Here is a 72,089-nt window from a genome sequence, read left to right on the forward strand (position 1 = left end):
ATTACTTCTACTCTCTAGAGAGATACTTCTACAAAAAACAACATAAACCAATCAAACAAGACTTTAGTCAAACAGCAAGTGTATATACATACAATTATTCATAGTTTATTTCGCGAATCTTCCTTGCCTTTTCACAGTATAATTAAACCACAAACCTTACGTTCATACCACCCCAATGCAGCACGCTACAAAGCAGATAATGAACTCTCGACTTTGACGTGCTGCTACCACCGCTACAAGCTGTTATCTATGTTTAATGATACGTAGCAAGAAACCTTCCTTATCACTTGAAACAACTGTGTAGATTAGACCTAGTTACCATAACTACTTTTTTCCCAGTCAGATTCTGCTTCTGGTCCACAGTGCATTGGAGAATTTCTGAAAAAGGAAAGGGAAATTTAAATCTTATAGAATCGACACAAGTTTTCCCTCTTAGAAGCGGAATTTTCGAGAACGGTGAAACATGTGATCCCTTAGATTTATACAAGAAGTTATAAATTGAGTTTATTATCAACAACTTAAGGAATTTCTCACATGATGCACTTTGGACATAAATAAAGGCAAATTTTAATATAATAAAAATTGTCCTCTCTCCCTCTTAGGGTCTGAATTTTCCACCTTCTGCATTGGTTCACAAATATTGTAATGAGGAATACCTAATTACAATATTTAGACCTTGACAAACTTCTCATCGAAATACGCATTTCATATTAAATTCTTAAAGATTTTGAAAGTTTATACTTTTAAAAAAAATCATCACGGAAATTGCACCAAATGTGCTGTGAATGTGGTTTTGAATCTTTCCTATTCAGAACCAAGGCTGTGTGTAACAGAGAGAGGGACGTACTGAGCAAATATCAATTAATTAACTGTAATTTAGTAAATAAAGTATAAAATAATAAATAAATTGTTTAATGTGAAACCGAATCTACTAGTCGGGGTCGTATCACGATAAATATTTCTACCAAAAATCTAACGTGAGCATACACGCACAGAAATTTCCCGCGTTAGCCAGTGACCAGTTAAGATGTTCACATGGACCTATTGTTTGATGTAGAAACTAAACAACATGTACTCGCACAGAAAATCAAATCCATAATTTTCATGTCACAGGCTATGAAACTGACCGTTCAACTAACTAATCTTTAAAGTTCCTTCCAAAATTGTGTCCTTATAAAAAAGCCTCTTTCAGTTCTGCCTGGAATTTTATTAGCAAGTAAATATTAACGAAAATGACTAATCACAGGTATTGTATATCAGAGTTATTGAGTCTTAATTAACTTGTACTCAATCTCTGAAGTCCGTAACTCTTTTCGTTTAACAAATAGTTCTCGATTTAGAGGTTGACAATAGTTGGTTTGTTGATGAAGTTTAGCGTTCCATGGAGAAGCGAGGTTATGTGAAACGTCCACCTACAGATTAACGTGGGATCCAAACCAAATGAACTCCTGCCGGAAATCGAACCCGTGGCTCCCACGAAAAAAGGGGAGTCACATACTTGCGTACACTTATCTTCTTTATCAGCAAATGCCAGATAAGAGGTTAATTGACAGTATCTTCGGCCAGGATTGCGCACAGGATCGGGAAGCGACGTTACTAGATGATAAAAACAGAATTGCGCATTATATCTAATGAAGAAAGGAAAATGAGATTTCTGGATGCTAAATCTCAAATACTAGTTATTAACGGTGGCGAAGCGTGCTGTAAAGAACTGGGTATACAGACAAACACACACACACACACACACACACACACACACACACACACACACACACACACACACACACACACACACACACACACACACACACACGTGTATATATATTCTTCTACTTTACTTCTATTTTTAGTTCTGATATTTCATACTGTATAAAGGATGCTGATATACACTAATTACTATTCCAAGTAAGGTGATCCATGTATTTTTCTCAGAAGTATAGATTTCTGAATGATACCAAATTTGTTATAAATAGGGGCATTACTTCCCCATACACTGTTCAGGGAAAGTAATTTCTAAATACGTTAGAAATGAGCTGTAAAGTAAAAAAAAAAAAAACCCTAAACTAAACTAAAGAAGTAAAACACAAACACCTTACAACACCTAATCTAATACCTTACAGTCTTGTAAATGAGCTCTATACCCTGTTCTTCATTTCAGCGAATATATTAATAGCTCTTTCTTTGGATTCAGGTATCCTTCAAGGCTTCCACACCTGGTTCTTTATTGCAAATGTCCGTAATTCAGAAAGAGTATCCATAATTTAGGAAGTGTCCGTAATTTGTCATGTTGTTCGTTCAGTTAGTTTTCACTCTTTTCAGGGCACTCATTGAATGTTTTCAAGAAACTGAAGTTGATGGAATGCTTATATCATATTTAGCACCTTTGTTATTTCCTCATATACTCTTTGAAGTCCATTGCTGAGAATATATTTCAAGTATTCGGGAAGAGAAATGTGTTCGTTACTATCGGAACATAAGTTGATAAGTTCATTCTTAAACTTATCTGAGCAAACAGTATTACGAAAGGTGAATATCAAGTTATTCAGTTTGCCGTATGGAAGAATTTGTTGGTACATACTAAATTTTCTATAATTTATTAGTTCTACAATGACCAGATTTTTGTATTTTTCAAATCTTTCATCTGCACAATTATTGAGCGAAGATTCTAATATAAATAAAATCGAATTTGTTTGTTTGTCTGGCTTTGTGTCTATGTATGGCATGGGGACCAGACAAGTGGACCTAGTTACCAAAATTTGGTCACGGTTACCTTGGACTAGGCCCCAGACCAAGATGAAGCGTTTTTTTTTTTAAATTCGAACAAGGGGGCGGGGGACGCTTACCGGGACATGTAAAAGTACTTGTCACTCTCGCGAAAAACATAAAAATGATAGAATTACCAATACATCTCAACTTTTCGTTAGGGGTCTTTTTTTTTATTATTCTGATGTTGGAGACACATAGGGACAAAATATATATACTAATGTTCTTCAAAAGTACGTTATAACAATTTAACATTTTATAGAGGGAGCTCGAAAGATGGTTTAAAATAAAAACAAATAAGAAGAAATAGCGGTCTGTTTCTGACGCTTAAAAATCCAGCTTAAAATAAACAAGATAGGCAGCCCTGTAAACGTACACAGAAAAAAACAAACGTCTTTTCGCAGGTACTATTACACAGCTCGAGTCTTTGGACTTTAACTTCTCACGTGGCTGTTTCTCCTACGCTTCTATAGGTTGATGCATGGTGAAAAGACTACAAGGTGGTTGCATGCGCATGTCGCCTGGAGCGCTGTCGTGTCTGTGACGTCATCTGAGTTGCAAGGGATAACGGGAAAAAGCGCGGCTGGAAGTGATAAGTGGAAATTCTTTGTTACTTTGTTCTGTTAAATATCGAGAATGCCTAACTGTGCAGTGTGCGGCTGTAGTAATTACTACAGAAAAAACTAAAGGAATTAATATAAAATACTTTAGATATCTTCAAGAAGAGGGTGAATGTCTCCAGAAATGGATTTTAGCTTGCAGGTGACATGACAAAATAAACCTAAAATATGGCAAGTTTTACATAAGAATAATAAATAAATGCAATGTTAAATGAAATTCTATAAACACGATTTCATTTTGTAGTTTCTTTTTAGTATTAATAGTATGTAATAGTAGTATATAGGGCTACAGTAGCTTGTGTTGATTCTGCATACCCAATAGTAATATTTAAAAAGAACTTCGAGGTAAGACCCGGATTCGAAATCATGAGGGAGGGAGAGCGACAGAGGTGATCATTTCTATCATCATTTCCTTCTACATAAGATATTGAGAGAAAATTTTCCCCACAGAAGCAGGCATGTAACTCGAGGAGTTAGCTACGCATATGGAGAGCATTGAACGCGTTAAAGTAGTTCAGATCTAATTTCATTCTGGAGGTCTGCATTCCCTGTAGCCTCGGTCCTGAAACGGAACGTTGCACTTCAAATTAACTAACGAATGGACGGTTCGTAATAACGATTAACGGTTACAAAGATATATAACAATATATTAGATCAAGAGAATAAAGTATCCATCTACCATGTCAGGGCGACATTGTCGAGACACTGTTGCACTTAGGTTTTGAATTTTTTGTTCATTTGAATCATAACTTTGGATAATTATATATACATATTTAGGGGCTCGCTCCAGAATTACAAAGTTAACAATGACTGCAGTAAATATAGAAATATTGTAGATTCTCTAACAATCAAGGAAGCGCGGTGGCTCAGTGGCAGAAGGCTCACCTCTAGTGCAAGGGATACTGGTTCACTTCCCGGTCAAATGAGATTGTGGTGGACAACATCGTGTCCGTGAGTTTTTCGGGGCACTCCCGCATTCTCATTCCATCAAATTCCACATAATCATTCACTTCCATTTAACGTTTGTCTTCTTTAGTCCACGGGACAGAAAAGAGAAACCTTATCTAGAAAATGAAGAAAATTATGTAATTTTATGGTTCACATGTTTTCTAGTCTAGCTGTAACACCCTTACATCGTCTTCACCTACGCCTAGTACTTTGTTTCTTGCTTGAAATAGTCATATTGATGCAATTTCTTTGTTTCAGGTGCTTTGTATATACATATTTATTTATATATATTTTTAGAACATGATAGTATATGTAACGTTCTATTTCGTACAAATGTTTAATAATACAATTTGTTGTGGAGTAAATTTTGACACTAATTTCAGAGAACTGTCAATTTCACCAAACCTTTTGTTCGAATACAAATCCTATAAATAAACCATCGGCAATTCAAATAAGATTATTTTTTTTATCATCTTATAAATCAAAAATAAAAACGATGTTTAAAATATTAAATACGTGCTTCCATGTTCAATAAAATTTTTAACCTCCCCTGAGGTTCTGATGAAACTTATGTGGAAGCAACCTTTTTTTTTTTTTTTTTTTTTTAACTTTCCAAGCATAACAAAAACATACGTACGTGCATCTTTATTTACGAAAACTATGAATTCGCCCCTGAGATATTCTCAAAATTTATATGGGGTCGTTAGTAAAGAATTCTCTTTCAAGCAAAATAATAGTAAACCGATCAATGTGTTACGAAAATATACTTGAGCATACATAAATATATAATAATGAAATGCATTAACGACACACTGTGTTATAGACTATTCAGGCCTATACATACTCGAGTGTATTACTTCAGATGTTAAAAATGAAAAGAAAGAAAAAAAGAAAAAGCAGAAAATGTATTCAGCAATATTAATTTATTCAAGCTTCAAAGTTGTGTAATATGAACTGGCAGTGCCGTTTCTTATGCTATTGTAAATATCTTCCTTTGAATCCACTTAGCTTAATTATTGATTACATTACGTTTATATAATTACTGTTTGTTCTAAAATTTTCACTTAGTTGAAAATAACTACAAATACAAGAGAAATTTGCGTGTGAGATACCAGCGAGCAAGCGCTTGTTAAAAGTTTATCTGCCTCTCGTTGGCCACGTCTGCTACCAAGATGACGTCATGCGCCAGAGCGACAAGAATGTAGCACTGCATTTAATCCACCTTGTAGTCCTTCCACCATGGGTTGATGCAAGTTAAATGGATACAATAGACAGGGGTGCCCACAAGGGGGGGCTATGACGCACACTGCGTCATTGAAATATTTGGGGGGGTTAAAAACTATATAAATATGTTTGAGGGTGTGTAAAATTAATCGAAAAGATTTTCTTTTCATGGAAGAACACCTACGGATAGACAATTGAGGGGGGGTGCGTCATGGACATGAGGGGGGGTGGGCACCACTGCAATAGAAGCATAATGTTGAAGGTTTCGCGAGACGCTTTGCTTTCTGTCTTTCATATGGAAGCATTAAAAATAAAAGCTCAGAATAAATTATAGGAAATTTTAAGTTCAGAATCTTTAAATCACAAAATTTTAAGTTAGTATTTTAGGCTTAATGGCTAAATACATATAATATTCTAAAGGGTAGGCGCTGTCTACCCTGCCTCCCCTCAAGCCTCGCCACTGGTTATTCGTACTTGGAAGGTAAACACCACCACCTACTTTTATTTGAAAAGACAGATTTCAGGATATCAGGAATCCAAATTATTCTAAATGATTCAATTGTAATATTTTTCGGTTTTCAACAGTTTTCAAAATCTAATAGCAGGTCAATAATTTTATAAAATGTTCGAAGCAATTAAAATGTTTAATTCCAAAAGTGAAAGGTGACACCAGCGTAGGCAATTAAACTGCTTACTTGTGGATATAAACAAACCGAGCATTGTGATTGGCTGTGTTTTGGGGCTGAAGGCCAATAAAATCTCAATGAGGCGTAGTGCCTCATATAAACTAAAAGTCGCCTGCTGTTATACTGTTTCCACAATGATACTGGCAGGCACGTAGCCAAGGGGGGGGGGTCCGGACCCCCCCCTTCGAGACCAGAAATTAAAAAAATTAAGGAAGGATAAAACAAAATGAAATGACAAAAAGAAGGATTAGCGTTAAAAATTGAAAAGAAAACTACAGGAAGCTGTTGCTTACTCTTTCTTATGAGGAGAATTGTATTACTTGCAATATGGTGGCGAGGTAAGCGAGGCATTCTGGAAGAGTCAGGGAATTTGAAAATTCAAGAAAAGTTATGGAATTCTCAGAATTCCTGCTATTAGTCAGGGAGATTTCCATCTTTCGAAAGCATAAGTGCCGTTGTGTAACAGCGTGCACATTTTTAATCATAACTTTTCGTCATCGCATCCTTGCAGTATCAAACATGTTATTTCAAGGACAACTTTCTGTTGCTCCTTTAACCTGTCATTTGGAACCGACAGTAGTTGACGGAATAATAAAAACAAAAAAATTATGTTGAAAGAAAGTTCTGTTAGCATTTGATTCAACAGAGAAAGGAACGCATATATTGTAAAACTAGTTGAATATACACATGCTTCGCACAGGGGCTGTATTTGGAAGTCAACGCCTGTGGGAGTATCACCATTGATCTCAGTGACCGCGAAAACTATGGATTTGATACTAATACCGGTCATTTTGGGCTATTTTTTACATGTCTCGGTATCCACTCCCCGCTGACTCCCGGCCCGCATACTTGCAAGTCATCGCTAATGGAAGTGTCACCATTGATTTCAGCTACTGCGAAAACTATGGATTTGACACTAATATCGGTCATTTTGGATTACTTTTATACGTCTTGGTATCTCACCCCCCCCCCTCCGGTGACCCCCGGCCCGAAGCCGAATAGAGTGAATTTGGAAGTTAATGCGATTGGAGTTTCACCATTGATTTCAAGTGATAGAGTGTTGGCTTCGCATTCGGGAAGTCGTGGCTTCGATTCCTGCTGCTTACCATCCTGACTGAGGTTTTCAAGGGTTTCCCTCAGTCCTACCAGGCAAATACCGGGATGGCACCTACTAAACAGGCCCTGGCCGATACCTTCCCAAATCCTTTTCATTGTTAATGTTGTTGGTGTTAAATAAATAAATATCGGTCATTTTCTACTACTTTTACATGTCCCGGTAAATGCTCCCCTGAGACTCCCCTGGTTCGAATTTCGACAAAAACGTTTAACTCTGGTCTGGAGCCTGGACCAAGGTATTCGTGACTAAAATTTGGTAACTCTCGGTCAATTTGTCTGGTTCCCAAGCCGGTTCCGGTAAACGTCCCCCTGAGAACCCACTGTTTCGATATTTGAAAAAAAACGCTTCGTCTCTATTTGGGGCCTGGGCCAAGGTACCCCTGACCAAAATTTGGTAACTCTCGGTTCACTCGTCTGGTCCCCAGGCCGCACACAGACAGACAGACAGACAAACATACAAACAAACTCTTTATTTTATTTATATTAGAAGATAGTTTATAAGACAGTATTCAGTATGTACTTTTTATAATAATTGAGGCCATAACGGAAGGAAAATTGTTATATTTGAATAAACAGGAGAAGAACGCAAATATTGCAAAAACTTTTTCAATACTTTTTTTTAAATATTTTGCTCGAAATTTCTTCATAGTTTATTAAAATACTTGCCAACATATCCTCATTTTATTGTCCTAACAAACCAATATATGTTGATAGTAAAGTAGTTTAGATTGATCGAGCTCCTGGGCCTTCAGAATTTCATGTCACCCCCCCCCCCCGTTACGAAATCCTGGCTAAACGAACCAATATATGTTCCAGTAAAATAGTTTAGAGTGATCGAGCCCCTTTTGTGATGACCACAGTATTTCATGTCACGGATCCCCCCCCCCTTCATGAAATCCTGGCTACGTGCCTGAAGTTACAAGATGTAGTTTACAGTTACAAGCAAAGAAGTGCCGTGCTTCTAACTCGGAGAATTTAAGTATCGACGTTTTTGTGGGAACACGACTCCAATTTGTTGGAGGTAAATAGGCCTATGTTTTATTAACAAACCGGGTAGAAATTTAATCGGGTTTATTTACTAGGTTTATTCTAGTGATATGGTAAATGTACGGAAATGTTACTTCTTTGTTACTAAGCAAGTAGTCTTTAGTCTTATCTAGTGTTCTGTGTTATTTTTAAGAACATTTTTGAAGCTGAGTTACTTAAAAGCATTGGCGCAAATCTGTCTTCAATACTGGGGGGGGGGGTTAAGACCGTTCCCATATTTTATATATATAAGCGATGTCCAAAATATTTATGAAGTTGACAAACAATGCTGTGGAGGATCAGGGGATCAGAATTGTCTTCAGTGGCGTATTTAGGGGGTTATCAGACTGAGATCAAGCTCCCTCCGAAATAAATATGTTTGCTTTTCTCATTCCACCCACAACAATAATCCTTCTTACCATTTCTAAGAATGTCATTGTCTTTCCATTTTCTTCTGCTCTTTGTTCAGAAATAACATTGTATTTATCAAATTTCATTCCATGTAAGACTGCGTCCTTTTGTTCTTTCTTTCGTCCTTTCTACTTTTCTGTTTCTTTTTCTTGACGTTACTTTCTTTCATTTCGCTTATCATACTTCATCGACCGTTGTCAGTTGTGATTCAAGTCGGCCGTCATCAGTAACACCAAAACTAAGAAGAGTTGATAAGCGAAACTGGTCTTCCACACCAACTTGCGCGGATATCAACATGACAAGATTTTGGGTATTATAACAAAGGAAAAATTATACCGGTTAGTTATTTTTAAAAGAAGGAAATGTTTGAATTAAAGAAAATCGAAACGGAGAATAATTAGCCCGGGAAATTAGGAAGGCCAAGAGGATGCTTCCTTTTTCTTGTGTAAATAGAATAAAGGGTTAGATTCACTCCTAAATTTTTGTATCATATCATATAGGATTTATCGGTCTGCAATTCTTGCCATTATAACTTCAATTTATGCATAAATTAAAATATATTTAATTCTTAAACTGAGGTGGGCAATTACCCACTTCCTTCCTTGTGTTGGACATAGCCCCTCGAAACAAAATCCTAAATACGCCATCGTTCTCTTCAACATTGGGTGGTGGGCAGATTTGAGGCTTATTCTAGAGAAGGGAGATGAAACTCATATTACGGTAGATGAATTTGATTTCTGAGGTGAGTCTGTAGTAGAGTATATTATATATTAGGCGATGTAGATGAAGTAGTAGTACATATCAGTATTACGTATCACTGCCGTGAACACATTCTGAAGCCTGAATACATGCATATTTATAATTGGTATGTTTCTAATTAGGCATCCACACGTTAAAATTGTTTTATAATAATATAAATAATGACTTCCCCAAAACTATGAAGAAAGAATATCAATTATGTATGACGCAACAATACTCGTATTCGAGCAAAATGATGATAATCTCAATAACATTACGGAATCGTTACAGAAAACTGACGCATGTCATATACTCTTTAGTTAACAGATGTAACCTGAAGATTATGGAGAAAACTATTGTAGAAATTGAATTCTTTTCTTTGCTTACGAAGCATCCTCTCTCAAAAGAAAGATTGGAACACGCGGAAATACGTAGGAACAAACCATGGTTAGAACTAGCAGAGAAGCGAAAACAGGCAAAATTTCGTTTGCTGCAAAATCCGAATGAAATAACTACACAAAATTTCATAGACATCAGGCGGGAAACTTCCAAAACTTTCAGAACAAAGAAACGCGATTATTGAAAGCTAAAATTAAGGAACTTAAAGATAATAGTAACAATAAAACCATTCGGGACATGTATAAAGGGATCATCGAATTTAAGAAAGGCTATCAACCTCGTGCTTACATTATAGAAAGCTGATTTAACAGTTCTCACTAATACATATAGAGCATTTAAAATAGATGGAAAGATTTCTTTTTACGATTTGATTAACACGCAGCCAAAAACTAATGTGCGTGGAGAAAGGGAGATACACACCGCAGAATCGTATATTGCAGAACCCAACCGAAAAGAAGTAGGAATCGCTATAAAGAAATTAAAGAAACACAAATCTCCGGGTGTAAACGAAATTCCGGCTGAGTTAATTTTACCCGGAAGCGAAAAATTGTCGAACAAGATACACAAACTCATCCTCCTTATCTACACAAAGGAAGAATTGCAACAAGAGTGGAAAGAATCAATCATGTTCCAATTCACAAGAAAGGCGACAAAACTGACTGTAATAATTATCGAGGCATCTCTGTTCTGTCAACATCCTATAAAATCCTTTCAAACATTTTATTAGCAAGATTGACCCCATACGCAGATGAAATTATTGGTGATTATCAGTGCGGATTTAGACGAAATCGATCAACTATCGACCAAATATTTACCATTCGCCAAATACTCGAAAAGAAGTGGGAATACAGTAGCCCGGTACATCAACTATTTATTGATTTTAGAAAGGCTTACGACTCGATTCGGAGAGAAATATTGTACAACGTTCTTACAGAATTTGGAATACTGAAAAAGCTAATTAGATTAATTAAGGCATGTTTAAATGAATCCCAAAGTAAAGTCCGGGTAGGAAAATTTTTGGCCACGAGTTTTCACGTCGAAAATGGCCTGAAACAAGGAGATGCGTTGTCGCCATTATTATTTAACTTTATTCTGGAATACGCTATAAGGAAAATCAAAGATAGCAACCAGGGCCTAGAGTTGAACGGAGTCCACCAGGTTATGCGTACGCTGATGATGTAAATTTAATAGAGGATGATATGAGGACAATAGAAAGAAATGCAGAGAAAACTAAATACATGGAACTTGTTGCGACCGTAACAAGGCAAATTATGAATGCGTTAAAATATTAAATAATACTTTTTGATAAAGTAGATACTTTCAAAAATCTAGGATCAATATTAACAGACGAAAATCTTATTCATGAAGAAATTAAATATCGACTAAAAACAGGGAATTTGTGTTATTATTCAGTTCAAAATCTCTTGTCGTCGCGAATTCTGTCGAGAAGTTTGAAGCTTAAAATATATAAAACGATAATCATACCTGTTGTTCTTTATGGTTTCGAAACTTGGTAGCTTACTCTGAGGGAAGAACATAGACTGAAAGTATTTGAGAACAAAATCCTCAGACGAATATTCGGACGCAAGAGGAACGAGAATGGGGAATGGCGAAAACTTCATAACGAGGAACTACATAAAATAAACGGTTTACCAAACATTGTGAGGGTCATCAAGTCTAGGAGGCTTAGGTGGGCAGGACATATAGCCAAGATGGAGGAAAGTATGAACGCTTTCAAAGTGTTAGCGCAAGACCAATCGGAAAACGACCATTAGGAAGACGTAGGTGCAGACGGGAAGACAATATTAAGTTGGATCTCGCAAAAATAGGAATGCAAAGTAGAAACTGGATCCAGTTGGCTAAGGATAGAAGTCAATGGAGAGCTTTTCTGAACGCGGCATTGAACCTCTGGGTTCCAAAGGCCATAGAGTTGGCTTACGAAGCATGAGAAGATGCCTAGGCTGATATTACAAATAGATGAAATGCGCATTTACTGAAAAGATGGGTTCTACTGACATTGGGTTGTCTATATTCTCTTCATGTTCTAAGGCCTAGGGGAGAGGAGGAGATAAAATTTCTCATCAGGTTACGTCACACACAGTCGCACACCTTCATTTTCATTAAAAAATGGAAAAACCAAGAGAAACCAATTTCATCTCACTTTCCTTTGTGGCAGTCGGACACAAATCATTACACTTATCTGCAAAAAGCACTTTTCAAATCGGATTATTGGGAGAGCCTCCAATTCCAATGTTGGTGGGACATGTCTCCCCATTTCCCCATAATCTGTGCCCGTACCTACAGCTGAGACTACTTTCCAGCATGAGGAGAGGGGCATATCCTCCTCTGGCATTTATTGCAATTTGTGCTCAAGTAGCGGAAGTGGATTTAATACATATTGATGAGACTACTAAACGCACTACAGCACGAAGTTCAGTTTGAAATACTACAGAATACGATTCTTCTCAAAGAAATATAAAAGCCAAGAAAAATCAATTTCATCTCACATTCGTTTGTGGCAGTCGGATACAAATCATCACACTTATCCCAAAAAGCACTTTTTAAGTCACATTATTGGGGGGACAGTCCCCCAGGTCCAAGATTGGGGGACATGTCCCCCTCTCCCCCCGGGATTTGCGCCAGTGCTTAAAAGTATGATAAACTGGGTATGCAAATCTATTAAATATTATAGTTGACATATACTGCAAATACCTAAATTAGACACTAGTTTCAGTTAGTCTGGAAATAGTGTAATATGTCAGCTTTGACTTGTTTTAATGTAGTCAGTGTAATCACGGTTTACTCTCACAGGTGCTCCATGAAGTCATGTTGTGAAACAGTTAGAAACAGATATCAATAGAAGTGAAGTCCTCGAAATTAAAGGAGATCATAATCACTCTCAAGATCCACAAAAACTTCAGAATCATATTCTAAACGAAGCATGTAAGAGAAAAGCAATGGAACATGTTAGTGAGAGACTTAATAAGATTATCGGGCAAGACCTTTCAAAGATGGACAATTTTGTGCTCAATTTACCCATAAAGATATTAGGAGTTGCAGAGAAGCAATGTATAATTGTCGAAGCAAGTTAGCCCCTACTGGACCCACATGCACTTTCCAAGCTATTAAGCAGATAGCAGAGATGCAAGATGTTATTACGACGGAAGGAGAAATGTTTCTTTTCATGGATGCTGAGTCTCAAATAGTGGTTCTTACTTGCCAGAGAAACATCTCGTAAGTTTTATTTTAATTACTAGTTTCACTACCATAAAAAATATTTTAATGCTATATTTGTTTCTACTCTTAGCATTTAGTTAGACATTTAATAAGCGTGAGATTTAATTGGCTTCTCTTTATTCACTGGTATCTTTTTTATAGGCTTCTATGTGAGACGGACGATGTGGGTGTGTTCGCTTATGGTACCTTCACTTACGCTTCCAGGCACTTTGTGCAACTGTACACGATTTATGCACGAAAGAATGGTTTCTACTTTCCAATATGTTTTGCGTTCTTGCCAAAGAAGGAACAGAAAAATTACAAGGCAATGTGGGAACTGATTAAATCAGTAAAGAGCAGACTGGATCTCAAATTTATTTGGGTTGACTTCGAAATTGCAGCTCACAAAGCTATCAAAGAGGTTTTTCCAGAATGTAATATTTTTGGTGCTGGTTTCATTTGGGACAAACCTGGTGGATGAAGATTCAAAGCAACAGTGTTTTGCATAAAGCGTACAGGGATCCTATTTCAAAGTTAGGTACTGTATGCTTTCCTTCAGTCTCGTCCTTGTTCCTACTAGTAAATAGTAGGTCTATTACAAAGTCGTATATACGGTTTAACTCTTGCTCTTTTACTTACCCAAAACTAATAATCTTTTTCCAGCATATTCGAAATTTGTTAATTTCAGCTACAATGTTCACTAGTTTCGTTCTTAAGAGTACAAGGCTGTTAAACATTCCGGGCAGACTAGACCAACTAGCATTTTTAAAGTGAAGTAACGTCTTTAAAAGGTTCCCATGTGTGAACTACGACGTGTTTCACAGTTCATTTTATTTTGTTACACTACTGTATTATGGTGTACTTTGTCAAGTTGGAAGATACCACAATGTGATAATCAAAATAGCAAAATTCTTGGAAAATTAACTTGAGTCTTAGTTAACCTTATGACGCCAACCTGGGGTCCGTGCGGACTCCAGGCTTCATTATATTCATATATTTTCTCTGTTTGTTTCATATTCTTATCCATGACTTAGGACATCTCTTTATAAGATGTTTTCAATTCATTCATAACAATTTACTTGTTGTACGCTTTTGTATTTAGAAATTATAAGAATATTTAAGAACCAAAACGTATTTAGCACACCTGGGGTCCGTACGGACCCCATGGTTTTCCATGCTTCCATATCCGCAGATAGATAAATAAAGCTTGCTAATTGGTAATTCCTAACAACAACAACATAAATAAAAGTAAATATTTATTTCTCTGACAAGTGAGTTGTGTTGTTTTAAAAGTTGTCAGAAGATGGCAGCACAATCTTTGTGTTATTATTCTATTACAATTTGGATATCTTACTGGATATTACTATACACATATTTTAGAAACAAAAACTTTTCTTTAACAAAAAGTGTACTTCCTGTATAATATTTATGAGGAAATTGTTCAATTTTATTTGTGTTTGAAAGTTGCCGGAGTATACTACTACTCTAATATACAGAAAACGATGCGTTTCAGGTTAAAATTACGTTGAAAAAGTTCTGTTATTTAGTTACAGTGTCTTGTGTAGGACTGCCTAAAGAAAGCGTTCTGCGCATGTTAGAAGTAAAACTAACTAATAGCGAAACAACTGAGGTTGAATCGGATGACAGCCATTACGATTATGAACGTGAATTATCTGGGGAAGGGAAATGAGACTAAACTACCGGTAGCTCCAATGAAGGTGACGTGAACCTGTTTTCCGATTATGACCCTCCGCAGCGTTCTAGCCGAATTTTAGACATGTCAACACAGCACGGAACAAAGACTACAGAATTTACAGCTCCACGTGGAAGAAAATCAAGTGCACAGGACCCGCCAGAACACCAGACGTTGGCAGAAAATGTCGTCAAGGAATTCAAACAAGCGGAATTAGGTATTCAGAATGAACTACGTGCCTTACAAGTTTTCAAACTCCAGAATCAGCAAATCTAATTGTGCAGGAAACAGAAGCTCGAATCTATTTTGAGAAAGTAAAGAAGTAAAACTCAAAAAACGGCGAAACTGAAATATATGCGTTCATAGACTTCATTATTTTGGCCCTATTGCCAAAATCGGCAGGGGAAGGCTTGAATGAATTGTGACCAAGTGAAAATGGACATCCAATATTCCAAGCAACGACGTCGCTGAGTCGTTTCAACTGTCTCCTTAGCTTTTGTTGATTTTGTAATATTCAAACTAGTCAAGAGGAAGTAGAGACAGACAAGATATCAGCATTCCGTGAACTTTGGGAAATATTCGTTCTGAATTTCCTTGACTTGTATAGACCTGGAAATTTGTAAGCTATGGATCAGTAACTGGTACCTACATGTAGAAGATTTTTTTGTATGTTTACATTCTAAGTATGTCCGGAAAATACGGTATAAAAATTTACTGAGTGTGCAATACTGAAACATCATAATCATTCAGAGACAAAATATGTTTGTCAGCACGTAGGGCATGAACGAGGCAATGTAAAAGACCTGGTGAAGTGACTTGTAAAGCCATGGTTAGGTAAGCGAGGAAATATAACCATGGAGATTTATTTCAGAAGCACCGGGCTTGCCGAGAGTTGTGTCTTCAGATAACAAGAGTTGTTGGTACAATGAGAAGGTGCAAAAGAGATATCCATACGGAAATGGTTGAAAGCCGTGAGTGATCAGAAAATACGTAGAAATATAGAAAATGTAGTATATATAAAATTTCAGTAGTATGTATTGTAGTACACAAATGTTGCACTATACACACACACACACACACACACACACATATATATATATATATATATATATATATATATATATATATATATATATATATGGGGGGGGGGTAGGAAAGTAAAGATCCCTAAGCAGGAGAATAAAAATGGTTTGGGTTTAGTATATTCTTCTAGTAAGTATATATATATATATATATATATATATATATATATATATACTGTGTTTATTTATACTATATTATAGTAAAAAACTAAGGAACTGTATTTAACAATATAATAAAAAGTGCCAACTAACAACGTTATTGGTTGGGGTCCGCACGGACCCCAGGTTGACATTAACATAATCTTTGAAATGTTGGCGTCATAAGGTTAAGATAGAAATGGTTATTTTTCTTCTTATAGTATCAAGAATTGTTTGTCTTTTATCTATACTCTTTACTACTTGTTCTACTATTTCTCTCCTAATTTTGAGTTTGTTTTGATGTGCTAGTCTTGTTATTACCAAGAAAAAGGACTTTTATTCAAATAAAATAACGGTATTTTCTTATATCATTTTCAGATTTCCACCTGCTATGTGGGCTTCTGAGCCTTCAATTAGGCCATGGACAACAGATAGTCCAGAGACCTTTCACAGACACTTCAACGAACAATTCTATGCAAGTTCCCCAGATATTCATCTAGTTGTGGAAGTTATACTAGGGATCCAGACGGAGACGGACTTGAAATTTAATTCTGTATCCAATTGTGAACTGTGTCCTATAAGGAAAAAAGAAGTTTCTAGGCAAGAATTTGTTATCAAAAAGTTCGAGGAACTTAAGAGATGTATATACAACGGACATACACTGTAAGCATGGAAAGAATCAAATTTCTTAAAAACATTGGACATAGATTCCAAGGAAAGAAATTGTGATTGTAAAAGCTATTGTAAATTCTTATTATAGAAGTAATTGTATAAGAAAGTAAATTTTGGCACATTGAGTATGCTCTGTTGATCTGGTTAATAACACAAAAATAGTTTTTCATTTTCATAATAATAAACATCTAACATGTAAGTTTGCGAACGTTGTAAAAAAAACTGTGTGCAAATCTGGATTTTTGGATCTTGATCTGTATAACTGAAACGTGTGGGCAATCTTGGATCTCAAGTGTGCGCAAACCTGCTGCACCCGAAAAAAGGAGTGCACACTTACCTCTTAGTCAGGAAACTCACATTACATTACATTTATTAATGGAAAATGGATATATTTATACTTGAAATAGTGGAAGGTGGTGTGACAAATATTATGAACAATTCTCTGATAAAGTAAGCAATGCTTTATACTAAAGTAAACTGCGATTGAGTGCAAGTACTGGAAATTAGTTTATATGCTGAAATACAAGTTTCTTGAATACGAACGTGGTATTTCACCTTCAAATATACATCTTGAATTAGATTCTCGACATAATCTGAAATATGTTAAGAACTTTAAGCTTCGAGGAACTCATTTAATGTCCCGTGGCTATAATATTGCCTTGATGAACTAATTGAGTTAGCGATAGATCCAGGGAGTGGCTCACAGAACCACCATCTCTTTTCCTGATTTACTTATAAATCAACATAACTAATTACATTATTACTACATGGCGGTGTGAGATCAAAATCTATTTTTCCTTTGCGTATGTTTCAGAAAGAACAAGTAACGTCAACGTTTCGCTAGCAAATATAGCAACTGTCGAATTTAATAATGCCTAAAATAGCTGACTGTTTCTTAAAAACATATGTTCAAAAGAACCTCCTATATCAAACTTTTCTAAAGGTTTGTGAATATTTTGGAAGCTTTTACAGAAGCTTTTATCTTATAAAAGGCTTTGGTTTTGTTTGATACGAATAAAATTTCATTATGAAGAAAGTGTTCTGTAGAGTACTTTCTAGAATATCCCTTTTTAATTGTTGTTGTAGTTGATTTGAGCTCAGCGTCTCGTTCATAGCGAGGCTATATGAGGCGTGGATCTACAGATTTACGTGAGTTCTGAACCACATGAACTCCCGTCGGTAACTAAAGCCCGTTTTTAGAAAAAGAAATCAGACAACACTCAGTTGTTACTCATTGGGGTTGGAACGAATGTTGTATTGTACTTGGTATCGAGAAACAGTGATGAAACTGGTTACACCTTTCGTGACCTGGAAGAAGTCAGATCCGTGATCCGGTATGACAGAAGCAAACCCGGGGACGACGAAACATCGTCATACACATGGAGAATTTGTGTGAGGGTGTTAATTTGATTTTAGTCCTTCTCGCTAGTCTGGTTGCTAGTACGCGCATCTTTGGTGCACGTAGTCCAGGATGCGATTTTCGATAGGAATTCACTAAACTTTTACTTGCGCTACCATTTACTTTTATAACCATCACTCTCTTTTAGCTTAAAGGGCAAAACTGTTGGACATTAAACTGTACTTTTCGATCTATGTTCATTTCATTTTCTTAAATCTAATTCTAACATGATTTTTATCTCTGCCCTCTCTCATGAAGCCTGTTATTTTCTTTCTCTTTTTGTATCTGCGTTTGTATGTGTCAAAACACTGCGCTGAAAGATAGCTACAAGGTCTATAAGAATATCAATGCGCGAGAAATTCATAAAATATAATCTATTTTTTTCTTATAAGAGATCCTCAAAATTTAATCAAGCGAACCGATAAAACTTGATGTGTAGAATATACGAGATACTGCTGAGCCCAAACAGTGGTTTGTTAAATCTTTTTTGCGTATTTCGTGTTCAAAACTACTGTATTATTTTACAATCTGAGAAGACGAATTAATATGAAATTATGTTTGAAATTGTCAATACGTGACGTGCCCATTGTCGACATTTGTCGACAACCTCTGACGTCGACATTTGCGAGGTTTCGGAACCTCTGGGGCTGAAATAAAAATCGGGGTAAACGGTACAACTTTTTCTAGTGTCGGTTGGTATCACTGCCTACGATTAGGTCAGCAACATCCCGCTCCGTGTCACGTGGTGTGTATTTTGTAAGAGATATGAAAAATAGAAACAAATATTTCGAAAAAATAACTTGGGCAGAAATGGGTTAAGAAAGGTCAGACTCGAAAAAAAAAAACATGTAAACATTCGAGCTCAATTAGTGGAAATGATTAAAATAATGTAGAGCTTATATTTGGGTTACTTCTGAACCATAGGTCTTTCCAGGTTGCTAAGCCTGTCTGGGTCATCAGTTATGTCCGAGTAGGAGCGGATCTGGAAAGCAAGACCTAGACCCATGTAACATTTTGACTTTTTTCTCTCAAAACCTCGGTGCAGTAAGTGGGTTTCATCAGGACATTGTCACATTTGAAAAGCGTTAGAATGGAAAATTGACTGAAAGTATACTTGTTGAGTATCGCTGGTCTATCATGAGAGAGACTCCGGAAGATGTCTACAAGCGTAAGCGACCAAAGAAAGTATGTTAAAGGGCAAGTTAATAGAACTTAACATTAGTATAATACGCCTTTCTAGCGTATATTAGATAGTAAATATAGGTAAAGATTTACGTTTCGTAAAATGTGTTGTGATGCCCCCCCCCCAAACAAAAACGCGACATGATGGAACATTTTGGTTTCCACTAATAAATTCAGCACCTGTCATTTAGTTAAAATCACATAATTTCAATTGAAGGACAGAAAAAGAGTTGAAATTTGTTGCACAATGTAATTTACTAAGAAATAACAGCAAAGAAATTTTGGGGATAAGTAATGTAAACATGGTATTGTGTGTATGTAGTTTAATTTTCTTTTTCTATCAGAATTACTTTTTAAGTACCAATGCTAAACTATTAGATGAACAATTTTCAGTACTGAGAATGTGTTAAGCAAAACATTCGACGAAATCTGTGACAGTTGTGAAAAAGATATGGAAAAAAGTTTTAAAGATTATGCATGTAAGAAGTCTGATGTCAGTGTTTTGTAAGTTATTGACAAAACAATGGCTAGAAAGGAAAGAAAATCTCTTGAGAAATGAAACTGAACAAAGTTTCATCATTCGAGATTAAATTGTTACTAGTGTGATAGATTATATTCAACGTAAGATAAATCTTACATACTAAATTGACAGCTTAACTATTGATAACATGGAAAATGTTACTATGTATTGTTCGTTATTAAACTATTGATTAAAATGTATACATCAAACTCAGGGGGGGGGGGCAATTGCCCGACTGTCCTCCAGAAATAACGAGCCTGCTTGCGCGAATTACTGAAGAATTAGTTTCTAGGATGAACATCTTTCCATATTACTTTCTATTCAAGACTTAAAATTAGACTGTGCTGTAATAAGGTTTAGTATCCCTTTCAACACCGAGGTTATATAAGATCTGGATATATTGTTTAACATGAAATCGAACCATGAGTTCACGCCGAATGTGGATCTCCCAAGCCAGAGTAAACCTTAGAGACAAGAGGACAAGGGGTTGTAGTTTTGTTTATATATTCTAATATACTATATTGTATAACTGTGATATGTATTTATAAATTTCTTGCACTCAAGCATGAATGCGCTTTGTCGGTAAAATGCAGATTTTTTATTTACAAAAGAAGTTAGCGTAGCGAGGATTCGAATTCATATTAAAATAGAAGTTAGCACGCTAATCCATTACATTACCCGTTAGACCAAGAGCGTATGAATGTTAACCTTTTTGTTTATCTCTGTTACTGTTCTACAGGATTTCATCTTGCAACATGTACTAGGTCAGTTTTTACTTTTATTTATTTTTTTGGCCTTGTCATATTTTATGATTGTTTTCTGCATCTTGGAGGGAATGTCCAGAAGATGGTCTGTTGGTATTAGAGAATACCCACATTGCTCAGAACAGAATTGAGGGCAAATATATTTCCCTTGTAAGGAGATCCGAGGAACGCAGAGATGTAGGTTCAACTTTCTGGACTTTATCTCTGGAAGGCATTCCCACTTTTTGTGACCTGGAGTATAAGAATTGCTACTGCTACGTTAGTGCTAACGTCAAGCCAAAATCGCCTCTTTTACAAATAAGCTTTGTGGGAAACGAAAAATATTGTCAATCGTTAGGCTACGTTAGTGCTGGTTAGTGCTTTAATCACAACGTCATTGCTCGTACTTACAGAAAGTTATTAACAAATTAATAAGGTGATACTGTCTTCATGTCAAACCAAAATTAACATTCGTTTTACAAGTAAGCTTTGCGAGAAACGAAAAGGGTGTCAATCGTTAGTGATGGTTAGTGCTTATCACAAGTAAAGGTAGTAACTCTGGTTAAGGAAAGGGATGTCAATCGTTAGCGCACGTTAGCTATAAGCACGATCACGATGTTAGTGCTCCTACGTGCAGAAAATTATTAATGAATTAACGTGACGATGCTGGCTTAACATGAAGCAAAAATTTTCACTTTTACAAATAAACTTTGAAGGAAACGAAAAAGGTGTCAATTGTTAGTGTTACGTTAGTGCTCATACGTACAGAAAGTTATTAAAAAAATAAAGTGGCGATCCTGCCTTGACGACAGGCCAAAATCACCAGTTTTACATATAAGCTTCGCGGAAAACGAAAAGAGTAACAATTATTAGTGCTTCATTAATTCTGGTTAGTGTTACAAATACAACATTAATGCTCCTACGAAAAATTGTTAGAAAATTAATATAGAGATTCTACCTTCACGTGAAACAAAAATTTGCCATTTTTACAAATAGGCTTTGTAGGAAACAATAAGTATATCAATAGTTAGTGCTACGTTAGTGTTAGTTAGTGTTACAAGTAAAATGTTAATGCTCCTATGTAGGGAAAGGAATTAATAAATTAAGAAAGTTGCGATTTTGGCTTGACGGCAGACAAAACTCACTACGTTTACAAATGACCTTTGGGGAAAACATAAAAGGTGTCAATATTTATTTTTGCGCTAGTGCTACAAGAACAATATTAGTACTCTTACGCACAGAAAAGTTATTAATATTTTAAAATTGCGGTTAAGCGATAATCGACACTGTTACAAATAAGCTAAGCTGGTACCATTTGGTAATGATATATTAGTGTTGGTTAGTGCTAGTTAATGCTATAACCACAACGTTAGTGTTTCTACATACAGGAAGTTACTAGAAATACGCTTTGCAGAAAACGAGACGGCTGTTAATCGTTAGTGCGATCTTAGTGATCGTCAGTGTTGCACGCAAAACGTAAGTGCTCCTACCTATGAAAAATAATTAACAAATTAAAGTAATGGTTAAGGCTAAATTGACACATTATAAATAAGTTTGCACGGAAAAAGAAAAAGGTGTCAATGTTTAGTACCTTGTGTTGGATATTACACAGTACAACATTGGAGATACTTACTTGTTATTACAGAAAGCTATTAACAACTTAAAATGATAATTTCTAGATGTGAAGCAAAGTTGCCACTTTTATAAATAAGCTTTGAGAAAAACGTAAATAGTTTCAGTCATTAGGGGTACGTTGGTGCTGGTTAGTGTTACAAGTAAGTGTTGTTGCTTTTATGTATGGAAAGTTATTAAACGAAAGTATCCATTCCAGCTTGAGGTCAAGTCAGAATCATCTCTTTCATTTGTTCACATTTTCATGTATATGGCATCACTAAGGTAGTGTTGTAGTACTAACAAGCACTGAAATAATACTAACGATTGACAGCCTTTTCGTTCTCACAGAATTATTTGTAAAAGTGACGATTTCTGATTTACATCAAGCTAGAATCACCACTTTAATTTATTAATACTTTCCGTACGTAGGAATACTAACATTGTGTTCGTTGCACTGACCAGTACGGAAGTTTCATTAACGATTCCTTTTCTTTTCCTGTAAAACTTGTTTGTAAAAGTGGCGATTCTTGTTTGATCACCATTTCAATTCGTTAATAACTTTCCCTACGTAGAAGAACTAAGCAGCACTAACGATTGACATCTCTACTGTTCTTCGCAAAGCTTATTTGTAAAAGTGGAGATGTTTAACTTGTCAATAACTTTCAGTACGTAGGATCATTAACATGTTTGCAGCATAATGTAACACTAACGAATGATCTTTTTTGTTCTTCCCAAAACTTATTATGAAAGTATCTATTTTGGCTTGAAGTCAAGCAAAAATTTCCACTTTGATTTGTAATCTTCGTAAGGAGGAGCACTAACTTATGCTTGCAGCACTAACCAGCAGTAACCAGTAACGCAAATGATTTATAATCTTTGATTATCCACAAACTTATTTGCAAAAGTTGCAATTTTGACATGATGTTAACTCAGAATCGCCACATTAAAGAGCTAAGAACTCGACATACGAATGATCACTAACATTGTTGTTGTAGCAGTATTTGGCATTAACTTAGAACTAACGGTTATCACTCTTTCTAAATTTATTTGTAAAAGTGAATTGATGTTCAGAATTTTAATTTGTTAATAACTTTATTTACATAGGAACATTATTATTGAGTTTATGGCATTAACCAGCACTAACGTAGCACTAACAATTGACACCCTTTACGTTTCCAACAAAGCTTGTTTGTACAAATAGCGATTTTGGCTTGACGTCAAACCGAAATAGTCACATTAATTTCTTACTAACTTTCCACACGTACAAGCATTAACTTCGTGTTTGTAGCACTAATGTAGCAATAATGATTGACGTCATTTTCATTTCCCGCAAAACTTATTACTAAATGTGGCGATTTTAGTTTGACGTCAAGCGAGAATTGATACATTAATTTGTTAATAACTTTCCGCACATGGGAGCACTAACTTAGTGTTTGCGGCAATAACAAGCACTAACAATTGACCACTTTCCAGTTTCCAGCAAAGATTGTTGTAAAAATGGTGAGTTTTAAACCTGAACTGCCACTTTTATTTGTTAATAACTTTCCGTAAGTAGGAACATTATCGTTGTGCTTGTAGCACTTACCAGTACTATCGTGCTACTAACAATTAACTGTTTTCGTTTTCCTTAAAGCTTATTTGTAAACGTAGGGACTTTGGCATGACGTCAAAGCAGATTCGGTATTTTAATTTGTTAATAACTTTCTGTACGTAGGAGCACTAACGTTGTTCTTGTAGCAGTAACCAGCACTAACGATTTCGTTTTTGGGAAAGTTTATTTGTAAAAGTGGCAATTTCGGCTTGAGATCAAATCAAAATGGCGACATTAATTTCTTAATAACTTATCGTATGTAGAAGCACTAACTTGTAACATTAACCAGCACTACTGTAGTACTATCAATTGGTATAAATTTTATTGTAATTATCAGATCTGACAATTTTAACTTGATATACGTCTTCACTTTTTGCAACTAGGTAGGATATATTTTAAAAGCCAATATGGCTATCTTTGCAATGATTCTTGTGATACATCGTCATGTGTTAATGCATCGAGTCCCAAGGGATGAGATGGAAATAGCTTCAAATCTGAGCATATCTCAGAATGTAAGAGAGAAAGTTGCAAAGCATGTTATTAAAAATAGTTACTTAGTGACACTTCTGTTATTGTCATGTTGTTGAAGGCCATTCGGTTGAAACCACACATTTTGATAAATTAGTAGTCTAATTCCTAGAAATAAACTGAAACTTTACCGAACAACTGTTAACTGAAAATGGAATTCAAACGCTTTAGAAATTAGTGAATTTTGCATTTCAATGATAAGTACTTAGACAAAATGCATTATATATGAGGATGTAACACAAGAATCGCTTGAAAGGCTTAGCTACTAATATGTAGGAACTTTCGCAGCTTTAGGTTCTTCTGAAATGCGTATTATAATTACTTTACATATTCTATCCTTAGATTGACAACACTTCAGTTTGTTAGGATTTGAGTATTAGAAAAGCCATTACCTTTTTCCTCAAACCTTTGATAAAATTCATACCGTATTGGTGGGTAAGTAGTTGAAAACCCAACACATTCTATCGTTATGTGATCAACAAAACTCTTTATAATTTCAGTATCGGCCTTAAGACTACAACTCCCAGATTTTAGTTCCTTCGCAGTTTGCTTTGTTATTGTTGCTAATTCACTATCACGGGAAAGTCCTGAAACAAGAAAAGATTGCTCATCTAATACATCTAGTATTGTTAAAGTTAAACTTACGTTATATACATATAAATATTTCTTATGCACAGTTTCGACAAAAGAGAATATCATGGGTTATGTTAAATATGAATATGAATATACATTCCCGAATTTCTTCCGACATAGGACAACATTTACCAAACATTTTTTTATACCAAGGTTCATGCATTAATTTTGAGAAATATGAAAACAGACAGTTGTTCTTATAGCTCGCAACAAGGTTCATGTTTCTAAAGTAGGTATCATCAATGGGTTTCTTGTGGCCCCATGTAGCATATTCGTACGATTTCGTCTCTAGTGTGAGCGCCCCAGATTTCATTAGTGGTGGGGACACTAGATCGAAAAGGTGTAACAGCTTTCTCAGACAAATCATCCTCAACTACAGCGAGCAAATCTGGGATAGTACCTAACATACAAGTTCCAGGTCGTTCCTTCCTTTTCCTTCCCCCGATAATATGCTCGCCGAAGGACGTCATCCCTCACACATGAGGGACTTAAGGCCATAGATGACAGCAAATGTTCACAAATATGTATAAATATACCATCAGTTTTTAATTTTGTGTCATTCTATTTTAGATCTAGTGTTTTGTATGAGAGAATAAAATTGAATCACTCATCAACTCTTAGAACATATTACAATACCTAGAAACGTGAATTTTTTACAGAAAACGTTTCTCACTGAAGCAATGGAATGAGTTTTTAAAACACTTATCCTAAGGGAAGATAAAAAGGGGTTCTTTTATTCTCAGAATAGACTATCTCAAGAATCCCTGATAGTAGCAAGATACAACTCGGCATATAAGCTGATTAAAAATAACTAAAAACGTCAGTGCTTCCAAACGCAATTCTTAAACGGGGTGAAAATATAAGTAATATTTAATCAGAAAATGCCTAATATGAGGATCGGTTTATTATAAAGATATGAAATTCGGTATGTAATCTTTCATTGGAAATACAGCGTGCGGCAGGTATTTGGGAACAAAGTCAGATCCGCAGTCAATAAGGAACATACATTAGAAAAAATGCATTTATTACCTTTCAATGTGCTGTACAGGTAAGCACATCACAATTACTACATAATTCAGTAAAACCGCCGTCAGCCATAATAACAGACTCTACATGCTGTCAAAACTGCATGAAGGCAGTAATGAGATGGATCTTGAGAAAGCTCGCAATTGCATCCACAACAACTGTCCTTAAAGTTGAAACATTGTTGTATAGGTATTTATTGGAATCCCTATCAACCACATCCCATACGTGATAGTCCATTGGGATAATATCTGGGTAGCTGAGGGTTGCACACAGGGACGTACGCAAGAATTTATTTCGGGAGGGGTCCAAAGCTTTTCGGGAGGGTCCAAACACACTTTCATGCTAAATTATATTAAAAATTGTAAAATTGCCCCTAAAATTAAACTAAATTTACAAAAAGTCCGGATTTCGGGGGGGGGGTCCGAACCCCCAGAACCCACCCCCTGCGTACGTCCCTGGTTGCACATGTTGGGAATGACATGGTCATGATAATTGTTGAGCAACCATTCTTAGGTAGTACGGGCTGTATGGGATAGAGGGAAGTGCTGTGGAAAAAAAAGGCCTCCCCACACTACAACAGTAATCCACGGCTTTACAACTGCTTCACCTTGAAAGAAATGTAGAGGCATCACGCTGCCTTCACTGCTCATGACCATCACTGAGGCTAAGAATTTGATGTATCATACATGATAGTCGGAACCTCCTCGTAACTTTACACAGCCGCAGATCATTTTTGCAATTCATTTTCTAGTCCTGGACGAAGTTTTCCTAATCGGAAAGAACGTAATAGTTGGTTCTCCCCTCAGGATATTTGTTTGTTCAGGAACTGGCTCTGTCAGTCAGTTCGCTCTGGTTTTGTCGGACAACAAGTGTCATCTACATATCACGTACGAGTTGTAACGAAGATTCTCGTGAAGAACATGTCAGATAGTAGCCTCGTTAATCTGATACACTGTGACGTGTGCGCACAAGCCTCATATGTTTCTCACTGTTGGCAGCGTGGACAAAATGGATGAATTCCAGCATCCTGATAGTGTACAAACGCTAAAAATTTCGTTTCTTGTGAGAAATGTTGGCCACATTACCCCTGGCAGTCTCTCTCCAGTTCTTTTTGGACCGTGAAGACGAATGAATTGTATTATTGTGTGGCTTTACTTGTTTCAAACCCTCATTGTACCATAAATTTACTACGTATGCCCATTAGGACTTACAACTTTGGAATTTGATACACCTTTGGAGTGGCTGTGTAAATCTGTTTCCAGATTATACAAAACTCATATGTTGAAATATGTTGATATAAGAATCGTATTGTTTTAGTTTGGAAACTATTCTGTTTGGAATATTCTTTAAAAATTTGAAATATAATGTTATATTCTGACAACAATGTTAGGTCACTGTATATATATTTTTGTACTTGAGGGTAGTATAACCCTTAGTAGAATTACTTTAGAAACCATTTTCTTTTCTCTTGTATTTTTGCTACTATACATCAAAACTGTAGCAATACATCTCTTCAAATAACTCTTAAATTTTACAGCACTGTTACGTGTTAGACATATTTTTGTTTACTATTATACAGTCTCTTGTATATGAAATAACACGAAGTAGTGTCATTTGATGATAAAAGGTGTATAACGTTTTGGCAACATTGCATTACTTACAGCATCTGATAATAATGTTTTTGGATGGTCCCTAAGGTGTTAATAATGTTACTGAAATTCCAATTTTTTTTGGATTGCTAAACTTCAGTTAAACTTGTTGGAATTTATCTTAAAATTGCACTATTGTGTGGGTTCACTTTTAACAAATCCCTATTGTACCATAAATTCACTATTTATGCCCATTCTCTCCTACAACTTTGGAATATGTTACACCTTTGGAGGGGCTATCTAAGCAAATTCTCAGATTACGCAAAACCAGTTGGGAAGCATTCCAGGTTAGATTGAACATTGAAATGTTTCATGGTTGTATGGCTAGCGTACGTGCCTTCAGCACGGAAGACTTTGGTTTAATTCTCCGACGGAAGTTCATGTGGTTAGGATTCCACATCGAAGTTGTAAGTCCACGTCTTATACAGCCCCGACGCTGAACGAGACACAAAACTTCAAATCAGCCAACCAAGATTGAACATTAATCTAAAAGAGACACACAGTAAATTTCAAATGAATTGTGTATCACTCAACGTAGTTGAGAATTTCAAGCTTTGGAAATGATATATTCAAAATCTTTCAATTACTCTTCCAACCTTCAATTGTATGTAGAAAAGATTTATGGTTTTGTTAATTTAATCCAACATAAAATAAATTTATTTAGCACTATTTTAATTGTTTGCACTAGCATTATTTCTACTCTTTCTACCCTATACACAGAAATATTCTCAGTCTCCGGTGAAAGAGAGAGAAAATTATCTACCGCAGCGTTCATCCAAATCTACTTGAATATCCAAAGTACTTGAATATTTCCTACATTAACTCAATTATGTTTTTGACTCAGAAGTGAATTTCAAACTTTGCTGCGGCGTTTTCACTCTCTCTCTCTACACACACACACACACACACACACACACACATATATATATATATATATATATATATATATATATATATATATATATATATATATATATATATATATATATATATATATATATGCGTGTGTGTGTATTATATATTCTATTTGAAACAAGAGGTGTTACGCCATTTGTTTAGTGCAGTAGGTAGTCAGTTGATAATCAAGTTGTCTGAGACGGTTCGCTACTGATCAGAATACGGTTTTAGTCGCTGGTTCGAGTCCCTCTAAATGCAATTTACTTAAACTTTTCTTGAAGTTTCTATCAATTTGACTTGGTAAAATTTGAAATAGAAATGATTATTTATACTTATTTCCATAGGCGAAATGATAGTGTAGGTGCAAATTGACACTCGTTTCATATCAATTGGCGTGATTTTAATTATAGAAGACAAGAGTATACGACATTGAATAGTACGCGTGTTACCGAATTATAACATATATAGGTCTACTTGATATTACAACATTTTCCGGCGTATTGCATCATATTGTAATTGCGTTAGATTCAATGATCAACTAATTAAATGAAGTTTAACGTCGCTTTCCCGCATATACAGAGGTTGTTCAGTCTACATTTGGCCAATTTCTTAAAATGGGTTCAATAAATCATGATATAGAACCAACATTTTCTTCTAAAATGTTGATTGGTAAATCGTTAAAAGCCAAATTTGGAAAAAGAAAATATATAAAACTAATTAGACACATAATAGGATTAATCTGGATTCTTAAGCTACGTTCTCACTGTCGACTCCGTTTTTATACTTTATCAACAAATTACAGAGGCGCCGGGTCCGTAAGTGCTCGATGTGTTTCTCTTGGTTCCTAACAATAGCCCGACAGCGTAATTTCCACTGTAATAGGCTTCTCTGAAGAACTGGGAGGGGAGTCCTGTCCCATTCCCTTTGCAAAGCTTTCCAAAGTCCTTCCATAGTTGTCACACGCCGTTTTCCCAAAACCCACTTCAGCAGTCTAAATCCACAATAGTCCATAGGACTAGCATCTGGAGATTTAACAGGTACCTGATTAAAAGGTATCACCTGAATACCACTTGCCTCCTTCATCTCCCTGTAGAATGCGAGGGACGATCGTGAGGTATGTGATGAGGCCTTGTCCATGTGAATGCGCACCGGACTGGCGTCATTTCCGTACATTGTAGGAATCTCATACTCGTGGATCGGCCGCATGATCTGCTCCTGAAAATACTGCGAATTTATTTTACAGTTCTTCGCCACCCTACGAATCTTCAGTTTACCTCGGTAACAGTAGCCAGTAACGACCATGAATCCTTTTGGGAAGGATTCTTTACAAACACGGACCCACCTTAAGTGGGACTAAAGTGGGCGTCATAAAGAGCCGCAACATAGCCTTCCCAAAATCGGCTTAGTTTGGGCGGGATTTTGGTCACAGAGCGGAAACCCAAACACTTGGAAACAAATTTAACACAACACTCACAACAATAGTCCTGTTTCGTGCGTTATTGTCGTCCGCGCGGAAAAACAACTCCGTCCCCAGGAAGCCATTGCATAACACTGCAAGACACCACGAGCCACGTCGGGTGAGTAAGTTCTGCCCGGGAAGGGGAAGGAACGAAATCGGCTAAACGTAGGCTCAACAACCTCTGTAGGAAAGGACTTACCGTAAGAAGAGTGTCAATAACCAGAGCATTGATAAACTATTCGCTCGAACCGTATGACTATCTCTTACGATAGCTGAAACTTACTTTAAACGTTTATATAAGGGGGCAAAAAGCTTCCAACTAGCGTTTGTTTAAAGTCAGATACAATTTAGTTTCTGACTAATAATTAGAAGTTCCAGCTTTTGAAATATATGAACACATTTTTTGCACAAGTTACATTTAATTGTACGTTATAATAACTTACGTAAAGCAGGTTAAATCCAAGGACCTTATAAAATAGAGGATCTGCCCTTACAACCAAATCTTGAAGCCATACGTCACAGTTTTGCCACCCCTACTCTGCCACTCCGCCCAATAGGATCGCAATGTTTTGAGCCAACAATCATGGCGGAAACGAAAGTATCCAATCAAAGAATGGCAGAAACGAGAGTAGCCAATCAGACGTGCCGATGCTCGGTTGTTTTTTGGCTTCATCGATTTAGTAGGATGAAGATACATATGGGCAGATCCTCTATTTATAACATCCTTGGTTAAATCCATGAAATGATTGGTGTTGGAATTAGTGTAAATGTTTTCATAGTTAGGTACTGGATACGAAAACCCGTTTAACGTGAGGATTTACTTGATTGAAACATGGTACATAATGTAATCACTTTAGCCCACGCACCTCAAGAAAACAAAATCTTTAGCTCTTCTTCCCATGGTTATGTATTAGAACATAATGTAGACTGATGATTAATGATAGTGAATTATTTTAAAACAACATGTGGAATGAAGATGTGAGAGAATCCAGACAAACAAAGGTATTGTTCTTCACAAATTAATATGACTTGGTATAGAAGCATGTTTTTACTCACATCAAGTGGCCGACCTCTTTGCACTCTGGATAAGAAAATAACCAGTGGTGACAATACACTTTACTTTCCTTTATCTTTATCCCGCAAAATAATTTGAATTGTTTGAAGTAAAACATATAAAACAGGACTATATCATTATATGTTCGTATATGTATAATGGTGTGCAAAACTGAAGGACGATATAAGATAAAGTAACATAAAACATTTCTTACTCGGTGGAAATGAATGGAAGCTTGACAGCATGTTGCGAAAGATCTACACGTAAACACGTTACAAGAGTTTGCATGGTGTGATGTCAGCGTGACGGTAACACTGAATCTGTTTACTCCACTAACACAAAGCAGTTCAATAAGTGAAACGAGGTAGTGTGTGTTAGTCAGAAAGTTGTAAAGTGTATTGTGATGGCCGAAGATAACAATTCGACATTATTCAAGGAAGAAAACTGGAAAACTGGAAGAATTACAAAGTGTGACGAGTGTGATCTAACAGTTTGACATTGCCCACAGCAATGTTTCAAGTGCACAAGGAGCTTTCCGAACGACAAGCAATGCTGTATGAAGGAAAGGTAGTGGTAGACCACAATTAAGTACAGCAGAGAACGACCATTTCATTGTGCAACAGGTAAGAAGGGAACAGAAGTTACAATTGCAAATACATTTAACAGGACTAAAAGGCACCCAATTTTACACGTTATAGTGACAAGTCTTCTACATAGAGTTGTCTCTTTTTCTGGTAGCCATTACAATATATTTAGTTGATATCCGCACATTGGTGGCACCGTTTGCGATGGTGCCGAGAACATCAGGACTGGACCAAGTAGAAGTGGAGTCGCATTCTCTGCTCAGATGAGAGCAGATTCAGTATGAATAATGATCCTGGATCTACATTTATCTGTAGAGAGGTGGGAACATGGAATCATCCTAGGAAAATTGTCGAACATGATCGTTTTGGTAATTTAGCTGTTTTTGTGTTGGAGAAATAATGTTGCACAGACATACCGACCTCCAAATTTTTGAACGCGCTACACTCAAAAGTAACCGTTATTGTGACTATGTGCTCCTTTCGCACGTGGGTCTTTTCAGAGTCCAGTGGGTTCTAACTTCACCTTGATGGATAATAATGAGCGACTGCATCGAACATGCAAGTGGCGGACTCTTGGAACAACAGGAAATTTTAGGAATTGACCACCCGTTTTTCCGACATGAGTTGAGCAATGTGTTATACTATAGAGAGACGTATTGCAGCACTTCCAGATGCATCAAGGATTATCCAGCAGTTGTCAATAGCACTGGTGAAGAAATAGAACACCATACTACAACATATTACCAAACTTGTGAGCAGCATGGAAGCATGTTGAAGATCAAGCTTGTTAGGTGGTTTACATTGAGGTGAAGTGTCTCCATGCAAGTTACTATTTCTGTATAAAAATGTCATTTTGGTTCTTCTAATCATGTGTTTCATTCTGTTTCCTATATCATACTGTAGCAGTAATTACGTTCCATGTACAGTTCAAGTGTCGCACAGCCTGCCAAACTTACTTTCTAACGTAAATTTTGCACACCAGTGTATATTGCACAATAAAATAATGATCTGGTTATATAGCTTAGGAAATTTACTCGAGAAATCAAACATATTTTATGAAATTTTCTAGTTCTTAATATATGTTGTTACTGTTTACATAAAAGTTAGTTACTTACCAAACACACTGAAATTATACTGTGTGTCCTGTGTTAAGACATTTTCAAATATAACAAGTTCATTTTTCTCTAATCCGAATGTCGTTTCTACAGTGGGATTCATACTCCATACACACTCAGTCCGAACTTTGCCTTGATTAGTGAAACACATTGCACGTAGATGGAGCACCTCTTGAGTGTTCACAAGAATTCCACAATTTTTAACGCAACTACAAATATGGAAAATTTATATCAATATATATATAGAAAAAATGTTGGCGTTAATGTAAACTAACAACTCGTTTCAAAAACGATTATCATAAACATCTTGGGAAGTATTTTCTTCTATTATCTTTGATTGTGTACGTATCAAAGAATATGGGAAAATTATTGCGAGAATAGAAAACTTATTTACATGTATTGTCATTATGCTGTCATGCAATATTTACACTTAAGGAATATGTTTTATGTTTGTATTAAGTTATCGAACCCTTACAATTTTATTATGCAAGTGAATTTATGTATCACATAAGTTGGAGCTTCATAGTAAACAAATACTCATAAGAATAAAAGCTTGTCCTAATTAATGATGATTGAGAAACTATATTCAAATTTTAGAAACTCAGCTACCTAATTATTCATACTATATAGATAGATGATTGACAAAATATTTGACACAGGAAAACTATATGGAATGGAAATTAACATCAAAAAATCGAAAAACATGAGAATATCCCGAGGAAACGAGCCTTTATGGGTCAGAGTAGAAGAAAGAGAACTTGAAGAGGTCGAGAACTTCAAGTGTCTGGAAAGTATTTTGACAAGATATGCCTACTATACCAAAGAGATCAGGTGAAGAATTGCCATAGATAAAGAAACATTCAACAAGAAAAGGTCACTCTTAACTAGCAGGCTCAATATTGAACTTAGGAAGAAGTTGGTCAAGTGCTATATCTGGAGCATTGGAATGTATGGTTCAGACTTGGACATTCCGGAAGCTAGAGAAGACATATTTAGCTAGCTTTGAAATGTGGTGTTGGAAGAAGACGGAGAAGATAAAATGGATAGAGAGAGCAACAAACGAAGATTTTTTTAAAACGGATAGGAGAGAAAAGGACACTTCTAGTCAGCATCTTTCGTAGGAAGGGTAATTGGATTTGACACATCTTGCGAAGCAATTGTCTTCTCCATACCACCATAGAAGGAAAGATGGAAGAAAAGTGAGGAATGGGAAGAAGAACACAACTGATCGATGAGAAACAGAAGAAAATATTGGGAGTTAAAAGAGGAAGCTGAGGATTGAAAAACGTGGAGGAAACATTTCCTGACCTAAATCTAAAATTGGAAAAAAAAAACTCTTTAGTCCCACGACCTGCCGAAAGGCAGAATACTTAATAATAACTGATAAATATTTTTTCTCAATATTTTAAATAGAAGTAAAATCTCATTTAAAAAGTGGGAATTCATGTGAACTTTCAGGGAAAGGTACCCACTCAAATGACATTACTCCTCTGCATATCAGAGTATTTAGAGATTCAAGTTCGCTTGCTTTACTCCTAACGAAAGAATCTTCTATTAAATGCTTTGTAAACACTATGTACATTTCCAGTACGTGTTTTAAAAATTGTATTTGTATGTGAATAGTAAGAATTCATTTAATTGTCAAACTGAAGTGTTAATGGAATGACTCGTTATAATGCAATGTCAAGAAAGTAAGACTAATAATGGGAACGTGAGTTCAAAGACGTTTGGATTTGTCTATCATTGAGTAGCCGATGAAGAGGGCAATAGCGACTCTCGAAATTATGTCAACTCTCGAAAGATTACTCCACAGTACAACCTGGTTATTGTATTACAAGGATGCCTAGGGTAATTGAGAGCATAGTTAATGACACTAAGAAAGACAGCCATCTTGATTCGAAATTGATAAATTTTTGCAGTCCTATATGAAGCACATGTTTGCTGAATACAACAATCAATTGCTGCAGTAACAACTTCAATGTGTAATCGGAAGTGATTACGTAAACTAATCAGATGGTCCTAATTGATGTTGGAAATTGTTTGAGTAATTGAGGTTCTAAGAGAATTACTCCCATTGTAGGAGCGTTTATTACTGTATTGTACAAAAATATTCTGTAAGTAATAGTCTAAAGAGGGACTTGCTAATCTGGTGGCCGGAAGCCCTAAAGGTATCACAAGAAGAATATATGAGGTGGTCGCGAAAAGAGGTAAAATGGTAATTGTAATTATGACTTTGCAACAGAAAAATATTGTGAGTTGTGAATTTAGATTGGCTGATTTGAAGTTCTCTTCAATTGGGAGGTATTTTTACACAGTTGTATGTGAGAATAGTTGAGAAGAGGATATAATAAAAGAAAGGTAATGGTCTGAAATATCTTTAAAATGCCTGGTCTAGAGTATTTACTAAGTTAGAAGTTGGTGGGATGTGATCGTGCAGATTGATTGCGTTTCAACCCTGGGTCGCCACAACATATCACATGTGCAGATCCTGGTGCAGAATGTACGAGCCTCCATTGTATATGATGTCTATCCAAGGCTTGACATTTTTTCCCAGAACTTCAATGTAGTCAGCAAGAGAACTTATCCAAAGATCCTATGTAAAGAAACGGGAAATAAGAAAGATCTGCACATAAGAAAGACCTGCCATTTCTCCTGTTCAACTTTTGATCTAGATTGAGATATTTTTGTCGGGAAGAAACCAGATCATGGCAAGTTTTTCCAGATGTTTGATCTTAATTAGCAATCAGTTAAGAAGCCACCGTTGAGTGCGCGATGGGATCAACTATCCCTTTGTAATTGCATTCGAGTTATAATGAATGTATTCATACACTCGAGGTGTGCATTGTGAACTCAGATATCTTAAGAAATCTGGTAATTGCTCTTACGTACTTTACAGGGTTTAAATGAATTATGTTCATGTGTTTTGTAAACTAAGGTTTCCTCATACTGTTTGAATGCAGAGTGTGCCTTTTATACTTAGTTATAGGTGCATCGGATGCTTCCAACACCTTCCTAACTTTGTGCACTAATAATCTGACTGTTTTTAGAAATTGTGCAATCTCAAGATTGCTGCATTGTGCGTATATTACAACAATCACAGTCTCCCTTTTAATTTTTTTCTTTCTAAAGGTCTGTCACTGATGCAATGGAAAAATCAAATCAAATAATATGCATATAACTGCAGGCGCGCAATCCTCAAATACCATATGCACCCTGTTAATACACTGTAAATTGACTTAACTCTATAATTGGTAAAGTGAATAGCAATTTCTATCTAAGATGCAATAAAAACTAATAATTTATGGCATACACCTTAACTTCAATCTTCAAAATAACAATTATATTAAGTATTGGGATGGTGAAAATTAAATATTCCATTTAACTTTGTTGGAAGACTACCCTTTTTAAAACAAGCAAAGAATGGAACGCAGTTACGAGTACGATGTTATTAACTACATACACATTCAGACAATCACTCAGGAGGCAGTGTATTGGTGAATAGATTTGTGTTAAAGTGTACTACGGAGATTTGCGAGTGAATTTTCCTTGCGATTTCAAACTGGAACATTCTATATATCTACCTGCGAAAAATATCAACAGTGTTTAGAGTCATCAGTGATTAATTAAAGCACCATACGCAGTTGGCTTGTGAAATTTGGTGCCGTTGATAAAACATTGAAAAATGAACTCCACAACTACCTACCAACAGCTTGTTCATTTGAAATCCTCAGAAACACCATGGAAGCAGACCCTTCGATAAATGTTCGCGGAATAACAGACGAAGTAGGATTACATTATACCAATGTAGTTCGGCACTTCTATGCAATCGATACAGTGAAAAAGTTGAACCCATGGGTCCTCAGGAGATGACATCGGCAGCCGACAAGGACCGCCGTTTTAAGTCTGCCGTTCTGTGAATGTATCAACTAATAGGGAAAGTTTTATATACGGATTGTCACTTCTGATAAAACATTGATCTATAAAAATTGTAAGTGATTCAGGAAAATGTTGGATCGTGACTATTGGCAGGACGAAATATACCCTCCTCGCACAGAAGAGATTATATGTTAGTATGTTGATGTGATCTATCATGACTTCCACAGTTGAGACAAAACTATCACTAGGGATTGTTATAGTACTGAATTTCCATGTAATTCGCCGCAAACTTTCAACAAGCATCCAGCATTGTCAATTGACGTGGTATCAAGTTGACTGACAATGCACACCACATGTCTCTCAAAGGATGGGCCAGACTTTCCATGGGTTACAGTCAGTGGTATCATTAAAATCATTTAACAACCGAACCAATGATCAATATAGTAAATTTACTTAGTGTTAATATTACTACTATATAATTTTAGGTTGCTACCTATCACAAATTAGGCGGGATATCCTTAATTTTAAGAACATTTTCAGCGCCTGAAATTCAGGATAAAAGAGATGCAATATACTGCGGAACGCTAATTATCCAAAATATTCGATAGAAATATTCTTGGTGGCATTTGTAATTTTCGAAGTATGATGTGCACTTGTGACTGTAGAGATATCGATATGGTTCTATCGCTAAAATATTTCGTGTTGACAGCAGATAAATCACGCCAATATTGTTATTCTTTGAACGGTTGAATGGATCACAGCGTCTGTTCAACTAATCGACAACAAACTGGCTGACTTTTTCGTGTGGGGAACTGCCTAACTGCACATTTTCAATGTCTCCCACAGTAAGTATACTAAAAGGTGGTAACCATAGAATGATTATATTATTATTATTATTATTATTATTATTATTATCATTTATTTCAATGATACTAGTAATAGCGACTTAGATTAAATTACTTTTTGTCCTAAATACCAGATCTAGAGGTGAAAATGCAATTTTACCAATCGATTCCGGAAATGTGATGAACTGGTTTGGACAAATCAGCTGAATGACACTACTGGTTATGGTGCATGAAACTTTTCCTCACCCACATATTCTCTTACGTTTCTTCCACTGATTATTACCTCTTTGGGCATTTTGATCACTTCTTAGTAGTAGTGTGTTTTCAAGTGGTATACCGTGTGCAATTTAATGGTAGACTATTGTATGGTATCCCTATAAGACAGGGAATGACAAAAGTGATGATGGACATGTCAGACCCGCGACTGGGAGCGATGAAGGAAATGGTGAATCATCACTCGCTTAACACTTTTAACTTCACTCATAATCATTCGATTTTAATTTTCTTCTTTTAAAAGAAATGTCTAAGTACGTTCTACACATTATGGTATTAGCACCTTTTACGTAAATCTAGCCATTTTGGTTAAAATTTCAGAAAAATGATTTTTCCTAAGAAAAAATATTCCATTTTATAAAATATTTTTTGGTATTATTTATTTATGCGAAGTAGTTAAATTTATAAAAAGAGCGTGAAATACGAATAATCTTTTATTTTCAAAATCGTTGTTATATAAAACAAAAGAAAAGAACAGTACACAAAATCTAATATTTCACTCAAGAGAAGCAATTAATATTTTTTTTAATTATCATTACACCTATTCCTATGTGATTCATAATAATATTAATTTTGTAGATGTTCATAAGTATTTTAGAAACATGTTTTAATTATCATGGAACAAGTACTCCAGTCATAAGAAAACACATTCTTATTATATTCATTTACTGAAAAGTAAAGGATACTCTTCTTCTGGTGTGGATCCACACGTTAGTCATCGGGACACTTCCAGAATACGAAGTTGTCCTTCTTACTTCAATCTTTATAAAATTAATTCTTCTTAATATTTTAATATACACTTCACTACACTCTGACACCACATTTAGAACGCATTAAAAAAAAGAAAAAAAAGAAAAAAAACAAGAAATGGTTAAAAGGGGGACAAAAGAAACACAAACGCTTCCTGATGTCCATTCCTTCACGTCACAGAGATTTTATGCTGTTCAACCGATTGTCCGCAAGTCGAAAGACGAACAGAATAGAATAAGAAGTCACATAACTAAGGCTTTCCCTTAATCGAGTAATGACAGTGCTCAGTTCCATCTTGTTTCACGAGAGTCTATTTCCTTCGCATTATCCTAGTAACAGATTTCCTATCTGCGTAGTCCGCTTTGAGGTACTCAGCTCATAACAATGATTCAAATTCATTGCTGTGAGAAGCTCTTTAGGACCACAAGGAATATCACACATTATTTGCTCGTATTACCTTTTCCATAAACAGTCCAACCCCAGTCAGTCCCTGTACAGGGTGGTCCGGAAGTGGGCGTACCTCCCTTTAGTTTCAACAGTATAGTGTTAGTTATGGTAGAATGTCTGTACACAGTTACCTTGAAGTCTTCAGAGTCATAAACATCGATATGACCACCATCATGTCGTAACACAGCTGAATTCTGCGCTAAGTTCTCGCAGATGTTTTGCGGAGATACTCCGGAGTCACAAGGGTGAAGGCGTGTTTCACAGCTGCTCGTAATTCCTGCGTTGTATGATATTGAGTGTTTCTTACTTGTTGCTTTATGAAACCCCACAGAGCATTGTCTGGTGTCGTCAGATCGGGACTTCTTGGAGGCTAGGGAAAATGAGCTGGTCAAGATACACAACTTCGTCCAATCTAGCGGCCAGGAAACGTTTGATTCAGGTAATTGAGCATGTGAATCGCGAAGTGCGTTGGTGCTCAATCCTGTTGTATCACAATAGTGTATTTGATACCATTTTCTTCCAGTTGAGGCACAATGTTACCAAACAAATGTGGGTAAAACTTAAACCATTCAAACAAACTGAAAGCTGGAAAGGAGACGAGAACAATTTCAGATTTAACAAATCAGCTCTGCAAAAATATATTTTTTTTCAAAATATAGTGCTTTTTCTGAGATTCATGTTGTCGTTGACACACATGCAGATAATTCTCATAAATATGCAATGAGAAATCGAAAACAACAAGGTAGTGTTCCTGTCATGTACAAGATAGAATCCAACATAAACAAAAAATATTCATTTGAAAAAACTTTTCTCTCATGATAAAAACAAGGACAGACTAACGGAGGTTTTTAGTAATCCTCAGTGAAAACCATCCTGGGTAATGGGAAAAATATTGTAGTATCCTATCGGAATCAGGCTCTTGCTACAAACCGATGTGTTGAATCTCTAGTAACAACACAAGAAGAGGCTGATACAAAAATTATATTATATGCACTCTTCGCAAGTTTAAACAGAGCAATACTCTAAAAAAAAATATGTTCTTCTGATACTGATGTCCTATTGCTAGCGACGATTTCTACCCCCAACTTTCACAGGATATCTGGTTTGTTGTCTCAGGAGCTAAAACCCGTGAAATTTCTGTTCGTTTGGTATATCAAGCGTTAGGTCACAAACAAGCTGATGCTTTGGTTGGATTGCATTCTCTCTCATTGACTGATATTACCGGATCATTTTATGGTAAAGCAAACACAAGTTTCTTTACCATATTTATAGACGCTGATGAGACAGTAATTGACCCTTTGTCAACACTGGGAAAAGATACTTTTAATGAAGAAAAGTTCCGAGTTGTGGAAGCATTTATACTCTCTGTATACTTAAGAATCCTGAAAATAAATCTCTAAAAGAATTGCTGTGGTGGTTTTTCACAAAAACAAGTCGATGGATCATGCAGACCTCCAACACAATATACTCTCCGTCAGGCCATAAAAAGGACAAATTTTCAAGCCCTAATACGGCGTAAAGGACACATTACGAATCCTGAACTAACTACAGTGACTAACTGGGGTTGGACTGTTTATGGGAAAGGGTAATACGAGCCAATAATGTGTGATATTCCTTGTGGTTTTAAAGAGTTTCTCTCAGCGATGAACTTGCATCATGGTTATGAGACGAGTACCTCGAAGCGGACTACGCAGATACGGAATCTGTTACTAGGATAATGCGAAGGAAATAGACTTTCGTGAAACAAGAAGGAATTGAGCACTGTCATAACTCGATTAAGGGAAAGCCTTAGCTATGTGACTTCCAATTTTTTGTTTACATTTTGACCCGCCGCCATTTTGCACAGTGTTGTCGTAGAGAGTCGAGACCTACTCCATTTTCTTTCATTTTACAACTGATTTCAAACGATGTGCTACTTAACCCCCTTTGTCATTTGAAAATTTTGAGTTAGACTCCGTCTGGAACCCTACGGGAGACCCTGGGGCAAACTTTTGATCCCAAAAAGTGTGTCCTTGAAAATGATGGGATATGTGTTCGCCGAGCTTTCCATTTACCCAACCGTTTCCGAACAAATGACTTGATTCAAACTATTCTGCCAGGTAATTTTTTGTACCTTTTACATTACAAAATATGTTGTAACTCGCGACATTCCGCCCGGTGGCACGTATAACTTTGGGATTCATCTAGTTACAACATATCAAATGCAAATACAATTGTACGTTCGGATCTCAGCGGAGCAACTTCGTGATCCTCCCCTGTTAGACCTTTCTTTAGGAGCGAAGTTATAAAGTGTTAAGCGAGTGATGACTCACCATTTCTTCACACCCCTCTCCCTCCCAGTCGTGGATCTGACATGTCCACCATCACTTTTCTCATTTCCTATCTTATATGGAACAAAATTAAATCATACACTACCATTAAGTTGCACACGGGATGAAAAAGTGACCACTAGAAAACTAACTATAGAGGAAAACTTCCCTAATGATCAGGTGATGCAAACTACGGTTAACTTCTTCACATTGAAAACTGCAGAGTCCTTTCGTCATGGAATCTGAATGTTGACTGAACGACTACAAAAACAGTTGGCTACAGCCGGAGACTACCTTGTCTAACCAGGTTCTAGTTTATTCCCCTGAAAGCGACACACACCTGTCGGATATTTCAACAATAACTTAATACACATAGAGTGTAAACCAAAGTACAATAGTTTTATCATGGAGAATTTTTATTGTTCTTTAAGACATTTTGAAAAATACGATATCTATCTATCATGCCACAGCGTGTTTCGTATCTAACAAGGGAAGTACTTGGGCTCAAACGGGTGAATACGCACAAAAAGGAAAGCATGTGTAATGTTAGTTGTCCGGAAGCAAACAGTGATGTCTGTTTTTCTGCAAGATGCTGTAAACGTCCGCAAGTGCATGGCAAAGTAGAGCGTTAGCTCCCATGGCGCGCGCTTCATCAAACTTTGCTATGGTGCCCTGCTTGATTATCTTTAACTGTAGCGTACGATTTCCTCTGAACGCAGCAGTGTTTTGCTGTTTCTTTGCTATATATTGTAACACGCATTTAATATTGTTTCTTGATTTCAATTTCGGGTATCGTTGCAGGAGTTTTTTTATATGAGTTGAATCCACACATATGATAATCCACGAATATGTTCTCTAGTATGGCACCAGTAAACTGTATGATCACATTGTCGACATTACACGTTTTCGGCCACGGTTCGTATTCATTTTGGCTACTTTCATTGTCTCTTGCAGGACTTACAGTGTCATTTCACGTTCTCACTTCTTCCTCTTCATTCTCTTCACAAGCTTCACCACTGCGCTCTAACGTTCGAAGACTTTCGGTTTCTAACTGATTTCCATATATTTCCATCATTATTTCTTCTAGAAAAGATGCAGGTGTCTCATCTTCCAGACCATTTCCTTCCTAATGACGTACCTTGTGTCGCACTTCCACTCCAATCAATCGCATTACATTCATTGGATTGATCACCACTTCCCGCGCTATTTGACGTCTCACTACATATTTAACCTTTCCCCATGTGAAGAACTAGCGTTTGCAGTTTCATTGTTGGAACTAGTGTACCGGTAGACATGAGGTGGCTCTCTCTGCTACTATGTAGCGCCATCTATTGGTGCAAATTTGTACCATCTTGCAGGCAAACTCACATCATCTATCGCTTTAGGAGTACTAACGCTATTCATATTCTTGTTTCTAAGCGTATTTTTTCTGTCGAGCTCACGTACTTTCCTTTCCTGGCAAATACACACAAATATGAAAGCATGTGTAATGTTAGCACCTCTGAAGCAAACAGTAATGTCCGTTTTTCTGCAAGCTGGTGTAAACGTCCACAAGAACATGTGCCATGCCGATAGGGCGTCTATAAATTCTTTTCCCATGCTACTTTTTGCGGATATGTTTGTGTGGATGGAAACATTGGCGCACACGAATCCAATATTTTTTTGGCGCACATGTTGAATGAAAACGCATTGCCCCAGGAGTTCTCGTAGGGTCTCATGCAGGGTCCGCCTCACGATTTTCAAATGGTAAGGTAAGGTGGGTGAAGTAGTATATCGTTTGAAAGTTATTGTGAAAAGAAACCATCTGCAACAAGTCTCGAGTCTGTATGCGCACTCTATGCAAAATGGTGGTCATAGACTCTTTTATGGCAACTGTGTTGACATTTTGACTGTCGACCATTTTGTACAGTGTGAGCGTAGATGCTCGAGATTTGCTTAGTCTTGTTTCTTTTCACAATACCTTTCCAATTATAAACTACTTGACCCCCCTTACCATTTGCAAATTTTGGTTGGACCCTATCTGAGACCCTTTGGGTGACCCTGGGACACAGCTTTTTCATTTAAAATGTGTGCCTCTAAAAATAATGGGATACGTATTCGCCTAATTTTCCAGTCACCTAACCCTTTTCTGCAGAAAATGGCTCGGAGTCTTACAGTGTAGACCCCCTGTAATTATGGTACGTGCTCTACTTTACAGCAGCTTGCAGAAAAACGGATATCACTATTTGCTTCTAGGGTGCTAACATTACACATGCTTTCCTTTTAGTGCGTATTCGCCCGTTCGAGCCCAAGTACTTTCCTCGCAAGTACATCTTCCAATTTCTTGCTATGAATCGTTCCCATACAATATCTTATTACCCAAATAGACCATTTGATAGTTTTGAAGGATTAATCAGAAAGAACTAAACTTGCATTAGGTACTACTTTAATATAATTACAAAGCAACATAAACTGCTACTTACTTTATATATCCTACAACACCTGTACGTCTTAGTTTAATTATCTGTGTTGCTTGACCACAAACATTTTCCTTATTACATACTTCTAAATTTATGGTGATATTATCGTGATCCTTTGTATCACGGGCTGGAATTCGTATGATTGGATCTATAGGTTTGCATATGGAATGACACAAAGATAGTCAAACAAAATTATGTTAATAAAATTAAAAAAAAACAGAATTTTCATGCATTAATCACAATGTAAAAGACACTTAGTCCTTTCAGATTTAATAAAATGTGTAAAATATATTTTCCCTAAAAGTTTTCTACTTATATTAGGCTCCGTTTACAGGAAACTAAGAATGATGGCTTAGTAGTCTAGAGAGGAAAAATTGAATTTAGATAATAAAGAACATTACAAACCAATGAGTGTGGTCTAAAAACGATGGATTCATTCTGAGAAATAGCCTATACTCAGTGGTGTAATGCTAGAATTTTTGGTAGGTATACGCTCCATTGTTTCCAAAAGTACAGCGTATACGCAAATCTCCTTGGCGTATACGCACCCCAATATAGGCTCATTCTTTCGTAAATTTGAGGTGAGTATACGCTGGATTATAAAAATTTTAGGTGGGTATACGTCGTATACTGCCGTATACGCTCCATTACATCCCTGCCTATACTATGTGTGTGAATTTTCGAAAGACCTTGACTTTGAACGAAGTTGTGAACTTTCGAAAATTACACAGAAAACAAATGTTTATGCTTGTCTCAACTATTTGTTTCTGAACTTAATACTTAACCAACTTGCATTATCAGACACATTGTTTTAATTTGTTATTTATATTTTAACGTTGAATGACCTTCACCTTATAATAAGTTTTAAAAATTAAAATAAAAAGACAATTTTGAAACCTTAATAAAATTGATTAAAAATAACAAATTCATAAAGCATTAAAAGAAGTAAGAAATTAATAGAGCATTCTAAACACGAAACTGGTAATTATAATTGGATTAAAAATGAGTACAGTAGGTGGGATACTATCTATATATATTCATTACTTTTCGGGTGGAAGTGGCGGTCGATATAAGAACAAAAAAAATCAAACATTTCCATCCACAAAGCAGATTTTGGACTAGAAACTAAGTAACATTTTTGCCTCGTGGCCTGGGAATAATAGCGTAAAGTAAGTAAAGCCAGCTTGCAAAGAATAACACATCAAATCACCATTGTAGAGAAGATGTTCGATTTCTAAAAAGCAAAACATTAAATGTATTACCTATTTCCTCGCGTCATAAGAATAATTTGTTACTTATATCATAAGGACTTTAAAACAAGCAAAAATACAACCTATTACTTTTTAAAAAATCATATCGTAATGATATGGTTACAAAATGAACGTAAATTTACAAAAGTTCATAGTTACAATTTCAGGAACCTTACCCAGCATGTTGGGTTAAAAGAACATTTTAATAACTTACAAGCATTGGATTGTCAGGCGACCAGTAAGCAAATGCATTAAAAAGCAGGAAAAAATTTTAAAAGTAAATGGTAGTGGATATCGCACTAAGCTCTCTCGCTCCAATTTCTTAAACTAAATCAAGTTACGCTGTAGGTATTACAGATACATTTATTTATGAAATACGAACAAAATTATAAAGCATTTTCGGAAACCTTCATCCAAAGAAAATTCACTCCAAAAGTAAATGATCCCTTCTTGATTTTTTTCGAAATATTTATGACAAGCGATTTATGTATCTTTATAGGGTTATTAATGAAATATTTATTTCCTTCGCGGGTAAGCGGTTAGAGTACGCGCCTTTGGCGTAGGAGACTCGAGTTCGATTCCCAGCGGAAGCTCATGTGGTTCGGATTTCACGTTAATCAGTAGGTCCGCGTCTCATATAGCCTCGCTGCAGAACGGGGCGTTAAACTCAAAATCAACTCAACTCGAATATTTATTTGTGAAATGTGAACAAAATTTCCTGATTCTTTTGAAAAATATCATACGGAAAAAAATCTTTCCCAAGAGTAAATTATTCCTTGAGGACTTTTTAGAAAATATTGAGTTATACCATATTGTCAGGTTATTAGTGAAACATTTACAACTAGTTTATTCGTAAAGAATGTGTTTCATCGTTATGAAAAGACAACAATCTGTTAGTTAACATTGTATTTTGTTACATATACAGTACACAAATAGCCATATATAATCATTCTTTTGTAAAAAAAAAAAAATCTTAATTATTAATGCAAAAGAATGACAGTTTTTAGCGCCACAAAAGTTACCTTTTTTTCGAAAATTACACATTAAACTTTACCTTGAAACATGTTATTTCTCACTGGATATGATCTATCGACCATAGGTGCTTTATATTTGGACATTATGTTAATTCAACAAAAATTAAACTTGCAGATTTTATGATAATTTTAGGATATATCTCATTAATCATACTGTGCTATTGTCTTCCTAGTACCACAATGAAGAGCTTAATGAGAGTATAATGAGTATGAGTTTCACTTCAGAAGTTGAATGGTTAGCTTCAATTTTAAGGTTTACAAATTAATTAATTTTCCTCATTCTCTCGAAAACTATAATTTGTTCTCCACCCATGCATTTTATTTTGTTCAATTTAATAAAATATATCGATTGATGTATGTCTCGTCTTTGGACATTTCGTTTTCGTTAAACACTAATTCTAATGTAGAATTTATGAAATATGAGAAAAGTCGCCTCAGTCATTTTTGATAAAGTGGTCTTGAAACAATTTATCCTCCCCCAAAAAAAGATTATGATTAAGATTAGAAGAGTTAAGCCATACTGACAGGTTATTAATGAAATATTTATGTATTTATAAAATATGAAAAAATCGCCTCAGTCGTTTTTGAGAAAATTGCCGGAAATAACTCAACTCCAAGAGTAACTATCACTTCGGGATTTTTCCTTTAAAAAAATGGCACATTATAGGGTTGTTAGTGAAATATTGATGTATCAATTTTAGTTTCTAAACGTTAGAGTCGTTTTTGAGGAAGTGGAATTTGTATTTACATCCTACAATAAACTACCATTATTTTTGGGGGCAACGAAGTAAACTCGAAAGATTCACCTGGGAAGTCTTGTGGAAAGCTTACGCTGCAAATTTGTTGCGAATATGTTGAACAATATGGCCTCTAGGCAAATGTTCATATAACAGGACGAACGAACGGACAAATGGACACTCTAAAAGCAATTTTTCGGCATATAGGGGCCATGAAATGCGTAAATCCGTTAAAATCCCGACATTGATTTTTTTCAGGATACTTACTTCTCACCTATAATCCCTTCAAAGTAAAATATGAAAATATAACTAATGTACAATTTATTTGCTGCCAAAAATCTAATTTAATCCAAAAAAGGACAAAAGCTTCAAGTTTACAATGGAAACAAAAGAAAAATCTCGAATACCCTACTACATTTTGTTTTTATATCGAGAAATTCAAAAAATAATTGATTTATTAAACTACCGTGATGCATTTTGCGATGAGGAGATGTTTTTTTTCGACAAAACTTGTAGGTTACAACTATCTATATATTTTTTTTTCTTTTTTTGAGTTCTGTAAAAGTATAATAACCAATATACACAAGGCTATATATATTTTCTCTGTCTTTGGTTCGTACGTAACTTTTATGTTGTAATTTTGGACACCACAAAAATATAATAATTTCCACCAACTATCACTTGAAATACAGATACTTCCAGTCACCTCGAGCTATTTCTAGCGCTAAATAAGAATAGCGATAAATAAGAAAGAATACAGATGAAGAGTAAGATCAAATTTTCAAGTTACATAAATCATTTCCCTGTTAAACAAGTATAGTTTTATTGAGAAAGTGTGCAAATGTACAGTATGTTGAGTTATTAATTTTTGGCGGAGTTCAGACACGGTGGCTTCCCTCTGTGGGTGCGCCCGTGACCGCAGCTAAACTTTCATATGTACACCTTGTCTCAAAAAGGTTGAGCGCATTCTTTATTGGTGTTTTGAGGCAAAAATTTTCTAAGTCCAGCTTCGGGTATCTTCGGGAAAAAGTAAGCCAGGTTCGAACCTCCAAGCCAGCCTTTGCAATCGGGAAAAAGTTTGCAGATGTGTTTTTCTTCTTTTAAATATAATAAGACTTGTTACCAAGTGTTTAAAAAAGCAACATTGATTGAAATACTTAATGATACAATATTTCGAAACCTTGCACATGCTTGTTTGTCATTTAGCTCTCTATACGTAATGGAGCATTTAAATACGTTAAAGAATCTTTCCATATGTAAAAGAATGCTCAAAGTTAAGAAATAGAACATAATTATCGCCTGAGTACTAAAATAAAAGTCAAAGTAGAACAGAAACAGCGTTTGTCATGGATATGAATGTCATAATTATCTTGAGATCCGTTATACATCGCTAGAAGCTTAGTTCTAGAAGTCCTTGTGTTAGCTCATTGGTAAGCTGTCGGATTTCAAATCATAAGGTTGTGAGTTCGAATCCTATCTGGGTCAATACTTTTTAAAATTATATTTTCCGCAATGCATGAAAAATTATATAAAATAATTACATTAAAATACATAAGTTGTTTATATATAACATAATAATTGCAGAACATAGTAATTATTATGTTTAAAATATAACATCTGAGATAATTTTCACAGTAGGTCGTTATTATATATGAGAATGTTAAATACAAGTTAGGAAAATCGTTTAATAGCAATAAATAAGTTATGTAGTGTATTTATTTGCAGCTATTTGTCATACAGATTTAACTTCTCAATATTCTCATTACAGTATGTTATTTATATTCGTGAAATACAGTATATTCCTACGGATATAGAAAGTGTATAAACAGAGTATCCAAAGTCGTATCCTGCTTCAAGACACATAGCTTTTCCCGATCCCCTTAACGTCACGGGAAGAAACACAAATTCTCTTTAGAACGGAATGTCGTTACTTAGAGTCTCATTCGAATACGTTGAATATGCTTTTGTGTTCATCTCTCTCTCTCTCTCTCTCTTTCGCTTTGTTTATGTGTGTGTGTGTGTGTGTTGCAGAATATCCCAAGTTGAATACAACATTTGCAAAGTATATGAGCATCATTGTCATCGAATACCAGAAATTGAAAGTCGTGTTTCTTCAGGTTAGGTTTGCGTGTTCATGTTAGCTCACTGGTAGAGTACGAACTTGCCACTGAAGAGGTCTTGAGTTCAAAGCCTACAGCTAATTATCATTCTTTTGTTAGTAGGATTGCACAGAAATCGGATACAAGGAGTGGTTTACTTCTAGAAATATTTTCAGAAGCGTTTAGGTAGCCCTGAAAAGGGCTGTTTTCGGGAGTTAAGGCGGGGTCGTTAATATTGTGTCCAAGACCATTCTGAATTTATTACACGCTCCATTCTTCTGGGCATGGAATCTATTACATGGGTGACAAATCTATCTCCTTCCCCTACCTCCAGCCATGCTTCGGAAACAAGATGCCACAGGTCATCCTGAGTTCTTGGTGGATCTGCCTCAGGCCAACTTTCCCTTAGAGTACGCTTCACTTCTGCTCACATATTTTCCATGAGATTGAGGTCTGCTCCACGAGGCGGCCAGTCGATTAAATCAATCTCAGGGTGCCCTGCGAACCATTCCTGAACCACACGGGAATTATGTATTGGCGACTGGTATTGCTGGAACTGAATTATACCATCAGGCTGAAACAGATGGCACCATGATATTACTGATAATGTCTAAGTACTGAGCATTGTTCAGATGTCCTTCAATTCTATGAAGCTGTCCTGCTCCGCGACTGGAAATCCAACCCCAACATAAAATAGATACATGGCCACTGCGATTGCAAGCAGCCACATATCCATGGTCATATCGGGTGCCTCTCGGACGATACACAAAACGGCGTCCCTCCTTTGATGTTGTGAATATGGATTCATCTGAGAAAACTACGTTTTCCCAATTGAGACCCACATTCGCCTGTGCAAACGCGAGACTGTAAATTTTGTGGTCGTCTGAGAGTTTTTCCTTCACGGCAGCAACACGGCCACGTAACGCAGCATGACGAAGCCTTCGCAGAGCTGTATGCTTACTACCAGGAAAGAGAGAAGCTTCCCTTATCTGTCTAGACGTCCTTAGTGGGTCTAACCGGGCTTCGTTTACTAATCTAGCATCTTGGGCTTCGGTTGACACATGCGGACGACCAGGAGATCGTAAATTACCAGTCTGACCTGTAGCACCATATTTCCGAATCCATTGCCTTCCTGTAGAGGCCGGGACACCTACTCGCCTGCTAGCTGCAGTTGCAGAATAACCTTCCAACTCCCATAAAGTAATTACTGCTGTACGTCTATCCATAGTTACCAATGTTCTGAGCTGTGAGAAGAAAGCAATAGGTAAAAGCTAGTACCTGACGTGTGATTGGTTACTTGCACGACAAGCCTATTGTGGGGAACAGCGTTGCCAGATCTAGCATAATTTGCATGTCTCTAGCACCTAGCATCTTGCTTTTAGCATCCTGCCCACATCTAGCACAATTTCAGCAAGTTATCAAAAAGCCGTAAAACCTGGAGAAGTTGGTCGTGGGAAGAAAAAGAACGGCAGAAATGTATCCTCTTCCATTGATTCATACACTCGGTAAACCATACAGGCAGTCTTATTTTCCTAAATAAGTTCGGAACGGCTTTGGGCTTTTTTTTTTTTTTTTTGTGGCTCCACCCAGGGTTTTCTAATCCTTTAACTCCGAGGCATGGGCGGAGCTATGGGGGCCATTCTACCCCCAACTTTTTGACAACTTCACCATCTTTACTTCTGACTTCATGATCATATTTATTCCTGAAATGACAGCTCCGAGACCGACCAAAAATCTGCCCCCTACCCCAGCAGACGATTCCCAACTCCGCTTATGCTGCGAAGTAATTTTCTTTCAAAATATGTAAACAAAAACTTTGCATTCATTTATACGATATATACGCCATTAAGTTTGGCAACGACTGCAGTAATTTAGTTGAGTTAAAATTTTGGTGCGTGAAGTATTGAGTTCTATCCATGCATTCTTGCTCTCTGTGTATTTTAAGTTACGTTATCGTATCTCAACTTTGTTTTTTTAAACTCCTGAATTAGTAATTATGAGGATCTAGCATAATTTGACCGAATCTAGCATAAGTTCGATCAGGTTTTGGAATAATTCCGAGCTGTGAGTCTGGCAACGCTGGTGGCGAACGACTTGGTCAACGACTCGCGAAAGAAATCTGAAAATGGTGCGCCGTAATAATAATAATAAAAACAGTTTTTATAAAGGAATATTAATACATACGAAAAGCTGTTTAAAGAATGAATTGTTATACTGACTTTACACGTATAAAAACATATACCATATACCAAACAGATTGAGCGATATGATTATAGCTGTTTTGGGACGAACACTTTCGAAGTCCAACTTCGGGTGTCTTCGGAAAACAGTAAACTAAAGCTGCTGGTTCGAACCTCCAAAGCCAACCTTAGTAATCGGGAAAAGATGTACAGATATGTTTTTCCTTCTGTTAAATATAATAAGACATGTTGAAATGGTATTAAGTGTAGAAGAAAGTAACATTGATTGAAATACTTAATGATACAATATTTCGAGACTATGTATTCACACTCTCGTTTCGTCATTGTGATTTCCATACGGAAAAGAGCATTTACGTATGAGCTCAGTTATATTTCAGAAGCAGCTTCCGAAAAGCGGTCATGTTAGCTCAGTGGTACACCACCGAGCGTTTAAATCGTGAGTTCGATACCCGTTCAGGTGAGATTCCTTTATGATATTCTACTTTCCTCAATGAATGAAAATTATGTAAAATAGTTACATTACAATTCATCAGTTGTATATATATTTTCATATCATCAGTTGTATATATGAGTTGAATATATATATTCATATCATCAGTTGTATATATCAGTTGAATATATACATATTCATATCATTTCACGACATAAGTAATTCTTATCTTTAAAATATAACATCTGAGGTATTCACAGAACGTCGGTGTGTTATGTGTGAATATTGAATACAAATTTAAAAAATCGTGTAATAGGAATAAATAAGTTATGTAATATATTTATTTGCAGCTACTTTCATCGCAGATAACTTCTCAATATTCGCATTACAGCATTTAGGTAGAGCATATCGAAAATCGGATCGTGGTTCAAGACAAAAAACTAGCTAGCCCCAAACTGTCACGTAAGAAATTCACGAATCGCAAAAGTAAAGTGAAGAGATTGAGAGCGGTAATTCCTTAATCGCTCTCTCTCAACTCTCTCTTATCTGCATTTATACATATAAAAGTGTATATATGTATGTCCCATCATAACTCATGTATGCCTAGAGCAGGGTTTCTCAACCTGGGAGTCGCGGCCCCTAGGGGATCGCGAAGATAGGTGGAAGAGATAAATATAGTTAGAATCTAATACCAGAAATTATTTTTAAATATTATTTTTAATTTTGTTCTGATAGGCATACTTTTATTTTTTATACACACTGTAAAGAACAATAAAAAATAAGTCTACTGAACATTTTCAAAGGGTGTAGAATTCGTGTTACTATTCGGTTCAAAGTCTCTTGTCGTCGCGAATTCTGTCGAGAAATTTGAAGCTTAAAATATACAAAACGATAATCATGCCTGTTGTTCTTTATGGTTGCGAAACATGGTCGCTTACTCTGAGGGAAGAACATAGACTGAAAGTATTTGAGAACAAGATCCTTAGACGAATATTCGGACCCAAGAGGAACGGGAATGGGGAATGGCGGAAACTTCATAACGAGGAACTACATAATTTATACGGTTAACCAACATTGTTAGGGTCGTCAAGTCTAGGAGGCTTAGGTGGGCAGGTCAGGTAGCTAGAATGGAAGAAAGTAGAAACGCTTTGAAAGTCTTGACTGGAAGACCAAACGGAAAACGACCATTAGGAAGACCTAGGGGCAGATGGGAGGACAATATTAAGATGGATCTCGCTGAGATAAGAATACAAAGTAGAAACTGGATCCAATTGGCTAAGGATAGAAGTCAGTGTAGAGCTTTTGTGAACGCGGCATTGAACCTCCGGGTTCCATAGGCCATAGAGTTAGTTAGTTAGTAGAGTTGTTTAAAAATGAATTTAAATCAAAGAGGTATGATATAAAACTAATGAGAACTGTATATAGAAATACTAGAAAAATACACATGAAACAAAACCTGCACATTGAAATACAATTAAAATTAAAACCTAATGAGATACCTAAGCATGGTGTAATTTCACTAGTGCAGCAATGCCCGGTTCAATCTTCATGACGAATATTATCAAGCCGTTTTCAACTGATAAGCGATTTCTTATCTTTGTTTTAATGTTTACCATAAAAAAAAAACACTTTCGCACAAGTACGATATAGCAAATGGAATTATTACTTTTAAAGCAGCAATCACCAGACCAGGATATTCTTCTCTCCTCATCAGGCAAAACTTGTCCAAGTCTTCGTTACAGAAAACCAGTTGCAAAGACTTGTCGCATGATCATTCTATTATTTGGTCAAGAAGTTGTGGGCTTAGATCGGATACGTTAATGGCCTCTTCAATGAAGGAGTTTAACATCCATCTTGAACCAGCACCTTCGTCGTTGGGAATATAGATATTACAGTTACTGTATCCACTGTCAGTGCCGGGCGCCGAAAAGAGGGGCCACACATTTCGGAGGAAGTGTGTTACTCAAGTTAGGAAAGTGCATGTGCACATGTGTAAAATAGAAGGAAAAACGTAATAAAATGTGCTCAAAATTAAGGAAAGGTAGGGTTTATTTTGAAAATGTTATTGAGCTTCGTGCCAACCATGGTGGCGCTTCGTAGCTAGTCTGTCGACGTCACTCATATATACGGTGACATCGTACTATACTCTCGCCCCGGGCAATGATTTTCCATGGCACTGTTCACTATAAACAAAAAAAAATGGATTCTACTATTATAGAAATAGGTATGTTAAAAATCCCACACAAGCTTATTATAAAACAAATTATAAAAGGGTCGCTGGCAAGAGCGTGTGATAAAAGGGGATCGCGATAGGAATTAGATTGAGAACCACTGGCCTAGAGTAATTTTAACCACATTTCTTATAGTTTCAAAAAGAGTGCTGTCGGGTTACCTATGGTGAATGGAAGGGGAATACATATAAAAGATTGCTAGAAAATGATCGATATTAGATTCATAGTTTTCGGGGTCGCTTAGATAAATACTGAGACTTTCAATTTCGCTTAACTCCGATTAAGCTCTCATTAGTAGGGATGGGCACGAACGACTTTTCTTTGAAACTCGACTCGACTCGAAACAGACATCTTTGAGGTCTACTCTTGGACTCAGCGCGAAAAATATCTTCCAACTCGACTCGGATTAGAGTCAAGTCGAACCAAAACGAGCCAAATCCTGTGTGTAGTCCTACCTAGACAATACATAGACAATAATTATTCTATCATCAATTATACTACTGTTACTACAAATAATAATAATAATAATAATAATAATAATAATAATAATAATAATAATTATTATTATTATTATTATTATTATTATTATTATTATTATTATTATTATTATTATTATTATTATTATTATTATTATTATTATTATTATTATTATGACAACACCGTGTACAAACATGAACGATAGATGGTTAGTAAAGGAATACTAAAAGCTAGTTGACTGCCGACGTCGGTAGTCATGAAGTCTACAAGGTAAGGACATCGTTCATTACCCTAAGCTGTAAGCGTCGGTGGACTACAGATGGTCAACTATTAACCTCTCGCCAGAAATTGGTGGCCCCGCAGCGACGATCCGTGATGGCCCAAGTTCCATATTGAAAACTTTACTACCAGCGGCAGAGACGCGATGAAACGCCAACGAACCACAAAATTACTCTCCCAAAATATGTTAAAATGCCTATATGTGTGATTTGTTTATATTTAGGTGAAACAAAAAAAAAAAAAAAACACACACACAAAACAAATACCCCGGGGTGGACGCGAACTATCAATATTACGATTACTAGGCACGTGTTCTTCTGACTTCCCCACGGAAACGATCATAAAAAGCTTGGTTGTTGAAGGATAAATCATTGACGTCTTAATTTAGCCAATCAGACAAACCCCTACATCTCGAGTTCTAGGAGGTCATACCCTGAATCGTTTCAGATTTATTGCTTTCTGGTGGAGTACTATCCATGCGCAAAATTTGAGCATAATAGCCGACATGCATCTTCGGTGCCTCTTATCTTTAGTACAATTTTAACCAGAGATGGTGTGGGTCAATGAAAATTTGATCCACGACCCACCATGACCCACTATGACCCACCACCCAAATGACCCATTGGCCCACTCTGACCCATCAACCATCGTGATCCGCTCTGACCCACCACCAACTATGAACCACTCTGAACCATTGCGACCAACTCCGACCCACCAAAACCCATCGACATCAACTCTGACCGATGACCCACGTCCTCCTCTCCATTGACTAAAGAGATTACACTTGTAATAAAACAAGACTGTGAAATTATCACTTATCGGAGTTTGAATTTCTACCGTCATTGGCTCAAGCACCTCTTTGTTACAATACTGGTGGGTCTGACCTTTACGATATATAATGGCAAAGTGTTTCTCATCTTTCGAATTAAAATGAATTATATTTATCATATGTAATTATTTCTTTGTTGCCTTACAGACACATTTCAGTAGAAAATAGGGTGAAATTTAAAAGTTTCGAATCAAGGAAAAGTAGACCAACGTAAAAAAAAAAAAAAAAAAAAAGGAGAGAGAGAGAGAAACTAATTTTCTATATAATTAAGCATGCCCTACTAATTGGAAATGCCCATGTAATTAAGTTTAGAATACAAATTTTATGGCCATTTTTCTCTAACTTTATGGCTTGATTGCCTTATGCTCGGAACGCTCCATATATTAAACACCAGCTTCAGCAATTATAAATAGAAAGCAGTGGGTATAAAATTCAAAAAGAACTTTAGTTTGCATTATTCAATTTTTTTTCTCAACCAATATCAATCGTTTTCGATTATTTTACAAATCAACCCACTACCAATTTCCAATATATAGAAAATGCACCCCCGTCCCCCCGCTCATAAAAGACAATTTTAAAAAATGCCAGGGCATATTCTCTTTATTTTTAATAAAGAGTTATATGCTGAATTTCAGCTCTCAGTTGAACGGCTTGTGAGATACTAAATTTTTCGCAAAAATTCGGACTTCTACTCCCCCTAAGGATATGTATTATAATGAAAGTGACACGCGTATGATAACTTCCCAGTTGGGATTGGAGCCTGATTATATACCAAACGTCAATTCATTTAACTTTGGAATTTGACCGTGATGATTACGCAGACATAATTACTTTCAATTTTTGATGATACATATCCTTATTTCATATGTTACAGATGATTCAAAAATATTTTTTCAAGCAGTTAGCTCCTCTAGAATCTCACAGGCTGCATCCCAAAATCCAACTCCTACTATCCTATGACAATCCAAAAGTGACTGAACTTTTTTTATTAGGAACAAATGACAAAAGAAAAATGGAGATCTTGAAAGTAAAATGTAGAAAAGCTCGGTGCCCCCAATAACTCCATATTTCTCCGCCCCTTCATTCCGAACTTAAAAATAAAACTTAATTTGAATATGGTTAATTAGTGAATTTATTACAGTTAAATTCCACTCACTACATGCTACAGCTACAACTATGTAAGAAAAAATAACAACTGTGAAACATGTTCTGAATTACTATTACATTTCTTACGCTATTATTAAACATATTAGAATAGTAAAAGAGGATTGTTCGTAAAATAGTATATTTGCTCATGATTTTTAACTTTTTCATACGGAAAAAATTAAAATATTATTCAAGTTTTAAAATTTGCACTCTGCAAATATGTTGCCCTCTAGGCAATGGGACTAATGTGGACTAATGGGAAATGCTGCACTGTTAGCGGCGCTGAAAACTTATGATTCGATTCTAATATCGGTTGATTTCGATATCTTTATGTCGCTACGTAACCACCCTGGTTGCTAATGGGAGCTTAATTGGACTTGAATTGAAAGTAGAGCTATTCACCTAAACGACCACGAAACTATGGATTCAATAATAATATCGACCCGTTTCTAGCATTTTTGATATGTATCCCGACAGTACTCTTTTTCCAGACTGTAAGAAATATAGTTAAAATTGCTCTAGATATATCAGAATTATGTTGAAACACACACATAAATCCACTTTTATATTCTGTATAAATAGAGAGAGAGTGAGCGAGCGAGCGAGCGAGCGAGAGAGGGCGACTCAAGGCATCACCACTTCCACATTGCAAAAGCATATATAAGGAATTGAATTGAAAATCTATGTAAAGACTTTCTGCTGTGGCATGCTTCATAAGGACAATTCCAGTCTGCTCACGTGACCTTTGGGGTTCATGAATTTTTTTTGCGAGCGTTCCGACTTTGGATTCTCTGTTTATGCATCGAATAACTTTTCAAGAACATAAATGACATTCTATATTATGAATGTTGAGAATTACTCTCTATATGACAAATAGCTGCAAATAAATACACTACATGATTTATTTATTGCTATTGAACGAGTTTCTTAACTTGTATTTACATCCTCATATATAATACCGACCTACTGTGAAAATTATCTCAGATGTTATATTTTAAACATAATAATTACTATGTTCTGCAATTATTATGTTATATATAAACAACTTATGTATTTTAATGTAATTATTTTATATAATTTTTCATGCATTGCGGAAAATATAATTTTAAAAAAAGTATTGACCCAGATGGGATTCGAACTCATAACCTTATGATTTGAAATCCGACAGCTTACCAATGAGCTAACACAAGGACTTCTAGAACTAAGCTTCTAGCGATGTATAACGGATCTCAAGATAATTATGACATTCATATCCATGACAAACGCTGTTTCTGTTCTACTTTGACTTTTATTTTAGTACTCAGGCGATAATTATGTTCTATTTCTTAACTTTGAGCATTCTTTTACATATGGAAAGATTCTTTAACGTATTTAAATGCTCCATTACGTATAGAGAGCTAAATGACAAACAAGCATGTGCAAGGTTTCGAAATATTGTATCATTAAGTATTTCAATCAATGTTGCTTTTTTAAACACTTGGTAACAAGTCTTATTATATTTAAAAGAAGAAAAACACATCTGCAAACTTTTTCCCGATTGCAAAGGCTGGCTTGGAGGTTCGAACCTGGCTTACTTTTTCCCGAAGATACCCGAAGCTGGACTTAGAAAATTTTTGCCTCAAAACACCAATAAAGAATGCGCTCAACCTTTTTGAGACAAGGTGTACCCTCGAATCTCTATTTCTTCTAACTACGTACTATGAAGAAATTATAATTGCAAATTGTATATGTAAGAATTTTGCAAAATAAAATTTGCCCGTAAGTGACTGATTACAGGTGCATTGTACATTTATCTTAGTACAGTAAAACCTGTCTTCAACGGATCCTTTGTTAACCGGAAATATATCAATTATAACTGCTATGCCATTATTCCAAATTAACAGAGATTTTACGTTGCGTTGACGCAAATTGTTACAGAATGGGGCCCCGGTAACATTGGTTCAAATCTGTAGTATTTGGCACCAAGACGTAATTTTTGATAGAAAGGAGACAGTCCATTTTGACACTTTTTAACCTACACTACTGCACTTACTTTTATCCAAAATTACCTCTTGTTCCATTGCATATAATAGGACTACAACTCCATTCGAATTTTAACCTGGTATTATTCTGTGGATTGTTTGCGTCGTAAGACTGTGAACCATCTACTATGATGTCCGATCCATGTGAAACTGACACCATATCTCCCCCTTTTATAATAGCATATACATATCTACTTCTTATCATGAAGTACATCTGAAAATACGAAAAAAATATAGTATAGGTAATATAATGCTGAAACTTATATACCAGCTACTCTTACAAAAATTGTCTAAAAGGCTCGCAAAAATATCTAGGGGTAATTTTTCACTTAAACTTCCCACAATTATCCCTTTTAGGTTAAGGGAGACGGATGATTGAAGCAATAATAATGAATATTAATGAATATAATGAATATGAATACGAATATAAATAATTGGTGGAATGAGAATATGGGAGTAAGCAGCAGTACCCGAGAAAACCCACGGACACGATGTTCTTCAGCACAAACTTACTTGGTCGAGGTTCGAACCAAGGACCCTCTACCACAGAATCACCGTGTTCCCCATCTAAGGATATTAAAAACAAGGTAGCTATACAATATGTTTGAAAATTCGGTGCCCCAATTTCTGAAAGTGATTCCTTATATCAAATTAAAGATAAGTTCTGATGAACATGGGTGGAGAAATCTCTCCTTCCAGAGTTATAAATTACCGAAAATTGAATACATCACATTTTCAAACGTCCTAGCTTGAAAACTATGGGATCTATTGCTAACGATTCGAGGAATTACATAGGAATTAGTGTAAACTCTATCTAAATATTCATGTTTCACAATCCATCGGTACCTGTGGAATGAATTGTATAGAGGGAGTTGGAAATAAAATGAAATCCTCTTAACATTCCACGGCTTGGCTACGGTGATGATAAATGAATGAAATGGTGGAATGAAGAAGTGGGAGGAAACGAGAGAACCCGAGAAAACATATGGACACAGTGTTTGTCCACCACAAAGCTTACTTGGCGCAGGCAACGGGAGTTGGAGTATGGGGATACAGTTTTAAATAGTAATGAGAAGATTCAATCAGATTACGTTTTAAAATCATTTTATTTCTCTGGTAATAATCAAACATGACTAATATCACCATTCCCTTTCATGTAACATCCAATTTTATTTTCACGAGTTATTCAACCACACACAACATATTTTATCTTCCCACAAAAGTTTTTCGTAATACAGTGGAATCAAATTTTGATAATAAAATATTAATTGGTAACGTTTTAGAGGACTTGCTCACTAGTTTGTTTCTTTGTAAGAATAAAAACTTAGAAAACATGTCATGAGTTCGATTATCATTCTATCTGGTAATACTTATAATCGTAACTGTTTTATAACTATGATCGCAATATAGTTGGTTGTTGAAAGTAGACATTTATGACAAACAAAAGTCTTATTGTTTAACTAGCAGATAATTAAGGCCATCTCTCTCATTTGTCTACTGTTTTGCTTCCAATGGATTTCATTAAATAAATAAATAAATTCTTTCGATATCGCTTAAACTAAGTATTTAAAATGAAACATTTAATATATTTACAACTGTAGAAATATCGCTTAAAATGCCTCCAGAATAGATTGATGTCTCTTCAAAATAGTTTTAGTGTTGGAGGTCAATGGAAGCGTATGTAGTAGTAAATACAAGAAGTGAGTATATCAATGGCAGTTCAGAAACAGATGATATTCTAAAATGCGCTATAAATTGGATTCGAAACTCCAGGAGCTGATTCCTTATATCAAATAAAAGAATAATAGTCCAGAATCGGAAAATATTTTCTTTCGGAGTGAGTCACTGTAGAAAATGTGAAACATGATGTTCTAAAACTTTGTATCGTGTAAACTATGGGATATATTGCAAGCAGTTCAAGAAATTAGAGGGAATCAGCATGAACTCTAAATATCTATATTTCGAAATCTTGTAATATGTACGCAACATTTTTGTAAAGAAAGTCTGTGTATGGGGAGGAAAATGCTAAACATATATGCATAATTTGTAGTGTATTTTGGTACATAAGAAATGAATTTCATTTCATTTCTATGTTGTTCATGAATAGTGAATAATACTACCAAATTATTTTTCGAAGTTACAGCAATTTTTATTGTTGAAGCAAAGGGTTTAGGAAGTATTCCAATCCAATTTCCATTAAGAAACAAATGTTTCTATTGTCGGTAGCTTGTAATTCTAATTCCCACGATGATACGCTAAGGTTAAGGCAAACGCAAAAAATGAAAGAAATGAATAATACGAAAAAATGTGGTTACTAAGAAGGTACGGGGAAACAGGAAAATACGAGAAAATTCATGTATTTGTTGTTTATTCAACACAAAAGCAAGGACCTCATGCACCGGAGGTGAGTGCTCTACCACTGTGTAGCAAGGACTTCCAACACTACTTACTCAAACTCATAATATGCGTAACTACGATCGATACAAAACGGCCCAAGGGACATAACGAATAGAAGATAAGGAGTCCTGATGCGAACACTAGACAATACGCAGAGCACGTAATGAAGGTGGATGTTTATTCACACTCGTACAAACTAAACCTTGGTATGTAATTCAATTCATAAGTTACTTACGTAGTAATTATAAGTAAACAAACTTAAAATTTACTACTACTAACATATGATATGTTTTAATAATTTGAGCAATTTATTACATCAGATGTTTAAATTCTGTCCTTAAACTTCAGCGGCAAGCTTAGGCCTACATAGTCGAAGTAATGATTAGCATCTCCTTTGGAAAAGTCGACAGTATTGCTTATGATCCCTCCTGCATCAATACGGGTAATTAGATCCCTATCAATAGATACTGTTGTAGCATTGATTAATTGGTTCATGTAGCCCCACAAAAAGAAATCCAGAGACGAGAGATCTGGTAACCTTGAAGGCAAGAAGATAAGTTTACCTCTCTCATTCCAACTATCACCAAACGAAGTGTTAAAATGTTCGCAAACACGTTGGGAGAAATGAGCCGGTGCTCTGTAGTGTTGGAATCACATACTTCTTCCGATGGCTAATGAAACATTCTCCAATGGATCTGATAGTACATCTCTTGAAAATACGTGGTATTGTCTGGCATGAAACTTAGATGGCAATATGTGGGTTCAATGAGTTACAATGAGAGTACACACATTTACACCTCCATGACGTCAGTTACGTACAACATTAGGATTTCTGTCCGCCCACACATGACATATTTCCTGGCACCATGAGTAGAGTTAATCTCTTCTATGTATATCAAATGTGTTGAATATTTAAAGCACATGGAGAATATTTATAACATGTTATGAAAGAAAAAAATATTTAAAAAATAAACCATGCCAACACTTTAATATAATTAGAATTAAAATTACAATATTCAACTTTGTTACTCTCACTTATGTAACTTCCCGACAAGTAGATTTTGTGGTTGATAAACATCGTGTGCGTAGGTTTTTTCGGGGTTTCCTGTTTTCTCACTTTTTCATCATTCCCCACTATTATTACCCATATCATTATCACCACCTCCCTTAGTGCCGGTGCATATTCATGGGACGTTAAACCATGTAGAAAAGAACTGTAACTGGACGCACACAGCTGCGAATCTACTACTTTATTCTTGCATAACAATATTTGAGTTTGAACTAATCTTTTCCTTGTCTTTTGTTCATCGTTTATACTCATTTAATTGCAAAATCAAACAAATGGAGTTCAATAAACACTTTTTGTTTCCTTATTAATAGTTTATTGGTAGCACTTTTACTATAAGCTCTAGTTATAATTTCACACACTGTCAAGACCTATGTTTCCTAAGGTTGCACACTGAAAATATAGAGATAACAATAATATGATACAAATTCGTATTGTAATACATAACATTTATTCAGTCACCTCTTTAATGTTTTAATAGGAGTTATTGACAAGCCAATGAAATAATACTGAATGTAGCCGGAACTGGTAGATGGTTCTGTAATTTATGACTACTGGAGGCGAGATAGCATAAGTAGAACCTGACGACCTTCTACACCCGAAAGCTGGAATGTTAGCGGTACTTTACGTAATAATGATGTTCTAACATGGTTCTTTAATGGATGTTGTCAGACGGTTTGGTAGGTCATTAGGGGTTGATGACATGGATTTGGAAAGTTGTTATATTTCTGTTTTTAGTTGTGCTGACATGGAAAGGTCATGTACTCTTTTTCGAGTGTGTATACGTGTCTGTAGAGACTTTATACTGGGTATTTTTAATAATAATAATAATAATGGAAATTTGAATTAAATCTGGTGATACGTCATTCTGTATCACGTACTTTTGTAGTAGTGATTAAATTAATATTTGAGTCCCACCTGTTAGGCTAAAGGAGATGGTGATTATTTTATTTGTTAAAAATAAGAAGTTCAGAACACTTATAATGTGTGATACGCACTGGGATCGAACCCGGGACCTTTAGCATCAGAGATGAATGCTGCATTGCACGGGGATTGAATATGGGACCCTTAGCACAAGAGATGAATGCTGTATTGTACGGGAATTGAACATGGGACCTTTAGCAACAGAGGTGAACGTTGTATTGTACGGGGATTGAACATGCGACCTTTAGCAACAGAGGTGAACGTTGCATTGCACGGGGATTGGATATGAAACTTTTAGCAACAGAGATGAATGTTGTATTTTATGGGAATTGAATATGGGACCCTTAGCATCAGAGATGAATGCTGCATTGTACGGGAATTGAATATGGGACCCTTAGCAACAGAGGTGAATGTTGTATTTTATGGGAATTGAATATGGTACCCTTAGCACAAGAGATGAACGCTGCATTGCACGGGGATTGAATATGGGACTTTTAGCAACAGAGGTGAACGTTGCATTGTACGGGGATCGAACCCGGGACCCTTAGTAACAGTGGTGAATGCTGCATTGCACGGGATTGAATATGGGACCCTTAGCACAAGAGATGAATGTTGCATTGTACGGGGAATGAATATGGGACCCTTAGCAATAGTGGTGAATGCTGTATTGTACTGAAAATGAGCCTGGTACCCTTAGCACCAGAGGTGAATGCTGTATTGTACGGGGACTGAACCCGGGACTCCCCTAAACACCAATGGTGAACGCTGTATTGTACTGAGAATTATTGCAATTCTCACATGTAAATTGTCGAGAAAAAAAAACATATGGGAAATACGAAATGTGTATATGATTGAATGCTTTATTTATTTTGTTAATATTCATTATTTTTATTCCTTATAGTTAACTTCGTGTTTACAGCCAAGTTTGAAATACGGAGCGAGTGAATTGTTCTTCCGTCTCTGAGAGAAGGCTGTCTTAGAATGAATAGAGTTTTATTTTTGTAAAATGCCATTATTTCCGGGTCGTTGCCTTACACGATTTCTCCAGGCATCCGTTAGAACTATGACTTGTGACACGCTTGTACTGGAATAACCTTAGACACTTTCTCCCTTGTTTGTTGGAACTTTGACTGATGACATACTGAAATATTTTTCCATTAACGATGTTTGTCACTGCGATACCTATCTGCAGTGATGAAGAAGACAGATAGAAATTTTATGTTTCTTCCTCTTTAGAAGATGTATTTTTGTGGCAATATCTGATTTTGGCAGAATATCTAATATCTGATGAACATGTAAGCATTTTCCTTAATTAGATGAAAACTGTACATAGCTTGTCCTGAATGTTGATCGATCGATACCCTGTCTGAATGAGATTTCTCCAGCGGTTGACGAACTTAAAAATAAGAAATTTTAGATGTCTTACCGTAACACTGAATAAACGATGTTAGCGGATATGATGACCTTATTTATTTATTTATAATTAATGAAATCGGGCTGAAAACCCGATGAAAACATGATGCTTGGGGAGGGACATAATGAAATCCTTATATATATATATATACAGTATTAAAATAAAGTTTGTTATTATTGTTTTTACACCGTTTCATAGTGTGTGTGTGTTGATTTTTTGTGTGTTGAACTTTTTTGTGACTGATTTAACAGAACGAACTCTGATTTTTTAAGGTGAGAACTTTTTTAATACCGTGTATTATTCACTTGATTATAATAATGAGTTTTTGAATAATTATTGAAAAACTACACGATTTGCTTCTGAGAAACATTATCCGGGAAATAAACCTACGACCATTTTTGTAATCATGCAAGAGGATAAGCTTTGCGATATACTGAAAACGCTTGAAATGTAATTGCGATTTTCGATTACTAAAGTTATTATTATTATTATTATTATTATTATTATTATTATTATTTACGGATCGTATGTTATACGCTGAACAAATTTATTTGTGATTATTTTATTCGTTCGTGTTATTTTATTTCATTCATTCTTTCGCGTAGCAAATTCAACTTATTTATTGGATTGTATGCGAAGCAAGCTCAGAACACTTGTAGTGCGATTATTTTATTCGTTCGTGTTATTTTATTTTATTGGTTCATTTGCGTAGCAAATTCAACTTATTTATTGGATTGTATGCTAAGCAAGCTCAGAACATATTAAAAATGTGAACCTACAAATAAAAGACGGACCATTTACTTGTAGAGTTTTATTTGCTTAATTATAGGATGCTTAATTACAATATGTTTGATTCATTTGTTACGATTTTTTTTTAACTGTTATACCGAGCACTTTAAATCAGTTATACCTAATATATATATATATATATGTACGTTGTACAGATGGGACTTGAACTGTTTAAGTAAGCTCATTTGCCAATAGATGGCATACTACTACGCTTTGGTAACACAACTGATAATCTTTTTAGGAACGCAAATGTTTGAACTAAGACTAGTATTTGCAGAAAGAAATGTTTTAGTCTTGGGGGGAGCGCTTTTCCCCCAACATTATCGTGTTTTAATAGTAAATATTACTGAATGTTAGTTATTTTGCGTGGGTGGTAGCCACATAGCGCAAACAATAGCTTTAATGTCAAGAAAGAAAATTTACGGAAACCCCTAAATACATTGGTTATTGAACACTGTCTTTTGATTTGAAAACCTGTTGTATATCCGCAAAGCAAAAGGAAAATTACGTAGCTATAACTGACGGGGCCCATTAGTTATAGGCGATCCTAGATTTTAGCAGTATTATCTTATAGCAAAAAGAGAACTATGTACGACTATTTGTAGTATATTTTTACAAGTAACGGGGGGGGGCCTTCCCCCATAGTTATGGGTTCCTCTAGATTTTAGCAGTATTGTATTATAATGAAGCGAATTGAAATGATGTCCCTCCAATTAAGTGGCTTTTACCTCCCAGATAGAGCCCATGTCCCTCAACGAGGGGGTTTTGCCTGTCATATAGATTGCCTAAATTTACCAGTATTATAGTAAAAGAGAATTACGTACGACTATTTGTAGTATATTTTTACAAGTAACGGGGGCCCTTCCCCTCTTAGTTATGGGTTCCTCTAGATTTAAACAGTATTGTATTACAAGGAAATTATGTAGTCCTATTTGTAGTATAACTGGCGGGTCCCAGTCACAGGATTACTTAGAAATTTTTGAGTCCCCACGGTTATGCCGGTTTTTATATTGCTTCGCTTTACAAAGAAAGCTCTTAAAAGTATATAGAAAGTGGTAGAAAACCATTTTATAAGAAGCTCAGAACACTTACAGTGTGAACTTGCAAAATAAATCGTTTGCTGTGCAAACTCGTTGTTAAAAATAAGGTGTTTGAACTAAATATGGGAGCTAAAATAAGCTTTTAAAAGTATATAGGAAGTGGGAGGAAACGGGAAAACTACCGAGAAATTTTCATATGTACGATATTTGTCCACCACAATTTATAAAAAAATAAATCCAAACAATGTTTTTCATGAAAATGTTGAAATATTTGGTGTGAACCCGGGACCCCCAAACACCAAAGGTGAACGCTCTACCACCGAGCCACCGCGGCCCCCAGGTTTACTTAGATTTTAACAGTATATTACATTATAGCAAAAGGAAAATTACGTGGCTATAACTGGCGGGGCCCATTAGTTATAGGCGATCCTAGATTTTAGCAGTATTATATTATAGTAAAAAAGAGAATTATGTGGGGTTGTTTTTACCGGTTCCCCATTAGTTAGTTTTTACAATTACGGGTTTTTCTGAATAGGTAATAACATAATGATGATGATAATTATGTTCAACTGAAGGGTCATATGTGTTGGTGGATCCCCCTTAGGGATTTGTAATATAATGAACGTTTGGTGGTTTACTGATAGAAGAAGAATTAACTATGCCCTCACAAATTATGTTTTATTAACAGAACACAACTGCGAGAAGGGTACTTATTTAATGCTATCAGTAGTATTTAATGGCTAAAAAGAAATATATATCATACTGTACCTTTAAAATATAAATATATATTCAGGACTAATAATAAATACGTCAACACGGCACACGGCTTATACTAAACTAAAGTTAATTTAAAATTTCTCCGACAGATGGCATAGAACCACAATTTTCTATTATAGTTGATTTTGTATTAAAGTAATGAAAACAAATGATTGAAGAGAATTATATAATAATTAGTACGGGATTATTCGATGAAAGAAAAAAAAAGTATAGAAGAAAAAGAAATGTAATTTTACTGTTTTAATATGGTTATTGAAAACACATACACAATCTTATTTTTTTGTTTCTTGTTGAAAGAATATTTATAAGTTTAAAATTGATATAGAGATGCATAAGAAAACTGATATACATTTCGTTTGTTTATTTATGACCGATTCAAGGTTTGAACTAGAGACAATGCTTATATGAAGCGAACGTATTTTATTTTTAATAATCACTTTGTTTGAGTTTGTCTGGGTGGAAATTTGATTTATATACAGTTAAAAAAAAATAACTTAATTTGTTTAGTCCGTCAGATTTTGAGGGAAATGGCGTGAAAGATATATTTAAATATCGCAGAATACATTTGAATGTGGGAGAATATTTTATAGCTAACTGGATTGGAGTAACATTGAATAAAACCCGAGATTAAATATAATATTTATTATTGAAAATTAATTTCCAAACCTTTATAGCGTTGTTGCTGTAGGGCATTTAAGAGTGGTTTGTTTATACGCGTAAGCGCACCTGGGATTTGAACCCGAACGCCGCTGTTAAGGTGACTTTGCTTATATGCGTAGGACCGCTTGGAATTTGAACCTGCACGCCAGTGGCAGGTCTACGCGGGAATTAAATCCGCATTTTAATGTTAAGGTGACTTTGTTTATGCGGGTAGACTTGCCCGGAAATTAAAATTGTACGTCTTAGCACGAAAGGCAATAACATTAAAAAATTATGACATGTGAAATTTGTACTTGAGAACGGAAATATGTTTGCAGTAAAGATGATGATAACTTTAGTGAATACGGTACCATGGTTTTGTTTGCACCAAAGGCAAAAGCATTAAGGGTTAGAACATGTCGAACCATTACAAATTAAATTGAGATTCATTTTAACAAAATGCACCATCCTTAACGTGAAACTTTTAGGATACAACCGGAAATTGAATTCGTGTTTGTTAGCAGCGTTTATTAAAATATAAGAACATACTGTAAGATTTAATAATAGTAGCTTAATTTCAGTTAATCAAGGCGTTCAGCAGCATTGACATATGAAACATGAACCTATTAACTAACTAATAATTATTGGAAAATAAACTTGAAAACTTCGAGACGTATGCTATTGCCTAAGTTAAATTGATTCTGAGTTTGTTGTTGTTTCGTTCAGTAACATGGGTATATGAGACATGTACCTACATAAAGTGAATTGATTTTAAGTTTACTGTTTTGTTCAGTAGCATGGCTATATGAAACTAGTATTTTACCACCACCGGAAATTAAATTCGGGACAGTTTGTACCAATAGCGTGATTATTAGCGTTAATCACTATGTTAGGCTACACAGGAACACTAGACTTGATTTAAGATTGATATTTTTCTTATAGGTTTTTTCAGAACAAAAAAAAACTGAAAATTAAATATATATCTCACACAGATTTAAAACTTTGCTCCTGGAAATTTTTTTAGCACTAATTGGAACCATAAAATCCACACCGGAAACCAAACATAACTTCTTACATAGCGGTCAAATCTTTGTGAAGTTAACCCCTTTAAAATTATACATAAGTTGTCCAAGGTAAACAATGTAATTGAGTTTGTGATTAGAATAATAGAATTTTTATTAGTGTAGATTATAATTGATTCCATTCTGGTGAAAATAAGTTGTACTAATAATAATACTTTTCTTTATTTTGCAGAAGAAGAAAATGAGTGAAATTGAATTTGAAGCGTACACCGCAAACGACTACTGCCGTAAAAAATAAAAAACCGTGGTGATCGAAAATCATATTTTCTATCATATGTATGCCCACAAAATAAAAACAAAACTGAAAAATGGCATACATGTGATATGTGTGTAAACATGGAACTTTTAAAAATGTATATAGAAGAAAAAGACAGAAAGTGTAATGATGGGGAAATAATCGGGATACCATGGGACTTGGAGGGACGGATGAGGGAAAAAGAAGAAGAAAAGCAAGACGCAGAGAAGGAGGCAGAAGAAGAAGAAGAAATGGATCAGGAAGAAGAAGGGGAGGGAGGGGAGGTAATTTTGGGGCTCTAAAATTTTGTAAATAGTTGTAAATATAATGTAAATAAATCATGTTTTTGGGTGAATGGGTAAATTTTGAGTTTCCTTTCCTTTGAATTTTTAAAACCTACCTAACAAAGGTCATAAAAATGTCTAACTTTTTTTCCGTGTCATATTGAACTTATAGATACCTTTTATTAACAGTAACGTTTCGAAGCATAGAAAAGATATTTTCTGAATAAGAATTGTTGTTAGAATTTTTAAAAAACCAGGAAAAAAATCTTTATGCTTTTCAGTACGTTGCACTATTTAGTTAACAGTTTCAATTGAAAAGATTTTAATTATGCTATCATAAATAATTTGATTTCCCTTCAATATCAAATTGTACATGAGTTTTCCTTTTATTTTTAACCAAAATACATAGTTGTAGGGTGAAACAAGCTTAATGAGATATTTGCTGGTGTCCATAAATAAGAATTAAAACAACAACAACATTTTCGTTTACTAATTAGTTGTTGCTATTAAATGATAGTATACTGAAAGAAAGGTCTGAATTTTTACTTTTTGATTAAATCCGTTTAAGATGAGTGAATGAATTTATTTTATTCACTCACATGTATAAGATGTTCGAAGAATATGTAAGAGAATAAAAGATACTCTCCTAATAAATTACTCAGAGCAACTTATTTTATGAAGACAAGATAGAGAATTTGAATACTTTTTTCTTCTGTGAACACTAAAAATGTAGTTGGTGGCAGGGAACATATAATAAAATCAGTTTTTTTTATTCCTTGAATAATTAACTAGGTATTTCTTTTGGGTTTGAAGCTGTGGATTTGCGAACCACGGTATTGTATATAAAATTTGTGCAAAAACACAATAATATCCAACTATTTAAGGTAAATATAAATAAAGGGTTTCAGTGTAGAATGACATATATGTTAATTGGCATACCATTATTTATTTGGATGAAATGGAGTCCCGTACACTTAGGTCATGAAGATTTGTTGTCTCTTAGACACTTTATAAAAAAGCGGCCATGAGAAACACAAATACTTGTCATAAAATGTTCAAATAATTGGAGTATCCTAGGATCGAGAGCAAGCACTAAAGGTGACCACTAACCCATCGCAATCCCCAAAGAAGAACTTTAGTTCAGTTCAGTTTAGATACTTTGTGCAGCATGGAATCGAACTCTGAATAATTGTAAAGATTAAATAGCAAATTGTTTCTTAGAAATAAAAAATTACTTACTTACTATGGTATCTGTGTACGCTTAATTATGAAATTATTTTGAATAATAAATGAAATCTGTGAGTCCCACGATTATGTCGGATCACTTTAGAAAAGGTTATGAAATTGGTGGAATGAAGAAGAAGTGGGAGAACACGTTGTTTGTTCAGCACAATTTATAAGAAATAAATCCAAACTTAATGTTGTCATAAAAAATGTTGAAATAATGGATGCAAGCGGTAATCGAACCAAAAACCCTAAACAGTGGAAATGAACGCTTTACCACTGAGCCCTTATGACTCCGCTATGAGAAATGAAATAATTGATGCAAACGGTAATCGAACCAGAAACCCTAAACAGTGGAAATGAACGCTTTACCACTGAGCCCTTATGGCTCAGCTATGAGAAATGAAATAATTGATGTAAACGGTAACCGAACCAGAAACCCTAAATAGTGAAAATGAACCCTTTACCATTGAGCCATTATGATCTTATATTGATAAATGAATACCTAATGAAGAAAAGTCTAACTGTAGAAACCAACTAGCACTGAAAAACTAAACATTGAAACTTTGTCAGCATAGTAATCCATATAATTTTATTTTATTTTATTGGATGCTCAAGGAAATTGTATTTTCAAAAGTGTTAAAATTAAATGTGAATCATGGGACGGACCTGTTATGAAAGAATAAAAGTTTGGTCTCGATAAAAAAAAAATAGTGAACTATGGCTAACGTACTTATAGATTTATTATCAAATCTTTGAACAAATCTTTTCTGTTTTGAACAGTACATAAGTAAAATTAATGAACAACTGTGTGTCAAATAAGTAAGATTAATACATACTAAAAGATGGTTGTTTTCAAAAACTTGAACTGAAAATTGTTTCTACTGGCCTTCTTTTTTTTAAAAAAAAAACAAGTGGTTAAAATGAAATGATAGGAAAAAGGCGGTAGTTTAGTTGACCGCCCCTTTGAACAGTAATGGGTATTTTATATAATTTTACAAAGTTATTGTTCGTGAAGAAAAGTGTAACTAAAATAATGATGATTTTCTACATGGCTGTGGTCTGTTACCACCGATAACATGTACGTTATCCGTTTAGCAAAGAGGAGGAGGGTCATGTTGGGAGATTGAATCTAATTCAATACAATAGAGATATATAACCTAACGCATCGACATAAAAAACCTGTTTAAATAAGTAAATGATCTTTGAATATATGTCATATAGACATGAAAAAAGAATACAGATAAATAGGAAATAAATCAGTGATTACTTGTACAAATAAATAAATTTTACTTTCATGAAACTTCAGACATAAGAAGAAGAAGTTTGTGAAACAATTTATTCTCCTTTGCCATTGCAAAAGTTGGTGTTAGTTTTTTTCTTTCCTATGCTTTTAACATATAGACTACCTAATGAAAATTCACAGGGATTTCTAGCACTGATCAAATATATAATGTAGGCTTCAGTTTTAACATATATTCACAACTTACTACAGGGATTGTCTACAAGAATCCTTAACATTTGGCGAATTTTCGATAGCATTTTGTTTCTCCCTATTGTACGCAATACTTTATCTGTAAACATATTTAGCGAAAGTTCAATAATTATTGTCTTATGATAACAACAGTAATAAATTTTTTCAAGTGTGGAGTATTCTGTAGATAAGATAGCACCACTCGTTGGTAAAAGTTGTCACAAAAGGAAGTAATCCACCATGTCTTAAATGTAAAATAACCAAAAGTATATTTTTAAAAATGGATTTAAAAAGCATTATTATTTATTGATACGTTGAAATCCAA

The 72,089-nt window shown here is 35.4% G+C and overlaps 1 protein-coding gene across 1 annotated transcript; it reads right to left on the reverse strand.

Moving 5' to 3' along the window:
* Positions 1-17,194: 17,194 nt before the first annotated feature.
* Positions 17,195-43,829, reverse strand: LOC145679420 (uncharacterized). The gene is made up of 4 exons (XM_081750002.1): positions 43,689-43,829; positions 32,727-32,935; positions 24,702-24,896; positions 17,195-17,325 (listed from the first exon to the last, which is right to left on the reverse strand). Exons 2-4 carry the CDS (start codon positions 32,875-32,877, stop codon positions 17,195-17,197), a joined length of 477 nt encoding a protein of 158 aa, XP_081606128.1. The 5' UTR covers positions 32,878-32,935; positions 43,689-43,829.
* Positions 43,830-72,089: the final 28,260 nt, after the last annotated feature.

Source organism: Thermobia domestica, chromosome 2, assembly GCF_964235325.1.
Source record: "Thermobia domestica chromosome 2, izTheDome1.hap1.1, whole genome shotgun sequence".
Taxonomy (NCBI): Eukaryota; Metazoa; Arthropoda; class Insecta; order Zygentoma; family Lepismatidae; genus Thermobia; species Thermobia domestica.

Excerpts from the sequence above, each read along its gene's own strand:
- LOC145679420 (XM_081750002.1), bottom strand. The coding sequence starts at position 32,877 with ATGTGTTTCACTAATCAAGGCAAAGTTCGGACTGAGTGTGTATGGAGT. Across the intron at positions 24,897-32,726 it reads GTATAATTTCAGTGTGTTTG|GACTTTCCCGTGATAGTGAA; the intron begins GTAAGTAACTAA and ends TTCTTGTTTCAG. Across the intron at positions 17,326-24,701 it reads TCAAAGGTTTGAGGAAAAAG|ATTATGTCGAGAATCTAATT; the intron begins GTAATGGCTTTT and ends AACATATTTCAG.